General features: G+C 50.2%; 1 protein-coding gene and 1 long non-coding RNA gene across 2 annotated transcripts; one reads left to right on the top strand and one right to left on the bottom strand.

Annotated features, from left to right (window-relative positions):
- Window positions 1-4,081: 4,081 nt before the first annotated feature.
- LOC306765122 lies at window positions 4,082-4,849 on the top strand. Its single transcript, XR_013771553.1, has 3 exons — window positions 4,082-4,099; window positions 4,181-4,245; window positions 4,594-4,849. It is a non-coding gene; the product is annotated as an uncharacterized lncRNA (long non-coding RNA).
- Window positions 4,850-27,728: 22,879 nt separating this feature from the next.
- Window positions 27,729-70,183, bottom strand: LOC306765707 (uncharacterized protein; the record flags this gene model as incomplete). Its single annotated transcript, XM_079253192.1, has 14 exons — window positions 27,729-27,991; window positions 29,553-29,594; window positions 35,638-35,776; window positions 38,143-38,228; window positions 40,083-40,155; window positions 40,333-40,393; window positions 40,467-40,620; window positions 40,708-40,828; window positions 49,366-49,481; window positions 51,465-51,547; window positions 55,878-55,997; window positions 66,872-66,919; window positions 67,003-67,087; window positions 69,086-70,183. 14 exons carry the CDS (start codon window positions 70,181-70,183, stop codon window positions 27,851-27,853), a joined length of 2,367 nt encoding a protein of 788 aa, XP_079109318.1. The 3' UTR covers window positions 27,729-27,850.
- Between the last annotated feature and the right edge of the window lie 1,906 nt (window positions 70,184-72,089).

Below are 72,089 nucleotides of genomic sequence, written 5' to 3'. Positions count from 1 at the left end.
GGTGGCCTTTTTGTCAAGACATGCTTGATCACGCTACCGACGCAGGCTCCACATAAAGTTCCAGTGATCCTTGCCAATCATACCGGTCAGCCGCTCTTTATACCACCTCTGTCCATCATCGGTGATCTCTGGGCATGCCAAGCTGTGATCTCCCGGCAAGAGGTGAAGCCCGCTGAACTCCCAGAACCCAAAGGCCCTCTGAACTTTAATTTTGGAGACTCAAGTCTTCCACCAGAATGGAAAGAGCGTATTACCAGCAAGCTCAATGAACTATCAGAAGTCTTTGCTCATCACGATCTCGACTTTGGCTGTACAACTCAAGTGAGACATAACATTCGGCTTCATGACCAAACTCCTTTTAAGCACCGGGTTAGGCCCATACATCCTAACGATGTTGCGGCCGTCAGGAAACACCTTCAGGAACTGTTGGCCGCAGGAGTTATCCGAGAGTCTGAATCTCCGTTCTCATCGCCAATAGTCGTGGTTCGGAAGAAAAATGGTGACATTCGACTTTGTATCGACTATCGTAAACTTAATCAGCAGACGATAAAAGACGCCTACGCTCTTCCAAACCTTGAGGAAACCTTTTCAGCACTCAACGGTTCAAAATGGTTCTCAGTACTCGACTTGAAGTCCGGATACTACCAAATTGAAATGAACGAGGATGATAAACACAAGACAGCGTTTGTGACGCCTCTCGGGTTTTGGGAATTTAACCGTATGCCGCAGGGCATTACGAATGCGCCAAGTACATTCCAGCGGTTGATGGAAAAATGTATGGGGAATTTGAACTTAAAAGAAGTTCTTGTATTTTTGGATGATCTCATCATTTTTTCAGACAGCATTGAAGAACACGAACGACGCCTGCTCAGAGTTCTAAACCGCTTGAAGGAGTATGGCCTCAAGCTATCTCCTGAAAAATGTAAACTCTTCCAGTCATCAGTCCGGTACTTGGGACATATTGTTTCTGAGCATGGAGTTGAGACCGATCCAGAAAAGATCAGCGCCTTAAAAACATGGCCAATTCCGAAGACTCTCAAAGAGTTGAGATCATTTCTTGGGTTCTCCGGGTATTACAGGCGATTTATTAAGCATTATGCTGACGTTGTGAAACCCTTGAATAATCTCACTCGCGGCTATGGACCAACACATGGCAGAAAATCAGCCAAGGGGCAATGCTTCTCTCAGAGCCAGATTTTCGGAGACCGCTGGACCACGGACTGCCAACATGCGTTCGACACGCTGATCGAAAAACTCACTTCCGCACCTGTGCTTGGGTTCGCAAACCCCAAAGAGCCATACATCCTTCGCACGGATGCAAGTACGACCGGCCTCGGGGCTGCCTTATACCAGGAACAGGAAGGGAAGCTTCGCGTGATCGCCTACGCAAGCCGTGGCTTATCGCACAGCGAATCTCGCTATCCAGCACATAAATTAGAGTTTCTGGCCTTGAAATGGAGCGTAAGCGAAAAGTTCCATGATTACCTCTATGGGGCAGACTTTACAGTAATCACCGACAACAATCCGCTCACCTACGTCCTAACATCAGCTAAGCTCGATGCCACTAGTCACCCTTGGCTCGCTGCCTTATCCACCTATTCCTTTAAGCTTCAATATCGAACCGGCAAGCAGAACACTGATGCCGACGCTCTGTCCCGGAGGCCTCATGAATCGATGCCTGAGAACTCGCACTCTCAGGAAGGACGTGACATGCTTCACAACTTCCAGGAGCAACACATCACGGACTTTTGCGTGCCGCCTGGTGTTGTTGAAGCCATTTGCCAAGGGGTATTGGTCCGAGCCAACAGCGGGGTTGATTCGAATCCAGTAAACATCACGCTGGTAGAGTCTTTTGCCATCACTGCCGATGTAATTCCCGATGCCTTTTCTGATGAAGTTGACCATGGTCTGCCTGTCGTTCCTTCTCTTTCACCGTCAGACCTAATGGCCAAGCAAAGAGCTGATCCCAGCATTGGGGAAGTGGTGTATGCGCTTGAGTCAGGGGACAAGCCATCTCCCACTCTTCGCCAAGAGCTCCCCGAGCTTCCTTATTTGCTGCGAGAGTTTAATAAGCTTGAGCTTATTAATGGTCTTCTGTATAGACGTAGACAGAGTGATGATCTAGTCTCTCACCAGCTGGTGCTCCCTGAAGAGCTGCGAGGCCAAATCCTGCACAGCTTGCACAATGACATGGGTCACTTAGGAGTGGACCGCACTCTAGATCTTGTTCGGTCACGCTTTTTCTGGCCAAAACTGGCAAATGACGTGGAAACCCATATACGAACCTGTCCTCGCTGCGTCAGACGGAAGGCACCGCCTGAGAAAGCTGCTCCAATGGTCAACATTCGCACCTCTCGTCCTTTAGAGCTCATCTGTATGGATTTCTTGAGCCTTGAACCAGATTCTTCGAATGTCAAGGATATTCTGGTACTTACAGACCATTTTACTAAGTACGCAATGGCATTTCCAACCACCAATCAAAAAGCTCGAACAGTCGCCAAGTGCTTATGGGACAATTTCATTGTTCATTATGGTTTTCCTGAAAGAATACATACAGATCAAGGACCTGATTTTGAGTCCAAACTCATCAGAGAACTCTGCGAAGTCACCGGCATTAAGAAATCTCGAACCACACCGTATCATCCACGTGGAAACCCGGTGGAACGTTTTAATAGGACTCTCTTAAGCGTGCTTGGAACTTTGGAAAATAAACAAAAATCTAAGTGGAAGGAACATGTAAAACCTCTCGTGCATGCATATAATTGCACACGAAATGACATAACTGGATACGCACCATACGAACTTATGTTCGGACGCTCTCCTCGATTGCCCATTGACCTAGCCTTTGGTCTTCCAATTCCAGAACCACAGTGCAAAACACACTCTGAATATGTGGCAAATCTGAAATCTCGGCTCCAGGAGAGCTATCGAGTCGCATCCCGCCATGCTGCGAAGAACACGGAACGAAACAAGGTTCGTTTCGATCGCAAGGTGACCCCGTCAGTTTTGGAGCCCGGCGATCGTGTGTTGGTGCGGAGTGTTCGACTAAGAGGCAAGCACAAGCTTGCAGACAAGTGGGAGGATACAGTATACGTGGTGGTGAAGAAGGCCAATGATCTCCCTGTTTATACAGTAACACCGGAACATCAAGAAGGGCCTCTTCGAACTCTCCATCGAGACCTCCTATTACCTTGTGAGTTCCTGTCCGAGGCCGCTAGTGAGCATCATTCTGCCTCGGCACTCCAGTCACCACCTCATCAGGTTGAGCCCGAGCTCACTGTTGCTGATGAAGCCACTGTTGATGCAGATCCAAGTCTTGTCCCGGACAAAGAGCTTTGTTTTCTACCTGCAAAGTTCACAGTTACCAAGACTTTGCCTGCGCACCCGAAATCTGTTGACAGTCCACCTGTTGACAGTCCACCTGTTGACAGTCCACCTGTTGACAGTCTACCTGTTGACAGTCCACCTGAGCCGAACTTACCTGTCCCGAACTTACCTGACGATCCAACTGTAGAACCTGTGGAAGAACAAAAGTTACCTGATCTACCTCTAATGGGAGAATCTTCTGACCATTCAGAGACTATGACTTCCAGTACTTCTGACTTACCTGACCCGCCCCACGTTGCTGTTGATAGCGGGTCTGACACGAATGTAAGACGTTCTACTCGTGAACGTAGGTCGCCTCGCCGATTACAGTATTCACAATTCGGCAACCCTGGTGTTTTTGTTTTGCAAACTCTGTTCCAAGGTTTGGCTGATGCTTACACAGGAATTTTAGACTTTACCTCTGCAGCACCTAGTCCTTTAGCCTCTCGCGTTCATGTCGTCTAGTGTTCCCATGCAGCGGGACGTGCATGGATTCGGAGGGGGGACCCCTGTAACCCCTGTAGATAACATATATATAAAATGCCTTTTTTTATAACTAATTCCACCACTGCCTGTAAATGAGTCGCGCTGACTTCTCGCGTGATTTCGGGCCCTTTCCGCGGGATTTCAGTAGCCACGTGATGCACGTGAATCATGTCACCGAGTGCTTTTAATCATGCCGGCTCCGGCGGTTGCGAGGCACGGGGGTTCGAAGGGGGATAAGCTGCAGCAGGTAAACTTTCACTTCGGACAACGTAGATCGTGCTAATATCTGTATTACCATCATCTTACATTATGCCAAACCCTGTTTTAGGTGTGTGTCACTGGAACAGAGCCGTGCAAAGCGAGTGACCGTGATAATATAGTCACTGCGAGTTGGTGAGTGTTTGTCATTACTGCGACCACGCGCTAGTCGCGCTCCATTCATTTTCAATGGTTAGCTTAGCATTAGCTCCGCGTTACCTGCTAACCCTATGTAATCTAATGACGCTCATTAGCCACATGCTATGTTAACAATGGCGTTGAACCGCATTTAATCAAGTTACAGGTGTAACTATGGTTCTATGAAATATGTTTTTTCTTTTTGTGTAATGAAATGGTTTTTTGATATTATGACATGTCTTGATGATTTTAAGTGCACTTTAGATGCTAATTTGTACTTTAACTAATTTGTGCATTTTTGTTGGTCAAAAATTAGCAGCTAATATACTGGTCCTGTTTATACAGGTTGGGTCTTTCTTTTGGTCCCATTTAAGCCCAGTTGATGGCGAGCTACGAGCCCAGGAAGCTGAATTCCTTAATGATCCTCCTGTCCAAGCGGTAGGAGTCAAGATACACATGCCCTTGCCCCCCGTTTGCGCCCAGTCACCCTGCTGCAGTTTAATTATAAACTGTTTAGCTTTAGCACTTTAGCACTTTGTGCTTTATATTACGGACTGTCGTGCCTTTTCCCTTCTTTCTTCCCCCCTTGGATTATACCCTCTGCACCCCCAACTGTGTTGGGCCTCGCCTAGGCCGGCCTACAGACTCTGAGATCCTTGGGACCTTTGGGGTGGGAATTTGGGGATTTTGTGTTTTTTTGATTGATGAATTATTGGTTGTTCACTGATGACTTATTTACTAATGTTGTCTTTTCCCATGTATTTTATATAAGCGATCTTGAAATGTTATTCATGTTGCTTTCTTAAGGTCATGACCTAGGCTGTACAAATTGTAAATATTGTCACTTCACTTCATAACAAGAAAATACACGGGTACTTGCAGTAACCATTTCTTGTGTATGTTATTACTGGCTCTTAACCTCCCAGAGACGACCTTAGTTCTTCTGATAACAGCCCAGATTCATAGTTCCATAACTAAAAATAATTTTTGAAATTTCACTGTTACCCACTACGGGTTACACGTACCAGTTATCCCGGACCAGATGCGGACAAGTTATCCAGGATATGATGCAGACCAGTTATCCCCGACCAGATGTGGACCAGTTATCCTGGACCAGATGTCCTTGACCAGATGTGGACCGGTCATCCCGGACCAGATGCGGACCAGTTATCCTGGACCAGATGCGGACCAGTAATCCCGGATCAGATGTGGACCAGTTATCCTGGACCAGATGTCCTGGACCAGATGTGGACCGGTCATCCCGGACCAGATGCGGACCAGTTATCCCGGACCAGATGCGGACCAGTTATCCGGGACCAGATGCGGACCGGTCATCCCGGACCAGATGCGGACCAGTTATCCTTGACCAGATGCGGACCAGTTATCCTTGACCAGATGTGGACCGGTCATCCCGGACCAGATGCGGACCAGTTATCCTTGACCAGATGCAGACCAGTTATCCCGGACCAGATGCGGACCAGATGTGGACCGGTCATCCCGGACCAGATGCGGACCAGTTATCCCGGACCAGATGCGGACCGGTCATCCCGGACCAGATGCGGACCGGTTATCCGAGACCAGATGCGGACCGGTAATCCCGGACCAGATGCTGACCGGTCATCCCGGACCAGATGCGGACCAGTTATCCCGGATCAGATGCGGACCAGTTATCCTGGACCAGATGTCCTGGACCAGATGCGGACCAATTATCCCAGACTAGATATCCCGGACCAGATGCGGACCAGTTATCATGGACCAGATGTCCTGGACCAGATGTGGACCGGTCATCCCGGACCAGATGCAGACCAGTTATCCCGGACCAGATGCGGACCAGTTATCCCGGACCAGATGCGGACCAGTTATCCCGGACTAGATGCGGACCAGTTATTTCGGACCAGATGTGGACCAGTTATCCCAGACTAGATATCCTGGACCAGATGTGGACCAGTTATCCCGGACCAGATGTGGACCAGTTATCCCGGATCAGATGCGGACCAGTTATCCTGGACCAGATGTGGACCAGTTATCCCAGACTAGATATCCCGGACCAGATGCGGACCAGTTATCCCGGACCAGATGTCCTGGACCAGATGTGGACCGGTCATCCCGGACCAGATGCGGACCAGTTATCCTTGACCAGATGTAGACCAGGTATCCTGGACCGGTCATCCCGGACCAGATGCGGACCAGTTATCCTTGACCAGATGTGGACCGGTCATCCCGGACCAGATGCGGACCAGTTATCCTTGACCAGATGCGGACCAGTTATCCAGGACCAGATGCGGACCAGATGTGGACCGGTCATCCCGGACCAGATGCGGACCGGTTATCTCGGACCAGATGCGGACCGGTCATCCCGGACCAGATGCGGACCAGTTATCCGAGACCAGATGCGGACCGGTCATCCAGGACCAGATGCTGACCGGTCATCCCGGACCAGATGAGGACCACTAATCCCGGACCAGATGAGGACCAGTTATCCCGGACCAGATGCAGACCAGTTATCCCGGATCAGATGCGGACCAGTTATCCTGGACCAGATGCGGACCAGATGTGGACCGGTCATCCCGGACCAGATGCGGACCAGTTATCCTTGACCAGATGCAGACCAGTTATCCCGGACCAGATGCGGACCAGATGTGGACCGGTCAACCCGGACAAGATGCGGACCAGTTATCCTTGACCAGATGTAGACCAGGTATCCTGGACCGGTCATCCCGGACCAGATGCGGACCAGTTATCCTTGACCAGATGCAGACCAGTTATCCCGGACCAGATGCGGACCAGATGTGGACCGGTCAACCCGGACAAGATGCGGACCAGTTATCCTTGACCAGATGTAGACCAGGTATCCTGGACCGGTCATCCCGGACCAGATGCGGACCAGTTATCCTTGACCAGATGTGGACCGGTCATCCCGGACCAGATGCGGACCAGTTATCCTTGACCAGATGCGGACCAGTTATCCCGGACCAGATGCGGACCAGATGTGGACCGGTCATCCCGGACCAGATGCGGACCGGTTATCTCGGACCAGATGCGGACCGGTCATCCCGGACCAGATGCGGACCAGTTATCCGAGACCAGATGCGGACCGGTCATCCAGGACCAGATGCTGACCGGTCATCCCGGACCAGATGAGGACCACTTATCCCGGACCAGATGAGGACCAGTTATCCCGGACCAGATGCAGACCAGTTATCCCGGATCAGATGCGGACCAGTTATCCTGGACCAGATGCAGACCAGTTATCCCGGACCAGATGCGGACCAGATGTGGACCGGTCATCCCGGACCAGATGCGGACCAGTTATCCCGGACCAGTTGCGGACCAGTTATCCCGGATCAGATGCGGACCAGTTATCCTGGACCAGATGCGGACCAGTTATCCCAGACCAGATGTGGACCAGTTATCCTGGACAAGATGTCCTGGACCAGATGCGGACCAGTTATCCTGGACCAGATGTCCTGGACCAGATGTGGACCGGTCATCCCGGACCAGATGCGGACCAGTTATCCTGGACTAGATGTCCTGGACCAGATGCGGACCAGTTATCCTGGACCAGATGTCCTGGACCAGATGCGGACCAGTCATCCCGGACCAGATGCGGACCAGTCATCCCGGACCAGATGCGGACCAGTTATCCCGGACCAGATGCGGACCAGTTATCCCGGACCAGATGCGGACCAGATGTGGACCGGTCATCCCGGACCAGATGCGGACCGGTCATCCCGGACCAGATGCGGACCAGATGTGGACCGGTCATCCCGGACCAGATGCGGACCAGTTATCCTTGACCAGATGCGGACCAGTTATCCTTGACCAGATGCGGACCAGTTATCCCGGACCAGATGCGGACCAGTTATCCGAGACCAGATGCAGACCGGTCATCCCGGACCAGATGCGTACCGGTCATCCCGGACCAGATGCTGACCAGTCATCCCGGACCAGATGAGGACCAGTTATCCCGGACCAGATGCGGACCAGTTATCCCGGATCAGATGCGGACCAGTTACCCCAGACTAGATATCCCGGACCAGATGTGGACCAGTCATCCCGGACCAGATGCGGACCAGTTATCCAGGACCAGATGTCCTGGACCAGATGCGGACCAATTATCCCAGACTAGATATCCCGGACCAGATGTGGACCAGTCATCCCGGATCAGATGCGGACCAGTTATCCAGGACCAGATGTCCTGGACCAGATGCGGACCAGTTACCCCAGACTAGATATCCCGGACCAGATGCGGACCAGTTATCCTTGAACAGATGCGGACCAGTTATCCCGGACCAGATGCGGACCAGTTATCCTTGACCAGATGTGGACCGGTCATCCCGGACCAGATGCGGACCAGTTATCCTGGACCAGATGTGGACCGGTCATCCCGGACCAGATGCGGACCAGTTATCCCGGACCAGATGCGGACCAGTTATCCCGGATCAGATGCGGACCAGTTATCCTGGACCAAATGCGGACCAGTAATCCCGGATCAGTTGTGGACCGGTCATCCCGGACCAGATGCGGACCAGTTATCCTTGACCAGATGCGGACCAGTTATCCCGGACCAGATGCGGACCAGATGCGGACCAGTTATCCCGGACCAGTTGCGGACCAGTTATCCCGGATCAGATGCGGACCAGTTATCCTGGACCAGATGCGGACCAGTTATCCCAGACCAGATGTGGACCAGTTATCCTGGACAAGATGTCCTGGACCAGATGCGGACCAGTTATCCTGGACCAGATGTCCTGGACCAGATGTGGACTGGTCATCCCGGACCAGATGCGGACCAGTTATCCTGGACTAGATGTCCTGGACCAGATGCGGACCAGTTATCCTGGACCAGATGTCCTGGACCAGATGCGGACCAGTCATCCCGGACCAGATGCGGACCAGTTATCCCGGACCAGATGCGGACCAGTTATCCCGGACCAGATGCGGACCAGATGTGGACCGGTCATCCCGGACCAGATGCGGACCGGTCATCCCGGACCAGATGCGGACCAGATGTGGACCGGTCATCCCGGACCAGATGCGGACCAGTTATCCTTGACCAGATGCGGACCAGTTATCCTTGACCAGATGCGGACCAGTTATCCTTGACCAGATGCGGACCAGTTATCCCGGACCAGATGTGGACCGGTCATCCCGGACCAGATGCGGACCAGTTATCCGAGACCAGATGCGGACCGGTCATCCCGGACCAGATGCGGACCGGTCATCCCGGACCAGATGAGGACCAGTTATCCCGGACCAGATGAGGACCAGTTATCCCGGACCAGATGCGGACCAGTTATCCCGGATCAGATGCGGACCAGTTACCCCAGACTAGATATCCCGGACCAGATGTGGACCAGTCATCCCGGACCAGATGCGGACCAGTTATCCAGGACCAGATGTCCTGGACCAGATGCGGACCAATTATCCCAGACTAGATATCCCGGACCAGATGTGGACCAGTCATCCCGGATCAGATGCGGACCAGTTATCCAGGACCAGATGTCCTGGGCCAGATGCGGACCAGTTACCCCAGACTAGATATCCCGGACCAGATGCGGACCAGTTATCCTTGAACAGATGCGGACCAGTTATCCCGGACCAGATGCGGACCAGTTATCCTTGACCAGATGTGGACCGGTCATCCCGGACCAGATGCGGACCAGTTATCCTGGACCAGATGTGGACCGGTCATCCCGGACCAGATGCGGACCAGTTATCCCGGACCAGATGCGGACCAGTTATCCCGGATCAGATGCGGACCAGTTATCCTGGACCAGATGCGGACCAGTAATCCCGGATCAGTTGTGGACCAGTTATCCTGGACCAGATGTCCTGGACCAGATGCGGACCAGTTATCCTGGACTAGATGTCCTGGACCAGATGTGGACCGGTCATCCCAGACCAGATGCGGACCAGTTATCCTTGACCAGATGTGGACCGGTCATCCCGGACCAGATGCGGACCAGTTATCCTTGACCAGATGCGGACCAGTTATCCCGGACCAGATGCGGACCAGATGTGGACCGGTCATCCCGGACCAGATGCGGACCAGTTATCCCGGACCAGATGAGGACCGGTCATCCGGGACCAGATGCGGACCAGTTATCCGAGACCAGATGCGGACCGGTCATCCCGGACCAGATGCTGACCGGTCATCCCGGACCAGATGAGGACCAGTTATCCCGGACCAGATGCGGACCAGTTATCCCGGATCAGATGCGGACCAGTTATCCTGGACCAGATGTCCTGGATCAGATGCGGACCAATTATCCCAGACTAGATATCCCGGACCAGATGTGGACCAGTCATCCCGGACCAGATGCGGACCAGTTATCATGGACCAGATGTCCTGGACCAGATGTGGACCGGTCATCCCGGACCAGATGCAGACCAGTTATCCCGGACCAGATGCGGACCAGTTATCCCGGATCAGATGCGGACCAGTTATCCCGGACCCGATGCGGACCAGTTATCCCGGACTAGATGCGGACCAGTTATTTCGGACCAGATGTGGACCAGTTATCCCAGACTAGATATCCCGGACCAGATGTGGACCGGTTATCCCGGACCAGATGCGGACCAGATGTGGACCGGTCATCCCGGACCAGATGCGGACCAGTTATCCTTGACCAGATGCGGACCAGTTATCCTTGACCAGATGCGGACCAGTTATCCTTGACCAGATGCGGACCAGTTATCCCGGACCAGATGTGGACCGGTCATCCCGGACCAGATGCGGACCAGTTATCCGAGACCAGATGCGGACCGGTCATCCCGGACCAGATGCGGACCGGTCATCCCGGACCAGATGAGGACCAGTTATCCCGGACCAGATGAGGACCAGTTATCCCGGACCAGATGCGGACCAGTTATCCCGGATCAGATGCGGACCAGTTACCCCAGACTAGATATCCCGGACCAGATGTGGACCAGTCATCCCGGACCAGATGCGGACCAGTTATCCAGGACCAGATGTCCTGGACCAGATGCGGACCAATTATCCCAGACTAGATATCCCGGACCAGATGTGGACCAGTCATCCCGGATCAGATGCGGACCAGTTATCCAGGACCAGATGTCCTGGGCCAGATGCGGACCAGTTACCCCAGACTAGATATCCCGGACCAGATGCGGACCAGTTATCCTTGAACAGATGCGGACCAGTTATCCCGGACCAGATGCGGACCAGTTATCCTTGACCAGATGTGGACCGGTCATCCCGGACCAGATGCGGACCAGTTATCCTGGACCAGATGTGGACCGGTCATCCCGGACCAGATGCGGACCAGTTATCCCGGACCAGATGCGGACCAGTTATCCCGGATCAGATGCGGACCAGTTATCCTGGACCAGATGCGGACCAGTAATCCCGGATCAGTTGTGGACCAGTTATCCTGGACCAGATGTCCTGGACCAGATGCGGACCAGTTATCCTGGACTAGATGTCCTGGACCAGATGTGGACCGGTCATCCCAGACCAGATGCGGACCAGTTATCCTTGACCAGATGTGGACCGGTCATCCCGGACCAGATGCGGACCAGTTATCCTTGACCAGATGCGGACCAGTTATCCCGGACCAGATGCGGACCAGATGTGGACCGGTCATCCCGGACCAGATGCGGACCAGTTATCCCGGACCAGATGAGGACCGGTCATCCGGGACCAGATGCGGACCAGTTATCCGAGACCAGATGCGGACCGGTCATCCCGGACCAGATGCTGACCGGTCATCCCGGACCAGATGAGGACCAGTTATCCCGGACCAGATGCGGACCAGTTATCCCGGATCAGATGCGGACCAGTTATCCTGGACCAGATGTCCTGGATCAGATGCGGACCAATTATCCCAGACTAGATATCCCGGACCAGATGTGGACCAGTCATCCCGGACCAGATGCGGACCAGTTATCATGGACCAGATGTCCTGGACCAGATGTGGACCGGTCATCCCGGACCAGATGCAGACCAGTTATCCCGGACCAGATGCGGACCAGTTATCCCGGATCAGATGCGGACCAGTTATCCCGGACCCGATGCGGACCAGTTATCCCGGACTAGATGCGGACCAGTTATTTCGGACCAGATGTGGACCAGTTATCCCAGACTAGATATCCCGGACCAGATGTGGACCGGTTATCCCGGACCAGATGCGGACCAGTTATCCCGGATCAGATGCGGACCAGTTATCCTGGACCAAATGTGGACCAGTTATCCCAGACTAGATATCCCGGACCAGATGCGGACCAGTTATCCCGGACCAGATGCGGACCAGTTATCCCGATCAGATGCGGACCAGTTATCCTGGACCAGATGTGGACCAGTTATCCCAGACGAGATATCCCGGACCAGATGCGGACCAGTTATCCCGGACCAGATGTCCTGGACCAGATGTGGACCGGTCATCCCGGACCAGTTATCCTGGACCAGATGTGGACCAGTTATCCCGGACCAGATGCGGACCAGTTATCCCGGATCAGATGCGGACCAGTTATCCTGGACCAGATGTGGACCAGTTATCCCAGACTAGATATCCCGGACCAGATGCGGACCAGTTATCCCGGACCAGATGTCCTGGACCAGATGTGGACCGGTCATCCCGGACCAGATGCGGACCAGTTATCCTGGACCAGATGTAGACCAGGTATCCTGGACCGGTCATCCCGGACCAGATGCGGACCAGTTATCCATGACCAGATGTGGACCGGTCATCCCGGACCAGATGCGGACCAGTTATCCTTGACCAGATGCGGACCAGTTATCCCGGACCAGATGCGGACCAGATGTGGACCGGTCATCCCGGACCAGATGCGGACCGGTTATCTCGGACCAGATGCGGACCGGTCATCCCGGACCAGATGCGGACCAGTTATCCCAGACTAGATATCCTGGACCAGATGTGGACCAGTTATCCCGGACCAGATGCGGACCAGTTATCCCGGATCAGATGCGGACCAGTTATCCTGGACCAGATGTGGACCAGTTATCCCAGACTAGATATCCCGGACCAGATGCGGACCAGTTATCCCGGAACAGATGTCCTGGACCAGATGTGGACCGGTCATCCCGGACCAGATGCGGACCGGTCATCCCGGACCAGATGCTGACCGGTCATCCCGGACCAGATGAGGACCAGTTATCCCGGACCAGATGAGGACCAGTTATCCCGGAGCAGATGCGGACCAGTTATCCCGGATCAGATGCGGACCAGTTATCCTTGATCAGATGCAGACCAGTTATCCCGGACCAGATGCGGACCAGATGTGGACCGGTCATCCCGGACCAGTTATCCCGGACCAGTTGCGGACCAGTTATCCCGGATCAGATGCGGACCAGGTATCCTGGACCAGATGCGGACCAGTTATCCCGGACCAGATGTGGACCAGTTATCCTGGACTAGATGTCCTGGACCAGATGCGGACCAGTTATCCTGGAACAGATGTCCTGGACCAGATGTGGACCGGTCATCCCGGACCAGATGCGGACCAGTCATCCCGGACCAGATGCGGACCAGTCATCCCGGACCAGATGCGGACCAGCTATCCCGTACCAGATGCGGACCAGATGTGGACCGGTCATCCCGGACCAGATGCGGACCAGATGTGGACCGGTCATCCCGGACCAGATGCGGACCAGTTATCCTTGACCAGATGCGGACCAGTTATCCCGGACCAGATGCGGACCAGTTATCCCGGACCAGATGCGGACCAGATGTGGACCGGTCATCCCGGACCAGATGCGGACCGGTTATCTCGGACCAGATGCGGACCAGTTATCCTGGACCAGATGAGGACCAGTTATCCAGGACCAGATGTCCTGGACCAGATGCGGACCAGTTATCCCAGACTAGATATCCCGGACCAGATGCGGACCAGTTATCCTTGAACAGATGCGGACCAGTTATCCCGGACCAGATGCGGACCAGTTATCCTTGACCAGATGAGGACCAGTTATCCCGGACCAGATGCGGACCAGTTATCCCGGATCAGATGCGGACCAGTTACCCCAGACTAGATATCCCGGACCAGATGTGGACCAGTCATCCCGGACCAGATGCGGACCAGTTATCCAGGACCAGATGTCCTGGACCAGATGCGGACCAATTATCCCAGACTAGATATCCCGGACCAGATGTGGACCAGTCATCCCGGATCAGATGCGGACCAGTTATCCAGGACCAGATGTCCTGGACCAGATGCGGACCAGTTACCCCAGACTAGATATCCCGGACCAGATGCGGACCAGTTATCCTTGAACAGATGCGGACCAGTTATCCCGGACCAGATGCGGACCAGTTATCCTTGACCAGATGTGGACCGGTCATCCCGGACCAGATGCGGACCAGTTATCCTGGACCAGATGTGGACCGGTCATCCCGGACCAGATGCGGACCAGTTATCCCGGACCAGATGCGGACCAGTTATCCCGGATCAGATGCGGACCAGTTATCCTGGACCAAATGCGGACCAGTAATCCCGGATCAGTTGTGGACCGGTCATCCCGGACCAGATGCGGACCAGTTATCCTTGACCAGATGCGGACCAGTTATCCCGGACCAGATGCGGACCAGATGCGGACCAGTTATCCCGGACCAGTTGCGGACCAGTTATCCCGGATCAGATGCGGACCAGTTATCCTGGACCAGATGCGGACCAGTTATCCCAGACCAGATGTGGACCAGTTATCCTGGACAAGATGTCCTGGACCAGATGCGGACCAGTTATCCTGGACCAGATGTCCTGGACCAGATGTGGACTGGTCATCCCGGACCAGATGCGGACCAGTTATCCTGGACTAGATGTCCTGGACCAGATGCGGACCAGTTATCCTGGACCAGATGTCCTGGACCAGATGCGGACCAGTCATCCCGGACCAGATGCGGACCAGTTATCCCGGACCAGATGCGGACCAGTTATCCCGGACCAGATGCGGACCAGATGTGGACCGGTCATCCCGGACCAGATGCGGACCGGTCATCCCGGACCAGATGCGGACCAGATGTGGACCGGTCATCCCGGACCAGATGCGGACCAGTTATCCTTGACCAGATGCGGACCAGTTATCCTTGACCAGATGCGGACCAGTTATCCTTGACCAGATGCGGACCAGTTATCCCGGACCAGATGTGGACCGGTCATCCCGGACCAGATGCGGACCAGTTATCCGAGACCAGATGCGGACCGGTCATCCCGGACCAGATGCGGACCGGTCATCCCGGACCAGATGAGGACCAGTTATCCCGGACCAGATGAGGACCAGTTATCCCGGACCAGATGCGGACCAGTTATCCCGGATCAGATGCGGACCAGTTACCCCAGACTAGATATCCCGGACCAGATGTGGACCAGTCATCCCGGACCAGATGCGGACCAGTTATCCAGGACCAGATGTCCTGGACCAGATGCGGACCAATTATCCCAGACTAGATATCCCGGACCAGATGTGGACCAGTCATCCCGGATCAGATGCGGACCAGTTATCCAGGACCAGATGTCCTGGGCCAGATGCGGACCAGTTACCCCAGACTAGATATCCCGGACCAGATGCGGACCAGTTATCCTTGAACAGATGCGGACCAGTTATCCCGGACCAGATGCGGACCAGTTATCCTTGACCAGATGTGGACCGGTCATCCCGGACCAGATGCGGACCAGTTATCCTGGACCAGATGTGGACCGGTCATCCCGGACCAGATGCGGACCAGTTATCCCGGACCAGATGCGGACCAGTTATCCCGGATCAGATGCGGACCAGTTATCCTGGACCAGATGCGGACCAGTAATCCCGGATCAGTTGTGGACCAGTTATCCTGGACCAGATGTCCTGGACCAGATGCGGACCAGTTATCCTGGACTAGATGTCCTGGACCAGATGTGGACCGGTCATCCCAGACCAGATGCGGACCAGTTATCCTTGACCAGATGTGGACCGGTCATCCCGGACCAGATGCGGACCAGTTATCCTTGACCAGATGCGGACCAGTTATCCCGGACCAGATGCGGACCAGATGTGGACCGGTCATCCCGGACCAGATGCGGACCAGTTATCCCGGACCAGATGAGGACCGGTCATCCGGGACCAGATGCGGACCAGTTATCCGAGACCAGATGCGGACCGGTCATCCCGGACCAGATGCTGACCGGTCATCCCGGACCAGATGAGGACCAGTTATCCCGGACCAGATGCGGACCAGTTATCCCGGATCAGATGCGGACCAGTTATCCTGGACCAGATGTCCTGGATCAGATGCGGACCAATTATCCCAGACTAGATATCCCGGACCAGATGTGGACCAGTCATCCCGGACCAGATGCTGACCAGTTATCATGGACCAGATGTCCTGGACCAGATGTGGACCGGTCATCCCGGACCAGATGCAGACCAGTTATCCCGGACCAGATGCGGACCAGTTATCCCGGATCAGATGCGGACCAGTTATCCCGGACCCGATGCGGACCAGTTATCCCGGACTAGATGCGGACCAGTTATTTCGGACCAGATGTGGACCAGTTATCCCAGACTAGATATCCCGGACCAGATGTGGACCGGTTATCCCGGACCAGATGCGGACCAGATGTGGACCGGTCATCCCGGACCAGATGCGGACCAGTTATCCTTGACCAGATGCGGACCAGTTATCCTTGACCAGATGCGGACCAGTTATCCTTGACCAGATGCGGACCAGTTATCCCGGACCAGATGTGGACCGGTCATCCCGGACCAGATGCGGACCAGTTATCCGAGACCAGATGCGGACCGGTCATCCCGGACCAGATGCGGACCGGTCATCCCGGACCAGATGAGGACCAGTTATCCCGGACCAGATGAGGACCAGTTATCCCGGACCAGATGCGGACCAGTTATCCCGGATCAGATGCGGACCAGTTACCCCAGACTAGATATCCCGGACCAGATGTGGACCAGTCATCCCGGACCAGATGCGGACCAGTTATCCAGGACCAGATGTCCTGGACCAGATGCGGACCAATTATCCCAGACTAGATATCCCGGACCAGATGTGGACCAGTCATCCCGGATCAGATGCGGACCAGTTATCCAGGACCAGATGTCCTGGGCCAGATGCGGACCAGTTACCCCAGACTAGATATCCCGGACCAGATGCGGACCAGTTATCCTTGAACAGATGCGGACCAGTTATCCCGGACCAGATGCGGACCAGTTATCCTTGACCAGATGTGGACCGGTCATCCCGGACCAGATGCGGACCAGTTATCCTGGACCAGATGTGGACCGGTCATCCCGGACCAGATGCGGACCAGTTATCCCGGACCAGATGCGGACCAGTTATCCCGGATCAGATGCGGACCAGTTATCCTGGACCAGATGCGGACCAGTAATCCCGGATCAGTTGTGGACCAGTTATCCTGGACCAGATGTCCTGGACCAGATGCGGACCAGTTATCCTGGACTAGATGTCCTGGACCAGATGTGGACCGGTCATCCCAGACCAGATGCGGACCAGTTATCCTTGACCAGATGTGGACCGGTCATCCCGGACCAGATGCGGACCAGTTATCCTTGACCAGATGCGGACCAGTTATCCCGGACCAGATGCGGACCAGATGTGGACCGGTCATCCCGGACCAGATGCGGACCAGTTATCCCGGACCAGATGAGGACCGGTCATCCGGGACCAGATGCGGACCAGTTATCCGAGACCAGATGCGGACCGGTCATCCCGGACCAGATGCTGACCGGTCATCCCGGACCAGATGAGGACCAGTTATCCCGGACCAGATGCGGACCAGTTATCCCGGATCAGATGCGGACCAGTTATCCTGGACCAGATGTCCTGGATCAGATGCGGACCAATTATCCCAGACTAGATATCCCGGACCAGATGTGGACCAGTCATCCCGGACCAGATGCGGACCAGTTATCATGGACCAGATGTCCTGGACCAGATGTGGACCGGTCATCCCGGACCAGATGCAGACCAGTTATCCCGGACCAGATGCGGACCAGTTATCCCGGATCAGATGCGGACCAGTTATCCCGGACCCGATGCGGACCAGTTATCCCGGACTAGATGCGGACCAGTTATTTCGGACCAGATGTGGACCAGTTATCCCAGACTAGATATCCCGGACCAGATGTGGACCGGTTATCCCGGACCAGATGCGGACCAGTTATCCCGGATCAGATGCGGACCAGTTATCCTGGACCAAATGTGGACCAGTTATCCCAGACTAGATATCCCGGACCAGATGCGGACCAGTTATCCCGGACCAGATGCGGACCAGTTATCCCGATCAGATGCGGACCAGTTATCCTGGACCAGATGTGGACCAGTTATCCCAGACGAGATATCCCGGACCAGATGCGGACCAGTTATCCCGGACCAGATGTCCTGGACCAGATGTGGACCGGTCATCCCGGACCAGTTATCCTGGACCAGATGTGGACCAGTTATCCCGGACCAGATGCGGACCAGTTATCCCGGATCAGATGCGGACCAGTTATCCTGGACCAGATGTGGACCAGTTATCCCAGACTAGATATCCCGGACCAGATGCGGACCAGTTATCCCGGACCAGATGTCCTGGACCAGATGTGGACCGGTCATCCCGGACCAGATGCGGACCAGTTATCCTGGACCAGATGTAGACCAGGTATCCTGGACCGGTCATCCCGGACCAGATGCGGACCAGTTATCCATGACCAGATGTGGACCGGTCATCCCGGACCAGATGCGGACCAGTTATCCTTGACCAGATGCGGACCAGTTATCCCGGACCAGATGCGGACCAGATGTGGACCGGTCATCCCGGACCAGATGCGGACCGGTTATCTCGGACCAGATGCGGACCGGTCATCCCGGACCAGATGCGGACCAGTTATCCCAGACTAGATATCCTGGACCAGATGTGGACCAGTTATCCCGGACCAGATGCGGACCAGTTATCCCGGATCAGATGCGGACCAGTTATCCTGGACCAGATGTGGACCAGTTATCCCAGACTAGATATCCCGGACCAGATGCGGACCAGTTATCCCGGAACAGATGTCCTGGACCAGATGTGGACCGGTCATCCCGGACCAGATGCGGACCGGTCATCCCGGACCAGATGCTGACCGGTCATCCCGGACCAGATGAGGACCAGTTATCCCGGACCAGATGAGGACCAGTTATCCCGGAGCAGATGCGGACCAGTTATCCCGGATCAGATGCGGACCAGTTATCCTTGATCAGATGCAGACCAGTTATCCCGGACCAGATGCGGACCAGATGTGGACCGGTCATCCCGGACCAGTTATCCCGGACCAGTTGCGGACCAGTTATCCCGGATCAGATGCGGACCAGGTATCCTGGACCAGATGCGGACCAGTTATCCCGGACCAGATGTGGACCAGTTATCCTGGACTAGATGTCCTGGACCAGATGCGGACCAGTTATCCTGGAACAGATGTCCTGGACCAGATGTGGACCGGTCATCCCGGACCAGATGCGGACCAGTCATCCCGGACCAGATGCGGACCAGTCATCCCGGACCAGATGCGGACCAGCTATCCCGTACCAGATGCGGACCAGATGTGGACCGGTCATCCCGGACCAGATGCGGACCAGATGTGGACCGGTCATCCCGGACCAGATGCGGACCAGTTATCCTTGACCAGATGCGGACCAGTTATCCCGGACCAGATGCGGACCAGTTATCCCGGACCAGATGCGGACCAGATGTGGACCGGTCATCCCGGACCAGATGCGGACCGGTTATCTCGGACCAGATGCGGACCAGTTATCCTGGACCAGATGAGGACCAGTTATCCAGGACCAGATGTCCTGGACCAGATGCGGACCAGTTATCCCAGACTAGATATCCCGGACCAGATGCGGACCAGTTATCCTTGAACAGATGCGGACCAGTTATCCCGGACCAGATGCGGACCAGTTATCCTTGACCAGATGTGGACCGGTCATCCCGGAACAGATGCGGACCAGTTATCCCGGACCAGATGTGGACCGGTCATCCCGGACCAGATGCGGACCAGTTATCCCGGACCAGATGCGGACCAGTTATCCCGGATCAGATGCCGACCAGTTATCCTGGACCAGATGCGGACCAGTAATCCCGGATCAGATGTGGACCAGTTATCCTGGAACAGATGTCCTGGACCAGATGCGGACCAGTTATCCTGGACTAGATGTCCTGGACCAGATGTGGACCGGTCATCCCAGACCAGATGCGGACCAGTTATCCCGGACCAGATGTGGACCAGTTATCCCGGACCAGATGCGGACCAGTTATCCTTGACCAGATGCGGACCAGTTATCCTTGACCAGATGTGGACCGGTCATCCCGGACCAGATGCGGACCAGTTATCCTTGACCAGATGCGGACCAGTTATCCCGGACCAGATGCGGACCAGATGTGGACCGGTCATCCCGGACCAGATGCGGACCAGTTATCCCGGACCAGATGCGGACCGGTCATCCCGGACCAGATGCGGACCAGTTATCCGAGACCAGATGCGGACCAGTCATCCCGGACCAGATGCTGACCGGTCATCCCGGACCAGATGAGGACCAGTTATCCCGGACCAGATGCGGACCAGTTATCCCGGATCAGATGCGGACCAGTTATCCTGGACCAGATGTACTGGACCAGATGCGGACCAATTATCCCAGACTAGATATCCCGGACCAGATGTGGACCAGTCATCCCGGACCAGATGCGGACCAGTTATCATGGACCAGATGTCCTGGACCAGATGTGGACCGGTCATCCCGGACCAGATGCAGACCAGTTATCCCGGACCAGATGCAGACCAGTTATCCCGGACCAGATGCGGACCAGTTATCCCGGACCAGATGGGGACCAGTTATCCCGGACTAGATGCGGACCATTTATTTCGGACCAGATGTGGACCAGTTATCCCAGACTAGATATCCCGGACCAGATGTGGACCAGTTATCCCGGACCAGATGCGGACCAGATGTGGACCGGTCATCCCGGACCAGATGCGGACCGGTTATCTCCGACCAGATGCGGACCGGTCATCCCGGACCAGATGCGGACCAGTTATCTGAGACCAGATGCGGACCGGTCATCCCGGACCAGATGCGGACCAGTCATCCCGGACCAGATGAGGACCAGTTATCCCGGACCAGATGCGGACCAGTTATCTGAGACCAGATGCTGACCGGTCATCCCGGACCAGATGAGGACCAGTTATCCCGGACCAGATGAGGACCAGTTATCCCGGACCAGATGCGGACCAGTTATCACGGATCAGATGCGGACCAGTTAACCCGGACCAGATGTGGACCAGTTATCCAGGACCAGATGTCCTGGACCAGATGCGGACCGGTTTTCCCAGACTAGATATCCCGGACCAGATGCGGACCAGTTATCCTTGAACAGATGCGCACCAGTTATCCCGGACCAGATGCGGACCAGTTATCCTTGACCAGATGTGGACCAGTTATCCCGGACTAGATGCGGACCAGTTATTTCGGACCAGATGTGGACCAGTTATCCCAGACTAGATATCCCGGACCAGATGTGGACCAGTTATGCCGGACCAGATGCGGACCGGTCATCCCGGACCAGATGCGGACCAGTTATCCTTGACCAGATGCGGACCAGTTATCCCGGACCAGATGCGGACCAGATGTGGACCGGTCATCCCGGACCAGATGCGGACCAGTTATCCCGGACCAGATGAGGACCGGTCATCCGGGACCAGATGCGGACCAGTTATCCGAGACCAGATGCGGACCGGTCATCCCGGACCAGATGCTGACCGGTCATCCCGGACCAGATGAGGACCAGTTATCCCGGACCAGATGCGGACCAGTTATCCCGGATCAGATGCGGACCAGTTATCCTGGACCAGATGTCCTGGATCAGATGCGGACCAATTATCCCAGACTAGATATCCCGGACCAGATGTGGACCAGTCATCCCGGACCAGATGCGGACCAGTTATCATGGACCAGATGTCCTGGACCAGATGTGGACCGGTCATCCCGGACCAGATGCAGACCAGTTATCCCGGACCAGATGCGGACCAGTTATCCCGGATCAGATGCGGACCAGTTATCCCGGACCCGATGCGGACCAGTTATCCCGGACTAGATGCGGACCAGTTATTTCGGACCAGATGTGGACCAGTTATCCCAGACTAGATATCCCGGACCAGATGTGGACCGGTTATCCTTGACCAGATGCGGACCAGATGTGGACCGGTCATCCCGGACCAGATGCGGACCGGTTATCTCGGACCAGATGCGGACCAGTTATCCTGGACCAGATGAGGACCAGTTATCCAGGACCAGATGTCCTGGACCAGATGCGGACCAGTTATCCCAGACTAGATATCCCGGACCAGATGCGGACCAGTTATCCTTGAACAGATGCGGACCAGTTATCCCGGACCAGATGCGGACCAGTTATCCTTGACCAGATGTGGACCGGTCATCCCGGAACAGATGCGGACCAGTTATCCCGGACCAGATGTGGACCGGTCATCCCGGACCAGATGCGGACCAGTTATCCCGGACCAGATGCGGACCAGTTATCCCGGATCAGATGCCGACCAGTTATCCTGGACCAGATGCGGACCAGTAATCCCGGATCAGATGTGGACCAGTTATCCTGGAACAGATGTCCTGGACCAGATGCGGACCAGTTATCCTGGACTAGATGTCCTGGACCAGATGTGGACCGGTCATCCCAGACCAGATGCGGACCAGTTATCCCGGACCAGATGTGGACCAGTTATCCCGGACCAGATGCGGACCAGTTATCCTTGACCAGATGCGGACCAGTTATCCTTGACCAGATGTGGACCGGTCATCCCGGACCAGATGCGGACCAGTTATCCTTGACCAGATGCGGACCAGTTATCCCGGACCAGATGCGGACCAGATGTGGACCGGTCATCCCGGACCAGATGCGGACCAGTTATCCCGGACCAGATGCGGACCGGTCATCCCGGACCAGATGCGGACCAGTTATCCGAGACCAGATGCGGACCAGTCATCCCGGACCAGATGCTGACCGGTCATCCCGGACCAGATGAGGACCAGTTATCCCGGACCAGATGCGGACCAGTTATCCCGGATCAGATGCGGACCAGTTATCCTGGACCAGATGTACTGGACCAGATGCGGACCAATTATCCCAGACTAGATATCCCGGACCAGATGTGGACCAGTCATCCCGGACCAGATGCGGACCAGTTATCATGGACCAGATGTCCTGGACCAGATGTGGACCGGTCATCCCGGACCAGATGCAGACCAGTTATCCCGGACCAGATGCAGACCAGTTATCCCGGACCAGATGCGGACCAGTTATCCCGGACCAGATGCGGACCAGTTATCCCGGACTAGATGCGGACCATTTATTTCGGACCAGATGTGGACCAGTTATCCCAGACTAGATATCCCGGACCAGATGTGGACCAGTTATCCCGGACCAGATGCGGACCAGATGTGGACCGGTCATCCCGGACCAGATGCGGACCGGTTATCTCCGACCAGATGCGGACCGGTCATCCCGGACCAGATGCGGACCAGTTATCTGAGACCAGATGCGGACCGGTCATCCCGGACCAGATGCGGACCAGTCATCCCGGACCAGATGCTGACCGGTCATCCCGGACCAGATGAGGACCAGTTATCCCGGACCAGATGAGGACCAGTTATCCCGGACCAGATGCGGACCAGTTATCACGGATCAGATGCGGACCAGTTAACCCGGACCAGATGTGGACCAGTTATCCAGGACCAGATGTCCTGGACCAGATGCGGACCGGTTTTCCCAGACTAGATATCCCGGACCAGATGCGGACCAGTTATCCTTGAACAGATGCGCACCAGTTATCCCGGACCAGATGCGGACCAGTTATCCTTGACCAGATGTGGACCAGTTATCCCGGACTAGATGCGGACCAGTTATTTCGGACCAGATGTGGACCAGTTATCCCAGACTAGATATCCCGGACCAGATGTGGACCAGTTATGCCGGACCAGATGCGGACCAGTTATCCCGGGTCAGATGCGGACCAGTTATCCTGGACCAGATGTGGACCAGTTATCCCAGACTACATATCCCGGACCAGTTATCCCGGATCAGATGTCCTGGACCAGATGTGGACCGGTCATCCCGGACCAGATGCGGACCAGTTATCCTGGACCAGATGTAGACCAGGTATCCTGGACCGGTCATCCCGGACCAGATGCGGACCAGTTATCCTTGACCAGATGTGGATCGGTCATCCCGGACAAGATGCGGACCAGTTATCCTTGACCAGATGCGGACCAGTTATCCCGGACCAGATGCGGACCAGATGTGGACCGGTCATCCCGGACCAGATGCGGACCGGTTATCTCCGACCAGATGCGGACCGGTCATCCCGGACCAGATGCGGACCAGTTATCTGAGACCAGATGCGGACCGGTCATCCCGGACCAGATGCGGACCGGTCATCCCGGACCAGATGCTGACCGGTCATCCCGGACCAGATGAGGACCAGTTATCCCGGACCAGATGAGGACCAGTTATCCCGGACCAGATGCGGACCAGTTATCACGGATCAGATGCGGACCAGTTAACCCGGACCAGATGTGGACCAGTTATCCAGGACCAGATGTCCTGGACCAGATGCGGACCAGTTATCCCAGACTAGATATCCCGGACCAGATGCGGACCAGTTATCCTTGAACAGATGCGCACCAGTTATCCCGGACCAGATGCGGACCAGTTATCCTTGACCAGATGTGGACCGGTCATCCCGGACCAGATGCGGACCAGTTATCCCGGACCAGATGTGGACCGGTCATCCCGGACCAGATGCGGACCAGTTATCCCGGACCAGATGCGGACCAGTTATCCCGGATCAGATGCGGACCAGTTATCCTGGACCAGATGCGGACCAGTAATCCCGGATCAGATGTGGACCAGTTATCCTGGACCAGATGTCCTGGACCAGATGCGGACCAGTTATCCTGGACCAGATGTCCTGGATCAGATGTGGACCGGTCATCCCGGACCAGATGCGGAACAGTTATCCCGGACCAGATGTGGACCGGTCATCCCGGACCAGATGCGGACCAGTTATCCGAGACCAGATGCGGACTGGTCATCCCGGACCAGATGAGGACCAGTTATCCCGGACCAGATGCGGACCAGTTTTCCCGGACCAGATGCTGACCGGTCATCCCGGACCAGATGAGGACCAGTTATCCCGGACCAGATGTGGACCAGTCATCCCGGACCAGATGCGGACCAGTTATCATGGACCAGATGTCCTGGACCAGATGTGGACCGGTCATCCCGGACCAGATGCAGACCAGTTATCCCGGACCAGATGCGGATCAGTTATCCCGGACCAGATGCGGACCAGTTATCCGGGACCAGATGTGGACCAGTTATCCCGGATTAGATGCGGACCAGTTATTTCGGACCAGATGTGGACCAGTTATCCCAGACTAGATATCCCGGACCAGATGTGGACCAGTTATCCCGGACCAGATGCGGACCAGTTATCCCGGATCAGATGCGGACCAGTTATCCTGGACCAGATGTGGACCAGTTATCCCAGACTAGATATCCCGGACCAGATGCGGACCAGTTATCCCGGACCAGATGTCCTGGACCAGATGTGGACCGGTCATCCCGGACCAGATGCGGACCAGTTATCCTGGACCAGATGTAGACCAGGTATCCTGGACCGGTCATCCCGGACCAGATGTGGACCAGTTATCCTGGACCGGTCATCCCGGACCAGATGCGGACCAGTTATCCCGGAACTGATGCGGGCCAGTTATCCCGAACCAGATGCGGACCAGTTATCCCGGGCCAGATGTGGACCAGTTATCCCGGATCAGATGCGGACCAGTTATCCCGGACCAGATGCGGACCAGTTATCCCGGACCAGATGTGGACCAGTTATCCTGGACCAGATGTCCTGGATCAGATGTGGACCGGTCATCCCGGACCAGATGCGGACCAGATGTGGACCGGTCATCCCGGACCAGATGCGGACCAGTTATCCCGGACCAGATGCGGACCGGTCATCCCGGACCAGATGCGGACCAGTTATCCGAGACCAGATGCGGACTGGTCATCCCGGACCAGATGAGGACCAGTTATCCCGAACCAGATGCGGACCAGTTTTCCCGGACCAGATGCTGACCGGTCATCCCGGACCAGATGAGGACCAGTTATCCCGGACCAGATGCGGACCAGTTATCCCGGATCAGATGCGGACCAGTTATCCTGGACCAGATGTCCTGGACCAGATGCGGACCAATTATCCCAGACTAGATATCCCGGACCAGATGTGGACCAGTCATCCCGGACCAGATGCGGACCAGTTATCATGGACCAGATGTCCTGGACCAGATGTGGACCGGTCATCCCGGACCAGATGCAGACCAGTTATCCCGGACTAGATGCGGACCAGTTATTTCGGACCAGATGTGGACCAGTTATCCCAGACTAGATATCCCGGACCAGATGTGGACCAGTTATCCCGGACCAGATGCGGACCAGTTATCCCGGACTAGATGCGGACCAGTTATTTCGGACCAGATGTGGACCAGTTATCCCAGACTAGATATCCCGGACCAGATGTGGACCAGTTATCCCGGACCAGATGCGGACCAGTTATCCCGGATCAGATGCGGACCAGTTATCCTGGACCAGATGTGGACCAGTTATCCCAGACTAGATATCCCGGACCAGATGCGGACCAGTTATCCCGGACCAGATGTCCTGGACCAGATGTGGACCGGTCATCCCGGACCAGATGCGGACCAGTTATCCTGGACCAGATGTAGACCAGGTATCCTGGACCGGTCATCCCGGACCAGATGTGGACCAGTTATCCTGGACCGGTCATCCCGGACCAGATGCGGACCAGTTATCCCGGAACTGATGCGGGCCAGTTATCCCGAACCAGATGCGGACCAGTTATCCCGGGCCAGATGTGGACCAGTTATCCCGGATCAGATGCGGACCAGTTATCCCGGACCAGATGCGGACCAGTTATCCCGGACCAGATGCGGACCAGTTATCCTGGACCAGATGCGGACCAGTTATCCCAGACTAGATATCCCGGACCAGATGTGGACCGGTCATTCCGGACCAGATGCGGACCAGTTATCCCGGACCAGATGCGGACCAGTTATCCCAGACTAGATATCCCGGACCAGATGTGGACCAGATGTTAGGGTTAAACTCCATCCAGCTGACACACACAAATGAAACCCATCTGGATGTTTTTGGTCATGCGGTCCAGCTGACAGGAAGTCCATGAAAAGATTCAGGAACCGTTTTCACGTTGTGATTTTATTACAGTAGAATTTAATAAAGCACACAATGACACAGCTCTATGATTGGTAAATATTTGACACGGCAGAGCAAAAAACTGCTAAAATGTAAGCATAGTTATAACTTATTAATTCGTAAATCTGCTAACATTTAGCTCGATGTGACTTGTGGCAGAAGCCAAACAGAAAGCAGACTCTTTCTGGCTACCCCATTCTTCTGTGTGGTACTCTGGTCCTGAGCAGATAAAAAGCTCTGATTGGCTGAGTAGAGCCACATTGGATGACAAGGTCAGTCAGAGGTTGGAAGACTGCTTGATGCTGTGAAAGGACACTCTGCTTGGTGATGTGGGCAGGGATGTAGCTCGCACCACCCGGCTGCGGATTGAGTGACGATCCTGCCAACGAATCCAGCGCTTCCTTACCGCAGAGCGTACCTGGACCCACACACAGGTAGATGGACAAGTAAGGACATGCTGTCAGAAAAATGTGGTTGCCACCCCATAGACCTGAAGACCAACCCAGAACCCTGAAGACATCCTGAACCCTGAAGACCAACCCAGAACCCTGAAGACCACCACAGAGACCTGATGCCAATCCAAAACCCTGAAGACCACCACAGAGACCTGATGCCAATCCAGAACCCTGAAGACCAACCCAGAGACCTGATGCCAACCCACAACCCTGAACACCACCCCATAGACCTGAAAGCCAATCCAGAACCCTGAAGACCAATCCAGAACCCTGAAAACCAACCCAGAACCCTGAAGATCACCCCATATACCTGAAAACTGCCTCAGAACTTGGATTGGTTCTGAAGAAAAGTCCAGAACCCTGAAGACCAACCCTGAACCCTGTAGACCAACCCAGAACCCTGAAGACCAATCCAGAACCCTGAAGACCAACCCAGAACCCTGAAGACCAATCCAGAACCCTGAAAACCAACCCAGAACCCTGAAGATCACCCCATATACCTGAAAACTGCCCCAGAACTTGGATTGGTTCTGAAGAAAAGTCCAGAACCCTGAAGACCAACCCTGAACCCTGTAGACCAACACAGAACCCAGAACCCTGAAGACCAACCCAGAACTCTGAATACCAACCCAGAACTTTGAACACCAACCCAGAGACCTAAGACCAACTCTGAACCCTGTAGACCAACACAGAACCCAGAACCCTGAAGACCAACCCAGAACCCTGAAGACCAACCCAGAACCCTGAAGACCAATCCAGAACCCTGAAAACCAACCCAGAACCCTGAAGATCACCCCATATACCTGAAAACTGCCCCAGAACTTGGATTGGTTCTGAAGAAAAGTCCAGAACCCTGAAGACCAACCCTGAACCCTGTAGACCAACACAGAACCCAGAACCCTGAAGACCAACCCAGAACTCTGAATACCAACCCAGAACTTTGAACACCAACCCAGAGACCTAAGACCAACTCTGAACCCTGTAGACCAACACAGAACCCAGAACCCTGAAGACCAACCCAGAACCCTGAAGACCAACCCAGAACCCTGAAGACCAACCCTGAACCCTGTAGACCAACACAGAACCCAGAACCCTGAAGACCAACCCAGAACTCTGAATACCAACCCAGAACTTTGAACACCAACCCAGAGACCTAAGACCAACTCTGAACCCTGTAGACCAACACAGAACCCAGAACCCTGAAGACCAACCCAGAACCCTGAAGACCAACCCAGAACTCTGAATACCAACCCAGAACTCTGAATACCAACCCAGAACCCTGAACACCAACCCAGAGACCTGATGCCAACCCAGAACCCTGAAGACCAACCCTGAACCCTGAACACCAACCCAGAGACCTGATGCCAACCCAGAACACTGAAGACTAACCAAGAACTTTGAAGACCAACCCAGAGACCTGATACCAACCCAGAACACTGAAGACTAACCAAGAACTTTGAAGACCAACCCAGAGACCTGATACCAACCCAGAGACTGGCAGACCAAGCCGTAATCCTGAATTACCTCACTGTTGAGGAAACAGTAGAAGACTGAGACAAAGAAGCCCTGTGGAAACACAAAGAGAGGCGGAATCAGGATGAAGGTTATCCATCTGTTTATGTTTGTGTGAACATAAGCTAAGCTAATCCTCTGGGGAACATGGGCTGTGTCTCAGTCTGTTAGTGCGCTGGAATGCAGTGCGTAGTGCACACTACGGTGGGTAAGTACTGTCCCAAATGGAACATGGACGTAGAGCACTAACCGGTAGTGATGAACTCACATTTGACCACAATTATTCTGCCACCAAAAGTAAAACAAAGCGCTAAATAAGGAGAATGAATTTACTTCTCATGAAACTCCATCGCATTAAAGGTGACGAAGGATCCTCCTCCGATTGGCTGAACATGAGTTGGTACGTATATTTATTTATTTCTAACGTGTATGACCCGCCTGCATACGTACCCAGAGTGCGGACCTGTTGCCAGTCCCGCTTCATTGTTGGCTCATTGTTTCAGAGACGGTTCGTCCCACTAAATTGTTTTTAGGAAGTTGTAATAAATAAATGAACAAATCCAGCAAACATAACTTTATGTATCATATCATCATATATTATGGCCTACACTAGAGGGATCTATCTCAGTTGTTAACAATACAAAGCAACATCAGACTGTCATGTGTCTCTGCATGTCTCCCACAGGCTTATTAATATAATAAAGTTTAAATCAAAACACTAATAAAACAGTTTTAAATATGCAAAGATATTTTCAGTATAAAAATGTCCTTTACATGAAACACGTGTTTTAACTGGTGTTTACTCTGATGCTGTGCACATCTGGCAACAGGAAAAGGATTATAAATGATAATGTAGGGAATGTAATGCTGTAAAGAAGATGCTCAGACACAGAGATGCAGCAAAGTTGTTACAGAAACATTTTATTGAATCCTTTATTGAATCTCCTCCTGCTTGTAGCGGTCCATCTTCCTCATGACGCTCCTCAGGCAGCCTGTCTGAACCCACCTGCAAGCTCGCTTCACCTGCTGCCTGTCAGAAGCCAGGTGTGTGTGGAGAGGTCTTTCAGGACCCTAGAGACCAGGTGGAGGTCCGTCTTTCAGGACCCTAGAGACCAGGTGGAGGTCCGTCTTTCAGGACCCTAGAGACCAGGTGGAGGTCCGTCTTTCAGGATCCTAGAGACCAGGTGGAGGTCCGTCTTTCAGGATCCTAGAGACCAGGTGGAGGTCCGTCTTTCAGGATCCTAGAGACCAGGTGGAGGTCTGTCTTTCAGGATCCTAGAGACCAGGTGGAGGTCCGTCTTTCAGGACCCTAGAGACCAGGTGGAGGTCCGTCTTTCAGGATCCTGGAGACCAGGTGGAGGTCCGTCTTTCAGGATCCTAGAGACCAGGTGGAGGTCCGTCTTTCAGGACCCTAGAGACCAGGTGGAGGTCCGTCTTTCAGGATCCTAGAGACCAGGTGGAGGTCCGTCTTTCAGGATCCTAGAGACCAGGTGGAGGTCCGTCTTTCAGGATCCTAGAGACCAGGTGGAGGTCCGTCTTTCAGGATCCTAGAGACCAGGTGGAGTTCCGTCTTTCAGGATCCTAGAGACCAGGTGGAGGTCCGTCTTTCAGGATCCTAGAGACCAGGTGGAGGTCCGTCTTTCAGGATCCTAGAGACCAGGTGGAGGTCAGTCTTTCAGGATCCTAGAGACCAGGTGGAGGTCTGTCTTTCAGGATCCTAGAGACCAGGTGGAGGTCCGTCTTTCAGGACCCTAGAGACCAGGTGGAGGTCCGTCTTTCAGGATCATAGAGACCAGGTGGAGGTCCGTCTTTCAGGATCCTAGAGACCAGGTGGAGGTCCGTCTTTCAGGATCCTAGAGACCAGGTGGAGGTCCGTCTTTCAGGACCCCAGAGACCAGGTGGAGGTCCGTCTTTCAGGATCCCAGAGACCAGGTGGAGGTCCGTCTTTCAGGATCCTAGAGACCAGGTGGAGGTCTGTCTTTCAGGATCCCAGAGACCAGGTGGAGGTCCGTCTTTCAGGATCCCAGAGACCAGGTGGAGGTCCGTCTTTCAGGATCCTAGAGACCAGGTGGAGGTCCGTCTTTCAGGACCCTAGAGACCAGGTGGAGGTCCGTCTTTCAGGACCCTAGAGACCAGGTGGAGGTCCGTCTTTCAGGATCATAGAGACCAGGTGGAGGTCTGTCTTTCAGGATCCCAGAGACCAGGTGGAGGTCCGTCTTTCAGGATCCCAGAGACCAGGTGGAGGTCCGTCTTTCAGGATCCCAGAGACCAGGTGGAGGTCCGTCTTTCAGGACCCTAGAGACCAGGTGGAGGTCCGTCTTTCAGGACCCTAGAGACCAGGTGGAGGTCCGTCTTTCAGGATCCTAGAGACCAGGTGGAGGTCCGTCTTTCAGGGTCCTAGAGACCAGGTGGAGGTCCGTCTTTCAGGACCCTAGAGACCAGGTGGAGGTCCGTCTTTCAGGATCCTAGAGACCAGGTGGAGGTCCGTCTTTCAGGATCCTAGAGACCAGGTGGAGTTCCGTCTTTCAGGATCCTAGAGACCAGGTGGAGGTCCGTCTTTCAGGATCCTAGAGACCAGGTGGAGGTCCGTCTTTCAGGATCCTAGAGACCAGGTGGAGGTCCGTCTTTCAGGATCCTAGAGACCAGGTGGAGGTCCGTCTTTCAGGATCCTAGAGACCAGGTGGAGGTCCGTCTTTCAGGATCCTAGAGACCAGGTGGAGGTCCGTCTTTCAGGACCCCAGAGACCAGGTGGAGGTCCGTCTTTCAGGATCCCAGAGACCAGGTGGAGGTCCGTCTTTCAGGATCCTAGAGACCAGGTGGAGGTCTGTCTTTCAGGATCCCAGAGACCAGGTGGAGGTCCGTCTTTCAGGATCCCAGAGACCAGGTGGAGGTCCGTCTTTCAGGATCCTAGAGACCAGGTGGAGGTCCGTCTTTCAGGACCCTAGAGACCAGGTGGAGGTCCGTCTTTCAGGACCCTAGAGACCAGGTGGAGGTCCGTCTTTCAGGATCATAGAGACCAGGTGGAGGTCTGTCTTTCAGGATCCCAGAGACCAGGTGGAGGTCCGTCTTTCAGGATCCCAGAGACCAGGTGGAGGTCCGTCTTTCAGGATCCCAGAGACCAGGTGGAGGTCCGTCTTTCAGGACCCTAGAGACCAGGTGGAGGTCCGTCTTTCAGGACCCTAGAGACCAGGTGGAGGTCCGTCTTTCAGGATCCTAGAGACCAGGTGGAGGTCCGTCTTTCAGGGTCCTAGAGACCAGGTGGAGGTCCGTCTTTCAGGACCCTAGAGACCAGGTGGAGGTCCGTCTTTCAGGATCCTAGAGACCAGGTGGAGGTCCGTCTTTCAGGATCCTAGAGACCAGGTGGAGTTCCGTCTTTCAGGATCCTAGAGACCAGGTGGAGGTCCGTCTTTCAGGATCCTAGAGACCAGGTGGAGGTCCGTCTTTCAGGATCCTAGAGACCAGGTGGAGGTCCGTCTTTCAGGATCCTAGAGACCAGGTGGAGGTCCGTCTTTCAGGACCCTAGAGACCAGGTGGAGGTCCGTCTTTCAGGACCCTAGAGACCAGGTGGAGGTCCGTCTTTCAGGATCCTAGAGACCAGGTGGAGGTCCGTCTTTCAGGGTCCTAGAGACCAGGTGGAGGTCCGTCTTTCAGGACCCTAGAGACCAGGTGGAGGTCCGTCTTTCAGGATCCTAGAGACCAGGTGGAGGTCCGTCTTTCAGGATCCTAGAGACCAGGTGGAGTTCCGTCTTTCAGGATCCTAGAGACCAGGTGGAGGTCCGTCTTTCAGGATCCTAGAGACCAGGTGGAGGTCCGTCTTTCAGGATCCTAGAGACCAGGTGGAGGTCCGTCTTTCAGGATCCTAGAGACCAGGTGGAGGTCCGTCTTTCAGGATCCCAGAGACCAGGTGGAGGTCCGTCTTTCAGGATCCTAGAGACCAGGTGGAGGTCCGTCTTTCAGGACCCTAGAGACCAGGTGGAGGTCCGTCTTTCAGGACCCTAGAGACCAGGTGGAGGTCCGTCTTTCAGGACCCTAGAGACCAGGTGGAGGTCCGTCTTTCAGGATCCTAGAGACCAGGTGGAGGTCCGTCTTTCAGGGTCCTAGAGACCAGGTGGAGGTCCGTCTTTCAGGACCCTAGAGACCAGGTGGAGGTCCGTCTTTCAGGATCCTAGAGACCAGGTGGAGGTCCGTCTTTCAGGATCCTAGAGACCAGGTGGAGTTCCGTCTTTCAGGATCCTAGAGACCAGGTGGAGGTCCGTCTTTCAGGATCCTAGAGACCAGGTGGAGGTCTGTCTTTCAGGACCCTAGAGACCAGGTGGAGGTCCGTCTTTCAGGACCCTAGAGACCAGGTGGAGGTCCGTCTTTCAGGACCCTAGAGACCAGGTGGAGGTCCGTCTTTCAGGATCCTAGAGACCAGGTGGAGTTCCGTCTTTCAGGATCCTAGAGACCAGGTGGAGGTCCGTCTTTCAGGATCCTAGAGACCAGGTGGAGGTCCGTCTTTCAGGATCCTAGAGACCAGGTGGAGGTCCGCCTTTCAGGATCCTAGAGACCAGGTGGAGGTCCGTCTTTCAGGATCCTAGAGACCAGGTGGAGGTCCGTCTTCCTAAAGGCTCTGGAAGGAGGTGAAGTACGTCCACCGTCCTCCACAACATCTGCATGAGCAGCGGTGACCTTCTGGAGCCAGATGATGATGATGATGATGATGAAGATGTCAGGAGGGCAGCTGGGGAACAACCAGCAGGAGAACCAGCAGCATCTCCAGGAACCGTCTGTGAGGCTGATGAGAGGCAGAGGATGGTAATGATGTGTTACTCCCCAGATCATGACTGCATTTATATCTAAACAATAAATAATTTGGCGAATGGGAAACAAATTGTGTGTCTCTATATGATGAAGATCTACAATGAACTTCTCTTTACATTGTTCTAATATAATTAAATATTTTGTAATGATTAATTTATTACCATAAAGAAAACACACGGAACATTCAGTAAATATTACATGACACCAACTACAACGTAAACTAACACACACACACACACACACACACACACACACACACACACACACACGATGGATTTTCAATCAGAGACAGACGAGGTGGAGCCATGCAGAAGAAAGTTACACACTTTGCACTCTAATAATCAAACCAACTAAATTCACTACTATGTTTATTTTATATCTATATTTTCTCGTTCAGTCTCAGCAGTTCAGATCTGACGATACGATGCAGATTTACGGCATCAGTGGTAACCATAGTAACGGACCGCTCTCTAAAAACTGGCGCTATATCGGTATTAATAGTTTACGGTATAAACACCACAATGCTTCATCTGGACGTTCAGCATGGATGAATGAACATACAGAACCTATAACATTCATCATTTATAACACATATAACCTGTATACGTCCACTACAGCGGATAAAAACTGCTAACAGTGTGCTAACCTACGGTGCTAACTACCGAGTCTGACAAATGGTCAGATCCATAACTGTCGTCAGGGATAGATTAGCAGGCTGCAGTATACATCACAATCATAACGGGATAATTTAATACTTACATTTATACAAATGAATCCCCGCCTGGACCGGCGTTAAACTCCGCCATTATTTACCTGGTAAACTGATGGAAAGTCCATCCTCTTCCGCTACATCAGCAAAATGGCGTCGATTTAGTGCGAAGTGTCCATCGTTCCACACTGCATTTATGGGCGGGTTTAGGGCAGCATCCGGGTACTTTCAGTGCAACGAGTTTTTTGCACAAAAGTCAGTGTAAACGCACTGAAACATAGTGCACGAAGTAGTGTTAGTGCGCTGATTGAGACACAGCCATGATCTATTTCTGGTCAGTCTGCAGATACAGCTGCTTCCAGCTCTTTATAATATCCACACCTTGTTCACCAAGATCCACCATAAGGCCACCTCTGTGAGATGTCACCTTTAAAGTGTGGCTCAGATTCAGGTCTGGCTTCAGGCCGTCTGCACATGGCAACAGTTCCAGACTCTGGTTTGAGCTAAAACTGGGCTCAGCTTGATGGTGGATGTGACTTTGTGCGTGAATGTGGTGGAGGTTTGGATGGAGTATGGGTCTTGAACCACCTGAAAGGACTCCAGAATGGAGTTGAAGTAGATGAAAACCATCTGAGCAACCTGGTCCTCTCCACCAGGATTCACAAAGAACAACATGTAGGTGATCCCCAGCAGCGGCAGCAGCACCAGAGTGGCCTTCACCGCCTTCCTGCAGACAAGACGGCAATGAGCTCATTTGTCAGGATGACCGCCATTGTCCAACTATATATATATATATATATATATATAAAATATATATATATTATATATATATATATATATATATATATATATATATATATATATATATATATATATATATATATATATATAATATATATATATATATATATATATATATATATATATTAATATATATATATATATTATATATTATATATATATATATATATAAAAAATATATATATATATATATATATATATATATATATATATATATTATATTATATATATATATATATATATATATATATATATATATATATATATATATATATATATATATATATATAAAATAACATCATTAATCCAGTGATTGTGCCCCTACATGAACAGCACAGGCCTAATTTCATCTTCATGGACGACAATGCTCCTGCTCATCGAGGCCGCATCATCAGGGAACGGCTGTTGGAGACTGGTGTACCTCAAATGGAACGGCCTGCACTCTCTCCAGACCTGAATCCCATTGAAAACCTGTGGGATCAGCTGAGCCGTCGTGTAGAGGCTCGAGACCCTGCACCCCAGAACCTCAATGACCTGAGGGCTGCCCTTCAAGAAGAGTGGGATGCCATGCCTCAGCAGGCAATAAGTTGCCTTGTGAACAGCATGAGACGTCGTTGTCAAGCTGTAATTGATGCTCAAGGGCACATGACCAGATATTGAGACGTTCACATTTTTTGTTGTGGTGTAACTACCATTGTTGTTACCTTTTGTGTTGAATGAATGTTTTGAGATGAGGAAATCAGTAGTGCATCCTTCTACTTAAATGTCTTACTTTTATTATATCACTGTAGCATGAACATATTGCATTTTTCATAAATTTCACCTGAAAGCCAAATATCCCTAACTTTTTGTGAGTAGTGTATACATATATATATATATATAAGTTTAGAGACTTGGTCCTCATTCAGAGGGCAGAAAGAGCAAAGTGAGGCACCACTAGCTGGATGTGGTGGACTGAGCTGGTCAGGCTCAGAGAAGTGATTCCTGATGGTAGCAACCTTTTCAGTAAAACAGGAAGCCAACATGTCTGCAGTCAGCGTGGCGGGAGGCTGAGCAGCTGCTGGAGAAAGAAGACAGTTAAAGGCCATGAACAGCTGCCGTGTGTTGGGAGCATTGTGGATCTGCTTCTGATAGAAGTCTATGTTGGCAGCCGTCAGGCTGGATGTGAAGACTGAGAGGTTCTGCTGGGACTCTGACAAGTCAGGGACTTCTTTTCTTTCTGCTGGCCTGAGACCTGCTCTGTGACGTCTCAGTGAGCCATGGACTGGGAGGGTTTAGTCTGGCTGCTTTAGACAGCAGAGGACAGAGTTTGTCCAGAGAGGAGGCCAGAGAGGAGCAGAGTGTTTCTGGAGCCTCATTAACAGACAGGAAGGAGGAGTCTGAGTGGGAAGGGACGCTAGAGGAAACCTGCTCACACAGCTGTGTAGGGGTGACACATCCCAGCTTTCTGTGCTAGGAAACCAGCTTTGGAGCCTCCTGAGTGTCATGAGGAAGGAGGGCTGAGAATGTGACCAGGAGGTGGTCTGACAGGTGCGGGGGGGGGACTGGCAGATCAGCTGTGGACCAGTTTCTGGTCAGTGCATATGAGGGGCGAGTTGGGTTGAATGATCATGCGTGACGCTCAGACTGCCCACTGTAAGGACAGCCACATGACCAACCAGAAGTAGGGTCAGTAAAGCCAGTCAGAGCCCCCCCTGCCAGAGGACACAGGTCCTAGGCAAGCAGCTTGCCAGGTACAGGCCCCCATGCACAAGTCAGGGACAGAATTAAGGACCCCAAGAGCCATCCACCATCCGGGGAAGACCTGGCTCAACACCAGGGAGGGCAGAGACCAGACACCCTCCCACCACAGGCCTGTGCCCACCCAAGTGACCCAGCCAAGCATTCCCGAGACCACAATGTCCCCGAGTGGCCCTTCCATTATTCCACAACCTATACCTCCCCCTGGCAAGCCCCCTTCCCCATTCCTGCCCTAGCCAATCTTCCCAACCCACCCAACCCCATACCTTCATCAGCAAAGCCCCTACCGTCCCCGGGCCAACCCCCCCCCCCACATTTCTTCCTGAAAGATGATGGTTCCTAACAGTCCTTTCAGTTTTTTAATCATGGATCAGGTAGTATTTGATAGATAGAAGTATGCCAAGGGACAGACCTGTATACCAGGAGACAATGCTCTGCTGCCTGCAACATCTTCCAGTATGACCAGTATGGCAGTGGGTCAGCGATGGTCTCTTTCCAATACACATTTATGATGTCACATGTCATCCAGACTATGTCCAGCTGTGTTCATACCTGTACTGGATGGTCTCGGAGGTTGTCGACGCCCTCAGTTTGGTCATCAAGATCCGAACGATATTAAATAGGAAGATAAAGTTTATCTGAGGACAGAAAGACCAATAGTTACTGTTTTTTACTGGGTTAGATGATGTGGTTACTGATTCTCACTGGGTTAAATCTTGTAGTTATTGATTTTTGCTGGGTTGGATGATATGGCTACTGGTTTTGACTGGGTTAAACAATGCAGTTACTGGTTGATAATGCAGTTACTAGACTAGGCTGAAGACTTATCTTTTTGATAAGTCCTATAGCTAGGGATGGTTAGCATCCCTTAGTTATGCTGCTATAGGTTTAGACTGCTGAGGGACATTTCCTGATACATTGAGCTTCTTTCTCTTTATCTCTCTCTTATCCCCCCCCCCCCCATAACAGCGTTGCATCATTAACATGTATGTCTCCTGTCTCAGCAGGTCTCCCTGGCCGGGAGTAGCAGTTCATGTTGTCTGTTGTCTTTCTGTCCTCTTCCCCCCACACAGCAGAGGCAGATGGCTGCCTGTCCTGAGCCGGGTTCTGCCGGAGGTTTCCTTCCTGTTAAAAGGGAGTGTTTTCCTTCCCACTGTCGCCAGTGTGCTTGCTCAGGATGGGAGATTGAGTTGGACTCAACTCAATCTGTCTGTAAAGCGTCTTGAGATGGCATTGCCGTGATTTGACGCCCCCCCCCAAGCTGCCACCTTATCACTTTCATATGTCCTGTAGATCATAGGAACCTGGAGATAGGGCACAGTGGTGAGTCCCTAGTGGCTGGTGTTCATCACAACGGACAACAGGGTTTCTTCCACCTTCGGGTGGGGGGGGGACGGGTCCTGACTGTTGTCTGCGCTTATGCACAGAACAGCAGTTCAGAGTACCCACCCTTTCTGGAGTCCTTGGAGGGAGTGCTGGAGGGTGCTTCTTCTGGTGACTTCATTGTTTTGCTGGGGGACTTCAATGCTCACGTGGGTGATGGCAGCGGGACCTGCTGGTTGGCAGTAATCCCAGAACTCAATGTGATGGAAGGTTTCTGACCTTGACTCGGGACTTTGTGTGGCGGTGGAGAGAATACTTTTAATACCTACTCAATCCTACCAACAAGTCTTCCAATGATGAGGCAAACTGGGGGACTCAGGGGTGGACTCTCCTATCTCTAGCGCTGAGGTCGCTGAGGTTGTTAAAAAGCCCTTCAGGAGATTGGCCCAGAGTTTTTTAAGGCTCTGGATGCTGTCTGGCTGTTTTGGTTGACATGCATCTGCAACATCACATTGACATCGGGGACAGTGCCTCTGGACAGGCAGACCTGAGTTGTGGTCCCCTTTCCAAAAAGGCGAACCAGTGGGTTTGCTCAAACTACAGGGGGATCACACTCCTCAGCCTCCTCTGTAAAGTCTATTCAGGGGTCCTGGAGATGAGCATCTGTTGGATGGTCAAACCCCAGACTGAAGAGGACCAGTGTGGTGATTGTCCTGGTCATGAAACACTGAATCAGCTGTGCATCCTTATCAGGGTCCTGGAGGGGGCGAGGGAGTTTGCCCAACCAGTCTACAAGTGCTTTGTGGACATGGAGATGGCGTTTGATTGTGTTCCTCGAGGAGTCCTTTGGGAGGTGTGCTGGGAAGTATGGGATACCAGACCACCTTGCACCAGCTGTCTGCTCCCCGTACAGTCAGTGTCAGAGCTTGGTCCACATTCCTGGCAGTAAGTTGGATTTGTTTCCAGTGAGGGATGGAGTCCACCAAGACTGCTCTGTCACCAATTCTGTTCACCACTTATGGACAGAATTTCAGGCTCCCCCAGGACGAGCTGGCAAATGCTGCCCCAATTTTAAATAAGCACCAGAAAATGGGTGCATGGATGGATGGTTGAATTTAAAGTGGACTAGTTGAATTTAGGGTGAGCTCGTGGACAGATGGTGTTCTTACCAGCAAGACCACGATCATCGGACCTTGGAAGATGTAGTCTGTATAAATGCCTTCTCTTTTTCCAAACCAGCATCTACCAATCAAAGGAGAAAAGCAAATCAGGAGGAGCTAACATCTCAATGTCCCTCAAATGCACAACATTTTTTTGATCAGAAACTGGATAACCTGACAGTAACCATAGCAACAACCCTGAAAGCAGTCAACTGGTTGGCACACAACAGTAAACTTCCTGTTTGATCACATGACTCACTTCTCATTGTCATAGTAAAATTTTCCAAACGCCCATGTCACGATGATAGGAAAAGGAACACCTGTGGACAGATGGACAGGTGAGTAGAGAACACACACAAGGTGACAGACAGGAGAACAGACAGGTTGACACACCCCAGCCAATACAGATGAACATCCACTTCCTGAGTCTGTCAGTGGAGTAGGTGAGGACAACGGCCGTGTGGAGGTAACATCCTTCACCAAACATCCAGAAGAAGTTCGTCACATGGAAGTAGTTATACGCTGATGTCACCAACCTGTACCACACCTGAGGAAGAGGAGGAGGAAAGATGTGTCCTGTCTTCATGCTCAAGAAATCACTGCTTATTTTTATGATTACTGTGTGTGTGGTGACCTGGTTGCCCTCGGTAACTGAGGGGTTCATGGTGAACTGTACAATGAACCAGATAGTGTTCCTCAAGATGAAGGCTGAGATCAGATTCCAGTGAATTATGTTCCGTAGACAGCGAATACTCCTGACAAGACAAATATAAAGACCTTGATTATGGGGATTTTTACAGAAACTATGACAACAGCCATTTTCAATATAGTCCTGTCTCCATGGAGACAAGAGAGCAGGAAGTGAGGTGGTTGACCGTGAGACATTGTTGGCATAATATGGATTTAGATCTTTCACCTTACAGGGAAACGTCACAAGGTGGAAAACTGAAACATAACAGCAACATAGATGTTACCACATTCTGTGTTAGAGGTCATGGTTCTCTGTTAGATGTCATGGTTCTCTGTTAGATGTCATGGTTCTCTGTTAGAGGTCTTGGTTCTATGTTAGAGGTCATGGTTCTATGTTAGAGGTCATGGTTCTCTGTTAGAGGTCATGGTTCTCTGTTAGATGTCATGGTTCTCTGTTAGATGTCATGGTTCTCTGTTAGATGTCATGGTTCTCTGTTAGAGGTCATGGTTCTATGTTAGAGGTCATGGTTCTCTGTTAGAGGTCATGGTTTTCTGTTAGAGGTCATGGTTCTATGTTAGAGGTCATGGTTCTCTGTTAGATGTCATGGTTCTCTGTTAGAGGTCATGGTTCTATGTTAGATGTCATGGTTCTCTGTTAGAGGTCATGGTTTTCTGTTAGAGGTCATGGTTCTATGTTAGAGGTCATGGTTCTCTGTTAGATGTCATGGTTCTCTGTTAGATGTCATGGTTCTCTGTTAGATGTCATGGTTCTCTGTTAGAGGTCATGGTTCTATGTTAGAGGTCATGGTTCTCTGTTAGAGGTCATGGTTTTCTGTTAGAGGTCATGGTTCTATGTTAGAGGTCATGGTTCTCTGTTAGATGTCATGGTTCTCTGTTAGAGGTCATGGTTCTATGTTAGAGGTCATGGTTCTCTGTTAGAGGTCATGGTTTTCTGTTAGAGGTCATGGTTCTATGTTAGAGGTCATGGTTCTATGTTAGAGGTCATGGTTCTCTGTTAGATGTCATGGTTCTCTGTTAGAGGTCATGGTTCTATGTTAGAGGTCATGGTTCTCTGTTAGATGTCATGGTTCTCTGTTAGAGGTCATGGTTCTCTGTTAGAGGTCATGGTTCTCTGTTAGAGGTCATGGTTCTCTGTTAGAGGTCTTGGTTCTCTGTTAGATGTCATGGTTCTCTGTTAGAGGTCATGGTTCTCTGTTAGAGGTCTTGGTTCTCTGTTAGAGGTCATGGTTCTATGTTAGATGTCATGGTTTTCTGTTAGAGGTCTTGGTTCTCTGTTAGATGTCATGGTTCTCTGTTAGAGGTCTTGGTTCTCTGTTAGAGGTCATGGTTCTATGTTAGATGTCATGGTTTTCTGTTAGAGGTCTTGGTTCTCTGTTTGATGTCATGGTTCTATGTTAGAGGTCTTGGTTCTCTGTTAGAGGTCTTGGTTCTCTGTTAGATGTCATGGTTCTCTGTTAGATGTCATGGTTCTATGTTAGAGGGCATGGTTCTCTGTTAGAGGTCATGGTTCTATGTTAGAGGTCATGGTTCTCTGTTAGATGTCATGGTTCTCTGTTAGATGTCATGGTTCTCTGTTAGATGTCATGGTTCTATGTTAGAGGTCATGGTTCTCTGTTAGAGGTCATGGTTCTATGTTAGAGGTCATGGTTCTCTGTTAGATGTCATGGTTCTCTGTTAGAGGTCTTGGTTCTCTGTTAGATGTCATGGTTCTCTGTTAGAGGTCTTGGTTCTCTGTTAGAGGTCATGGTTCTATGTTAGATGTCATGGTTCTCTGTTAGAGGTCTTGGTTCTATGTTAGAGGTCATGGTTCTATGTTAGAGGTCATGGTTCTCTGTTAGAGGTCATGGTTCTCTGTTAGATGTCATGGTTCTCTGTTAGATGTCATGGTTCTCTGTTAGATGTCATGGTTCTCTGTTAGAGGTCATGGTTCTATGTTAGAGGTCATGGTTCTCTGTTAGAGGTCATGGTTTTCTGTTAGAGGTCATGGTTCTATGTTAGAGGTCATGGTTCTCTGTTAGATGTCATGGTTCTCTGTTAGAGGTCATGGTTCTATGTTAGATGTCATGGTTCTCTGTTAGAGGTCATGGTTTTCTGTTAGAGGTCATGGTTCTATGTTAGAGGTCATGGTTCTCTGTTAGATGTCATGGTTCTCTGTTAGATGTCATGGTTCTCTGTTAGATGTCATGGTTCTCTGTTAGAGGTCATGGTTCTATGTTAGAGGTCATGGTTCTCTGTTAGAGGTCATGGTTTTCTGTTAGAGGTCATGGTTCTATGTTAGAGGTCATGGTTCTCTGTTAGATGTCATGGTTCTCTGTTAGAGGTCATGGTTCTATGTTAGAGGTCATGGTTCTCTGTTAGAGGTCATGGTTTTCTGTTAGAGGTCATGGTTCTATGTTAGAGGTCATGGTTCTATGTTAGAGGTCATGGTTCTCTGTTAGATGTCATGGTTCTCTGTTAGAGGTCATGGTTCTATGTTAGAGGTCATGGTTCTCTGTTAGATGTCATGGTTCTCTGTTAGAGGTCATGGTTCTCTGTTAGAGGTCATGGTTCTCTGTTAGAGGTCATGGTTCTCTGTTAGAGGTCATGGTTCTCTGTTAGAGGTCTTGGTTCTCTGTTAGATGTCATGGTTCTCTGTTAGAGGTCATGGTTCTCTGTTAGAGGTCTTGGTTCTCTGTTAGAGGTCATGGTTCTATGTTAGATGTCATGGTTTTCTGTTAGAGGTCTTGGTTCTCTGTTAGATGTCATGGTTCTCTGTTAGAGGTCTTGGTTCTCTGTTAGAGGTCATGGTTCTATGTTAGATGTCATGGTTTTCTGTTAGAGGTCTTGGTTCTCTGTTTGATGTCATGGTTCTATGTTAGAGGTCTTGGTTCTCTGTTAGAGGTCTTGGTTCTCTGTTAGATGTCATGGTTCTCTGTTAGATGTCATGGTTCTCTGTTAGATGTCATGGTTCTATGTTAGAGGGCATGGTTCTCTGTTAGAGGTCATGGTTCTATGTTAGAGGTCATGGTTCTCTGTTAGATGTCATGGTTCTCTGTTAGATGTCATGGTTCTCTGTTAGATGTCATGGTTCTATGTTAGAGGTCATGGTTCTCTGTTAGAGGTCATGGTTCTATGTTAGAGGTCATGGTTCTCTGTTAGATGTCATGGTTCTCTGTTAGAGGTCTTGGTTCTCTGTTAGATGTCATGGTTCTCTGTTAGATGTCATGGTTCTCTGTTAGAGGTCTTGGTTCTCTGTTAGAGGTCATGGTTCTATGTTAGATGTCATGGTTCTCTGTTAGATGTCATGGTTCTCTGTTAGAGGTCATGGTTCTATGTTAGATGTCATGGTTCTCTGTTAGAGGTCTTGGTTCTCTGTTTGATGTCATGGTTCTCTGTTAGAGGTCTTGGTTCTCTGTTAGATGTCATGGTTCTCTGTTAGATGTCATGGTTCTCTGTTAGAGGTCTTGGTTCTCTGTTAGATGTCATGGTTCTCTGTAAGAGGTCTTGGTTCTCTGTTAGAGGTCTTGGTTCTATATAGAAGTCTTGGTTCTCTGTTAGAGGTCTTGGTTCTCTGTTAGAGGTCTTGGTTCTCTGTTAGAGGTCTTGGTTCTCTGTTAAGAGGTCATGGTTCTATGTTAGAGGTCTTGGTTCTATATAGAGGTTTTGGTTCTATGTTAGAGGTCTTGGTTCTCTGTTAGAGGTCTTGGTTCCATATAGAGGTCATGGTTCTATGTTAGAGGTCTTGGTTCTATATAGAGGTCTTGGTTCTATGTTAGAGGTCTTGGTTCTCTGTTAGAGGTCTTGGTTCTATATAGAGGTCATGGTTCTATGTTAGAGGTCTTGGTTCTACATTGAGGTCATTGTTCTATGCTAGAGGTGTTGGTTCTATATAGAGGTCATGGTTCTATGTTAGAGGTCAAATCAAATCAAAGATACTTCATCCATCCCAGAGGGGAAATTCAGAGTCCAAGCCAGCTCGTCCAAGGTTTGACATACAGACACTTAAGGTTTGGCCGTGCAGCCAGTTTTTTTTTTTTACCGGCGCTGCCTTGCAAGATAAGAACAGAGATACATTAGGATCATAGGTGGTCGAGTGAAAAAAAAAAGGTCATGTAACTCCGGACATACAGAGACATGTCCGGACAGAGAAAAAAAACTCATACACTGAAGAAAAAACTAAAACAAGACACATAAAGTCCATGGAGGCGGTGAGTCATGTGGGAGGGGACTGGGGGTGGTTGAGGAGGGGGGGACAGAGTATCTATGAACATGTCTTCTTCCGTTCTCAGGGGGAAGCTGAATCCAGATATGATTGTTTGGGTTCCAGGTAAGGAAAACAATTTGCCCTCGGCCTTGAGTCCATAGCCGTGACAGAATTCTGGCAGCCTGCTAGTTGTTGCCAGAATCTCACGGGTCTTGAGATGGATCAGGATTCCACCAGCGCCAATCAGCAGAATCCTGGTCACCAATAATCCAAAGATGTAAACATCCTCGGAGGACAGAATCGGCAGACACACCGGTCCCCATCTGGCCCATGAGTCCTGAACGTATCCAGCCGGAAGCGTCCCCTCAGGACATGCAGGCTCCCCTCTTCCGATCTACATGTTGAGAAAATTTGATCAATTGCGTTGAGAGACCAGCCGATCAGATCCATGATGTAAATTTGAGTGGAAGTAAAGAGATGTAAAAAGAGGCACAGAGTCAGACAGGACAAAGTTGCAGGCCAGAGTGGGAGGGAGGGGGAGGAAACAGAGCAAAAGAGAGAAGCGTCTACCTTTGCTGAGAGCAGGAGTGGAAAGGAGAGGTCATGGTTCTCCCTCAGGACTCTTGTGCTGACCGGACTCGACCGTAAGCAGGATGCCAGTCTGGTCCATAATAGTCATCTGGCTGTCGTCCCGGAGCTGGTCCGCAGAATCAACAACATGGAGAAAATGTCTGCTAGGATCGGTGGAAATTGACCCCCCCCCCCCCATTCGGCTGTCTGGAGCTGCCTGCCTGAGACCTGCTATGGACTCAAGGCCGAGGGCAAATTGTTTTCCTCGCCTGGAACCCAGACAACAATCATATCAGGATTCGGCTTCCCAGCGACCTTGAGCCGGTGCAACCCCCCCTGAGAATGGAAGAAGAAATGGTCATAGATGCTCTGTCCCCCTCCTCATCCACCCCCAGTCCCCTCCTACACAACTCACCACCTCCCTGGACTTTGTGTGTCTTGTTTGAGTTTGTGCTTAAATGTATGAGGTTTCTTTCTCTGTCTCTTCAGACTGCACCATCTAGTGGCGCGGTCTGGAGTTACATGACCTTTTTTCCCTCGAGCCCCTATTATCTTTTGTATCTCTGTTCTGTTCTCTGTTATATGGCGGCGCCAATAAAACTGGCTGTGTGGCCTGAGTTTAAGTTTGGTTCTGTATTCTTCTTTTGTCATTATTGTTACATGACTGGATGTCAAACCTTGGACGAGCTGGCTTGAACTTTGAATTACCCCTCAGGGATGAATAAAGTATCTTTGATTTGATGGTTCTCTGTTAGATGTCATGGTTTTCCGTTAGAGGTCGTGGTTCTCTTTTAGAGGTCATAGTTGATTGTTTGACGTCATGGTTTTCTGTCAGAAGTCATGGTTCTCTCTTTGAGTTGATGGTTCTCTGTCAGATGTCTTCTTCATCATCTTATCCGGGGTCGGGTCGCGGGGGCAGCAGCAGGGAAGCCCAGACTTCCCTCTCCCCAGCCACATTTACCAACTCTGCGGGGGGATCCCGAGGCGTTCCCAGGCCAGCCGAGAGATATAATCCCTCCAGCGTGTCTTGGATCTTCCCCGGGGTCTCCTCCCGGAGGGACGGGCCTGGAACACCTCACCAGGGAGGTCCAGGAGGCATCCTGACCAGATGCCCGAGCCACCTCAACTGGTTCCTCTCGATGCGGAGGAGCAGCGGCTCTACTCTGATCTCCTCCCGGATGACCGAGCTCCTCACCCTATCTCTAAGGGAGAGCCCGGCCACCCTGCGGAGGAAACCCAATTCTGCCGCCTGTATACGAGATCTCCTTCTTTCGGTCACGACCCACAGCTCATGACCATAGGTGAGGGTAGGAACGTAGATCGACTGGTAAATCGAGAGCTTCGCCTTCTGACTCAGCTCCTTCTTCACCACGACAGACCGGTGCAGAGTCCGCATTACTGCAGACGCCGCTCCGATCCGTCTGTCGGTCTCACGCTCCATCCTTCCCTCACTCGTGAATAAGACCCCGAGATATTTAAACTCCTCCACTTGAGGCAGGACCTGACTCCCGACCCGGAGAGGGCAATCCACCCTATTCCGGCTGGGGACCATGGTCTCAGATTTGGAGGTGCTGATTCTCATCCCAGCCGCTTCACACTTGGCCGCGAATCGCTTAAGCGAGAGCTGGAGATCACAACCAGATGAAAACCACACTGCTCCTCCTCAATCCGGGATTCGACTATCCGGCGGACCCTCCTCTCCAGGACCCCTGAATAGACCTTACCAGGGAGGCTGAGGAGTGTGATTCCCCTGTAATTGGAACACACCCTCCGGTCCCCCTTCTTAAAAAGGGGGACCACCACCCCAGTCTGCCAGTCCAGCGGCGCTGCCCCCGATGTCCATGCGATGCTGCAGAGGCGTGTCAGCCAGGACAGCCCCACAGCATCCAGAGCCTTAAGGAACTCCGGGCGGATCTCATCCACCCCCGGGGCCTTGCCGCCAAGGAGCTTTTTGACCACCTCAGCGACTTCAGCCCCAGAGATAGGAGAGTCCACCCCTGAGTCCACCAGCTCTGCTTCCTCATGGGAAGACGTGTTGGTAGGATTGAGGAGGTCTTCGAAGTATTCCCTCCACCGACCCACAACGTCCCGAGTTGAGGTCAGCAGCTCCCCATCTCCACTGTACACAGTATTGACGGAGCACTGCTTCCCCCTCCTGAGCTGCCGGATGGTGGACCAGAATCTCCTCGAAGCCGTCCGGAAGTCTTTCTCCATGGCCTCGCCGAACTCCTCCCATGCCCGAGTTTTTGCCTCGGCAACAGCCGAAGCCGCATGCCGCTTAGCCTTTCAGTACCCATCAGCTGCCTCCAGAGTCCCACAGGCCAAGAAGGCCCGATAGGACTCCTTCTTCAGCTTGACGGCATCCCTCACTGCTGGTGTCCACCAACGAGTCCTGGGATTACCGCCACGACAGGCACCAAAGACCTTACGGCCACAGCTCCGGCTGGCCGCCTCAACAATAGAGACACGGAACACAGCCCATTCAGACTCAATGTCCCCTGCCTCACTCGGGACATGGTTGAAGCTCTGCTGAAGGTGGGAGTTGAAGCTCGCTCTGACAGGGGACTCTATGATAGGGGCCAGACGTTCCCAGCAGACCCTCACAACACGTTTGAGCCTGCCAGATCTGACCGGCTTCCTCCCCCACCATCTGAGCCAACTCACCACCAGGTGGTGATCAGTTGAAGCTCCGCCCCCCTCTTCACCCGAGTGTCCAAGGCATGTGGCCGCAGGTCCGATGATACGACTACAAAATCGATCATGGACCTGCGGTCCAGGGAATCCTGATGCCAGGTGTACATATGGACACTTTTATGTTGGAACATGGTGTTCGTTATGGACAATCCATGATGAGCACAGAAGTCCAATAACAAAACGGAGGGAAACTACCCTTTCATCCACCGGGGTAAACCCCAACGTGCAGGCACCAAGCTGGGGGCTGATGAGAATGCCCACACCTGCTCGGCGCCTCTCACCATGAGCAACTCCAGAGTGGAAGAAGGTCCAGCCCCTCTCGAGGGTTCTGGTTCCAGAGCCCAAGCCATGCGTCGAGGTGAGTCCAACTATATCTAGCCGGAACCGCTCAACCTCGCGCACAAGCTCAGGCTCCTTCCCCACCAGAGAGGTGACGTTCCACGTCCCTAGAGCCAGCTTCTGCAGCCGGGGATCGGACCGCCAGGATCCCCGCCTCTTGCTGCCGCCCAGCTCACATTGGACCCGACCCCTACGGCTCCTCCCGCAGATGGTGAGCCCACGGGAGGCGGGGCCCATGTAACCCTTTCGGGCTGAGCCCGACCGGGCCCCATGGGCGAAGGCCCGGCCACCTGACGCTCGCTCTTGTACCCCGCCTCCAGGCCTGGCTCCAGAGGGGGGTCCCGGTAACCCGCGTCCGGGCAAGGGAACATTCATGCCCAGGTTGGTCGTCATCATAGAGGTCTATGAGCCGTGCTTGGTCTGGTCCCTCCCCTAGACACCTGTTTGCCATGGGTGACCCTACCAGGGGCATAAAGCCCCCGACAACATAGCTGCTAGGATCTTCGGGACACACAAACCCCTCCACCATGATAAGGTGACGGCTCAGGGAGGGGTCTGTCAGATGTCACGGTTCTCTTTAAGAGGTCATGGTTCTCTTTTAGAGGTCATGGTTCATATTGTAGTTTTGAGTTCTGTTTTAGAGGTTGTGGTTCTGTGGTCAGTGATTATCCATCAACAACATGTTTCTGACAGAAAATCCAGGAATCTGAAACAAGTCTGACATGATAACCCAAAGATCCGACTGGGTCTTTAAGGGCTTCCAGTTCTGGTTGGTCCTGACTGATGCTGGTTTACCTGAGTCTCGTGAAGAAAATGAAGGCAAGCAGCAGTGCTCCCAGAGAGATGCAGTGACCCAGATAGTTAATGAAGACAGCCACCTGGTAGTGGACTTTACTCTTCGTCTGCCGGTTCTAAAACCCAGAAACAGACAGTGTGTTATTGTGTGTACATATGCATGTGTGTTGGTATACGTGAAGCGATTATACAAATGCAACCACGCCTCTTCTCAAGATGAGAAGCAGGACACATCATGCATATTTCTCTCTCATTAATCACTGCTCTGTGATTGGTCGACTGCCAGCTCTGTGGTTCAATCAGAGCAGAGCAGGAAGAAAGTAACAGCTTCTCTCAGTGGGAAAGACACACACAATATGGGAACCAACACAGTCTGTTGGTTTTCATGTCTTCATGAGGACTCTCAGGACCAGAGGACGAGCAGACGAAGACCAGATGACAACACGTTAACAGAGGAAGACCAGAAGACACAGAGAGGATGACCTCTCTCTAATATAGAGCTCAAACAGCCACACGAACGTCTCACAATGAGGACGGCGTCTTCAGAGGATGTGAAACTGTTGGAGAAAAAATCAACCAATGAACGACGACGCTCAGATCAGTGAGAAGGTACAAAAGTTTTACTTGCAAGGTGTTCACACAAGCCAGCAGACAAGGGGCTGGTGGACCAACAACCAACTGAGAATTACACCCTTATTTACTCTTCTTTCCCAAACCCCGTCAGGGAATTTCATCCCTAGAGTGAGGTTTACAACGCCAATCTCCAGCAGGCTTAAGCCTGTTCCATCCTCCACGAGAAGCAAGAACTGAGTTCTTGTTCTCGTGGCTGCAAGAACAAGAAAAAACGTCTTGTTCGTCAGGTCCATACATACTACACAAGAAGCACGTCTGCAGCGGGGAGGGATCACTGGGCTGTCTGCTTTATGTGCAGAGAACCCGGTTGTTACCTCCGCCGAGGAGGTTGTTTACCTCGGCGTCTTTTTGCTTAAGATAACTTAAAAGGTTACGGAGGTATTTTATAAATATTTCAAGAGTTGTTGCAAATGTAAAAATGAAGAACTGATTAAATCCTGGTGGTGATCCGGATCACCGTTTGGATCCAGGAATGTTTTAAAAGGATTCTTAAACATTGTGCTTGGTGGAGGTTTCCGCTCTCTGAGTTTCTAGTTTCATATTTAACGAGCAGCTTCGTCCAAGGCGGGTCGTGCACGCGGCAGGGCGGGTCGTGCACGCGGCAGGGTCAGAGTGTTTTATTGCCACATTTAAAAATGTTGGTACTTTCTCACCACCTCGATCAGCTGTTTTATCAAAACACTCCGTTTTGCCGGCAACAGGAAACACACGGAAGCAGCAACTCCGCTTCCTGCTTTCTCTGTGTTAACCACGCCCACCTCCAATATCCGACCAATCACACGATACTTCTTGCAGCCCTGCAAGAAAAAAGTTCTGCCAGCCCGGTGTGTCAAGAACTGTCCTCAAATACGTCCGCGAGAACAAAATGACGTCATTTTCCTCTTGGAGCCTCGAGAACAAGAAAAAAGTTCTCGCTTCTCGTGGAGGATGTAACAGGCTTTAGTGTCCTTTGTAGATGTTTGCATTTCAGAGACTCTTTGAAGTAGATATGAACTCTTCTACAAACATTATTTTGACCCTCTGTCCTCTACAGAGCTTCACAATATAATAATTACAAGATTTTTCCAACAGAAACTCACACCAACCACCCACTCATCGGGTCCAGATGGTTCCTGCTGACGTTTTCATCTCTGAGCCGCGTGTGTGGGTGTGTGTGTGATCTGTTGCCTGAACTGATGAATATCAGACCGAAAATACTGGGTGCGAAATGGTAAAAATGGAACAAACTTCCAGGGATTTTGAGAATCAGGTAAAAACAGAAAAGCTAATTAAAGAATAAACAAACATATAAACTAACAGATAAAACCTGCAGAAAGCATAAATTAGACACATACATGCAAACAAACGTGTCGTGTGATGGATTCATCTGTCCAACATGTAGGAAACTGACAAAAACAGAGAAATGATGACATGAATGAACCAGATCAGAACTTTGTGATTTAGACTAATATATTGATGAATCTCACCAGCAAAATGATCTCAGTGCACTGACTGTAGTTCCCTCGAGGAGCCCAGGTACCGTTGGACTGACACTCCCTGTAGACCCGGTCTGAAGAAAAACCACAAATGGGATCAATGAGGTGAACAGGTGTGATGGTGAACAGGTGTGGAGGTTGTGGTGGAATTATGCGTATAGTGTAGTTTTAATATGTTACTCATTTATTAAGTTTCTTTTAAGTAGTACAAGATATATATTCTGCATAGTTAGAGTAGTTCAGTAAGCTTGCTTTAGTAGATTCATGCATAAAACTAAGTGTTCTGTTCAAGGCCTGTTTCAGCTTTGACTGTTGTTATCTCCAAGCTAGCAGTTGTTTTGACTAGTGCTGCCAGGCAGAGGTTGTTTGTGTTTGCCTAAAGAACACTGTAGCACACTGAGCAGGGGCAGAGCTCTCAAGACCTCTTGCTCCCAACATCTGTACATGCCCAATAAATTGAACAGAAAACAGTTGATTTATAGATTTATTTCTCTTCGGATAAATTCCACGACAATTTGGTGTCAGAAGTGGGATCCCATGTGTTTCTGCCAGGACCAGACTGAGGGGCAGGCTGCCGGAATCCAAACAGATTCATCTTCAAACCTCGAATAGGCCTTAAGAGTGACGAGGGCCACAGTCACCGGTTTCGGTCGAGCACGACGGGATCTCAACCCACCTGTGGGTTTATCTGGTGAGAAGGATATTTTTCCAAATTAGGATCTGATTTGTTTGTTTATAAAATTTGTCGACAGTTTTCATAATAACGGTGGTTGCGCTCCTTTTCCCCAGGACTGACTTTGACAATAAATAAAAATAAAGCAAAAATAAAACAAAAACAGAGACATAGACTCTACAAGATCAGGTTCCTAAACGAAGTCCTGTGAGTAGAAATGACTGACTATTCTGACATAACAGAAATATAAGACCAGGTGACGATGGGGACTATAGGGGGAAAGGAGGAGCAACCTAAACCAAATTCTATGAAGGTGTTTTTAAAGCAGAAATATGGTGAAGACGTAAGTAGATTTTTAACGTTCTGCTGTGAAGAATGTGGGTTTCCAGAAGGAAGCTTTATGAGCATGTATCAGATGGAAGAGTTAGAACAGAAAAATAAATTAATGTGCAGGCTGGTTCACTCTCCATAAGAGGAATTAAAAACAGTGAGTTGTGTGGAAATATTGTAGGAGATTTTTTGCTATTTTTTGTGATTCTTTTCATGGGTGGATTAAAACTGTGATTGGCTGGCTTGGTTGACGTCACAGGGCCATAGCGGCCATTCACACAGAAATCAGTGTGTGTGTAAGTTTGCTCATATGGTGGCAAGTCCCGTGAAAGATCTGCAAATGGTAAAGTGGTTGTAGGATCCACATATCTGATGTACCTAGCATCAAAATTATAAACACACATTGCTGTCCACACTAGTTAATGATTCAGCAAATTTTCTCAAGTCAATGTCTAAGAACAAGAATATATATATATATATATATATATATATATATATATATATATATATATATATATATATATATATATATATATATATTAAAGATTGAAAATCAGATCACGGGCATTTCTCCAAAAGATGACAGTAAAGCCTGGTTCAGGCAGACTCTGTTAGATGAGACAGAACGTGCCTGGATGGACCAGGAAAGAAAAGAATATTATCTTCCTCTAACAGTTTAGTGAAGAGGAGGTTAGAGATTAAATGACAAATATGTATTATTGCAGAGTTCAGCTAATTTTAAGAACTTCAGAAAGAACTGTTAGAGGCCGAGGATGAGTTCAGAGCACATCTAACATGTTTACATGTATTTTACAAACTACTTTTCAGTTCCTCCTGTGTTTAATAGCTGTTTGTGCGGTTCTTCCTAAAGCTTTTGTATCAACATAAAAGCCACTCTTTGTGCGAATGCGGAACCCTTTTCCTAGAGGAAACACAATTCTATCATCTGAGAAGATTTTTAAGTGTAACAACACATTGGAAGAAGTAAAGAATAAACCGAAAGATGAGGGACGTGATGTGTGGCGTTGGGAGCTGATTCTGTTGGGTTGGTGTGCATTGCGTGGACTGGATGGGCTTGAGCTTCTGTTTAATCCCTTTCAGACATTAAATGGTGACTTTTTTTTCTTTAAGATTACAGTTATTTTATGTTTATGTCTAGTATGACTAAATATATTGACGTTGACTGAAAATAAACGGAGAAAGACTTTGGGCTGTGCTTGTTAAATACCCAGCTGAGAGATGTTGAATATAAGCGTAATGTTAGAGGGAAAAAAGAGGTAAAATCTCAAGCTTTAAAACAGAAACGACACACCAACATCATCTTCATCTGTTAAAGCTGCGTTATCTTCTTGGCGAGGTCATGTTCAGCTTTCCCAGGGAAACACTGACTTATGGATCCACTGCCACTATAGTCTCACACAGATACAGTTATAATCCAGAGTCCAGGATTTTCACAGCACAGAACATGGTCCATATGATATGTTTAACAGTATTCAACAGAAGAACATTATAATTATGAGACTATAATCACATGACTAAATGATTCAGATGCAGCAGAAGCTCGTCTGCTGCACGGCGTCGACCACGGCAGCTCACCACCCCTTTAACCCTTGTCAGCATGCACCATGGTCTCCACAGGGACCCCAACATGTTAACATGCCCGAGGGGGATTCAGGGGGTGAACTGGGGAAGGGGGAGTTTTGGTCTGGACCACTGCAGAGTTCTGTTTGTCACACATGCTGTCAGTCAGGACACTGGAGCAGAAACGGTCCCTACAACATGCTGCAACACTCCACCTCCCTCCTGTGTCAGCTCTGAGTCCTGGAGCAGGACCTGATATGCAGATGTGACTGCAGGGACCCGGCCGCTGCTGATGGGGCCCGGGGATCCCAGAACCAGAGGGTCTGGCAGAGCCCTGCTGGTTGTGACTGTGAACAGTGTGGATATGGATTTTATGGTGGACATGTGGGCTTGGTTTTCACCTTTGACCTCTGGAGGTGATGGGTCCTCCTTGTCCTCAGACTGACTGTGGGATTTTCTGGAAGTAAAAGACTAACGGATGTGGCCGGCAGGCAGCACGAGTCCCACCCCGACTACAGAGTCAGATGATGTTTTCTGTGTGAGACTATAGTGGCAGTGGATCCATAAGTCAGTGTTTCCCTGGGAAAGCTGAACATGACCTCGCCAAGAAGATAACGCAGCTTTAACACTTCAAGACGATGTTGGTGTGCCGTTCCTGTTTTAAAGCTTGAGATTTTACCTCTTTTTTTTTCTTCCTATAACACCATGCTTATTTTCATCATCTCTCAGCTGGGTATTTAACAAGCACAGGCCAAATGTCTTTCTCCGTTTATTTTCAGTCATCGTCAATTTATTTAGTCATACAAGACATAAACTGGGACTGGGGACTGGGTCCAGCTGTAGGGGGGTGTATCCATGCGGACCATGTTCACGCTGCACTTTGGTGAAACCAGCCAAACCAGTAGAATAATATCTCCCCATTCCCACCAGAGGTGGCGCTGCACTAGTATTTAGCAGAAGAGAGGACCAGACCGGCGTGAAGAAGAAAACTTTCCTCCACCTGCCAGTTAAACATGGAGACCAAACTATGGCTGTTTTGGGTTTTTATTGTGTCTTATGCAAGTATACTGCAGAAATCCACTGCAACAATGGACGCAGTATGAACACCAGACGAGGCAGAGGACCCTTAACGCCATCGCTATGGATTTACCCACCAACTACAGTTCATGTTTTGCTCTTTATGTGGACAATGATTTTGTTGCTGCTATGAACATTGTTTTCTTTCTCCCTCAGATTATCTGTTTTTTATGGTCCCCTGATAATTGTCAGTTCTTTCATTGGAGATGGTGCTGGTGGTGTTCTGTTTCCTTGCAGGCAGACCATCAGTTTTTTTTTATAGATTGATTGCTGATTTGAACCTATCTAACTGGTGTCTCCTTGCCCTCATTCCCTCTCTTCTCATTGCTTTATTGTGGTTCTTTCCAATTTACTTTTGCCTTTCTTTGTCTTCCAACCTTCTTCTACAGCATTAATATCCAGCAATAGAGAAAATTTAAATAGAGAATAATGTGTAAATGTCATGTATGTCATAAAGCTGCTCTTGGCAAAGCAAATTTTTTGGCACAACACAGGAGCGAAATTACCATTCTGCTTGCTATGATGCTGGAAAGGACAAAGGAGAAAAAAGTCCAGCTAAACTAAAAATAAATGTGAGGTTCAGGTGAGTTTGACTGGGATTATTCTGTGTCCTGGTTCTGTGCTGGCAGGAGTATTTCGTCTGCATTCTCCATTTACCAACACTCTCCAACATCGGGCTTGATCAGTCCTCACAGATACAGGTGGACTCATACACTTGTAGTACTCAGTCGTAGGCTACTTACTGGTGGTGTTATAGTGGATACCATTGAACTGTTCAGGACATGGTCTGGAAATCAGCTCTCCTGCTGTACTCCGAGGCCAACAGGTCCCAATACCATCCACAGACAGGTCACAGTATAGACCTGCAGACAGACAGATGGCAACATCAGGTCTAGGGTCCTGTGTTGTGGAAAACTTCCTGCTTTGGTTAACTTTATTAAACAAGTGATTTTTTTTTTTTATCAACATAGGAATATTTTAATTGATGCTGTGGGAGGGTGCAGAAGGAAGAGAAGGGAATGTCCTTTCAGAAGAAGCAGTTTTACTCTGGCATTGTCATGTTTTCAGGCAATGAAAAAACATTCTGATTCTTTATGGAGAAAAATCTGAGTATCATCTGCAATGTATTGTGGAAAAATTGACCAAGGAGACTACGTTAGTTGGAAAAAGATTAAAAAGCTTTAATAGAAAAAGACAAGTAAATAAACAGGTGAATAAAAGAAGATTAAAATAGTTCCAGTTGCAACCGAAGAAACCATTCAAAAGACGTTTCTGGCAGAGTTTTGAAGGGGTTCTGACCCAAGGTCAAAGTGTCTTTTGAAACCATAGTCTTTGGAAAGGCTGACTCCACGAAGATGATTAAAAAGTGTCGCCATTATTCATTGATTCATTTTCTTGACCGCCTAGTCCAATCAAGGATTGCAGGGAAGCTGGAGCTTAGCCTAGCAATTAGTCAGCGAGAGGCAGAGAGCAATGTTGAGTTGTAAATGTAGGTACCACAATCAGAACTCACACACTGAGGTGGAACACAAGAATAATGATGCTGAGCATGTAAGAAATACCAGTAAGAACAGAGTATAAGAAGATAAACTGTGGAATTTCTCTACAATAGAAACTGATTTTAACTACGATAATCATACGTTCATAAAGGAAGCATGCAGAATGTAAAATACAAATCCAAGTACAGAACTCTGATATATAAAGAAGATGAATCATTTACATGAACAAACTGAAATCTGTCAGATAAAAATGAGCAAAACCTGCCTTACCCAGTTCCTTAAATCCCAATTAAATGTTCCAACATCAACAGCAGAATGTTGTGATCAATACTGCAGATTGCAACAGAGATCTAAAACATCTCTTCTAAAAGATCTCTTCTTGTAGACCACACTGAGTCAGCCTTTTCTAGATCAGACTCAGACTCTTTTAGACCAGGCTGACTCAGGCTTTTTCTAGACCAGACCCAGTCAGACTCTTCTAGACCAGACAGAGTCAGGCTTTTCTAGACCTGGTTTACCTGGACATGCTGACGTTGCGGTAACGTATTGTGTCATTTCCTGTTTCCCTAGCGTGTCACTGCGGATTGCTACGAGCCGTTGGCTCCTTTAACTTCTTTCTAACGTCTATCTATTGTTAACCAACCACTCACTTTAGCGCACAATATCTTCCCAAACCACTGTTCTATATATTGCATTTATTTTCGGGATCTTCGGCTTTCTGTTTACTGACTTAAACAGCTCAAGCACTCGGTTTTAGCATGGCTGCTAGCTCTCTTCCCACACCCCGGTCCCCTGCCTTTTCTTGCTCGGTGTGTCTGATGTTTAGCTACTCCTCCGCCTCCTTTAGTGATAACGGTAGGTGTATTAAGTGTAGCAGCTTGGCAGCCTTGGAGGCGAGGCTCTGCGAGTTAGAAGCCCAGTTCCGCACTCAGTTAGGGAAGCAGTTAGTCAGCAAGCCCCCGTTAGCCAGTGCGGAGCTACCAGCCAGGGCAGCTAGCCCACCTAGCGGTCCCTCAGCAGTTCCCGCGCAGCCGGGAGCCGAGGCGGGCTGGACGACGGTCAGGCGGAAGCGTAGCCCCAAACCAAAACCCACTGGCCACCACCGACCTGTTCACGTTTCTAACAGATTTTCCCCGCTCGGCGACACACCCGCTGAGGCAGAAACCCTGATTATAGGTAGTTCCATAGTCAGAAACGTGGCTCTAGAGACACCGGGGACCATAGTCAAATGCATTCCTGGGGCCAGAGCGGGCGACGTCGAATCGTATTTGAAACTGCTGGCTAAGGCTAAACGTAAATACCGTAAGATTGTAATTCACGTCGGCGGTAACGACACCCGGTTGCGCCAATCGGAGGTCACTAAAATTAATGTTGCTTTGGTGTGTAACTTTGCCAAGAGCATGTCGGACTCCGTAGTTTTCTCTGGTCCCTTGCCAAATTTAATCAGCGATGACATGTTTAGCCGCATGTCATCCTTCAACCGCTGGTTGTCTAGGTGGTGTCCCGATAACAACGTGGGTTTTATAGATAATTGAAGTGCTTTTTGGGGAAACCCTGGTCTTATTAGGAGAGTTGGCATCCATCCCACGTTGGATGGAGCCGCTCTCTTATCTAGCAATATGGACTCTTTTATTAGTCAGCTAAATTGACAACTCGGGGTTGGGACCAGGAGGCAGAATTGTAGTCCTACACACTTTTCTGCAGCTTCCCACCTGCCGCCGCCCACCCAAAACCCCATTCCGACCTTATACAACTTCCCAGCAGTAAGAATTAAACACAAAAACACTTCTGGGGTTAATCGTGAAAACCTCATAAAAATAAAAACAATGGATCTAATAAAATCAGAAAATAAGACGATAAAGTGTAGCCTACTGAATATCAGATCCCTCCCAAATAAGTCTTTCTTAGTCAATGACTTGATAGGTGATCACCACATTGATTTATTCTGTCTTACGGAAACCTGGTTACAGCAAGAGGATTATGTTAGTATTAATGAAGCTACGCCAGCTAACTATTTAAACTTTCACATTCCTAGAACTACAGGCAGAGGAGGAGGTGTTGCAGCTATTTTTAAGTCAGAATTATTAATTAATCCTAAGCACAAAACTAACTATAAATCCTTTGAATTCCTGACATTAAATTTATCTCATCCAAAATGGAATTGAGAGAAACCGCTCCTTTTAGCATTAGTGTATCGCCCACCTGGACCTTACTCCGAGTTTCTGACCGAATTCTCTGATCTCTTGTCTGAGTTAGTGCTGACTACTGATAAAGTCATTGTACTAGGTGATTTTAATATTCATGTTGACCATGAAAATGATAGTTTAAACATTTCCTTTAGCTCTATTCTAAACTCAGTTGGGTTTTCACAAAATGTCCATGGAGCCACTCACTCTCATGGTCATACTCTTGATCTGGTTCTAACATCTGGTATTGAGACTGATAAGCTCAAAGTTTTTCCTCAAAACCCTGTCTTGTCCGATCACTTCTTATTAACCTTTGAATTCACTTTATTTGATTACTCACTGACCAAAAATAAATTCTACTATAGTAGATGTTTATCAGACAATAATATTACAAAATTTAAACAATCAATTGAATAAATTTTTTCCCCTCTACCATGTGTTAGCATGACTGAGAGTCCCCCTTTAAGCCTTACTCCTGCTCAGATTGATCAACATGCTGATACTATAACAGCTTCAATGCGTACAACCTTGGATAATGTTGCTCCCCTAAAGAAGAAGAAATTAGGTAAGATTATGAAGGCTCCCTGGTTTAATTCCCAGCTTCGAGCTCTAAAACAGGCATCAAGGCGTTTGGAAAACAGATGGCGTTCATCAGGACTAGAGGAGTCTCACTTAACCTGGAAAGAAAGTTTAATCGTATACAAAAAAGCCTTACGTACGGCAAGAACAGCTTATTATTCATCATTGATAGAGGAAAACAAAAACAACCCTCGGTTTCTTTTCAGCACTGTAGCCAGGCTTACTAGGAGCCGGAGCGCTGTGGAGCCATGTATTCCTTTCTCACTTAGCTGTGATGATTTCATGTATTTTTTCAGGAATAAAATTGACACTATTAGAGATCAAATTCACAATACTCTTCCTTCTACCTATAATGTTGAGCCTGTTGTGGTCTCTGAAGCATCCTTAGAACCAGGATCTGACTTGTGTCTAAATAGTTTCTGTCCTGTCCAACCCTCTGAATTAACTAAAATAATAGCTTCATCTAAACCATCCACCTGTATCTTAGACCCTCTCCCAACGAGCCTCTTTAAGGACATTTTCCCTTTAATTAATACATCACTACTAAGTCTTATCAATATGTCTTTAGTGACAGGATATGTACCACAATCATTTAAAACTGCTGTAATCAAGCCTTTACTTAAAAAGCAATCGCTGGATCCAGAGGTGATAGCAAATTATAGACCTATATCTAACCTCCCGTTTATGTCCAAAATTCTGGAGAAAATAGTTTCAGCTCAGCTACATGCCCACCTGAGCAGAAATAATTTATGCGAGGAGTTTCAGTCAGGATTTAGAGCTCATCATAGTACTGAGACGGCATTGGTGAAAGTTACTAATGACCTTCTTATGGCCTCAGACAAAGGACTTGTGTCCGTACTTATCTTGCTTGATCTTAGTGCTGCATTTGATACAGTCGATCATAACATTCTGTTACAGAGACTAGAACAGGTGATTGGAATTACAGGTACAGCGTTAAGCTGGTTTAAATCATATTTATCTGATAGACTTCAGTTCGTTCATGTAAATGACAAGTCCTCCTCCCAAACTACAGTAAGTCATGGAGTTCCTCAAGGTTCTGTACTTGGACCAATACTCTTCACGCTATATATGCTCCCTTTAGGCAAAATTATTAGACAGCATGGAATAAACTTTCATTGTTATGCAGATGATACTCAGATATACTTATCCTTTAAACCAGATGGAACAAATCAGCCCGATAGGCTACAAAACTGTCTCATAGACATAAAGACTTGGATGTCTAGAAATTTTCTCCTCTTAAACTCAGATAAGACTGAAGTAATTCTCTTTGGATCTGAAAAACTCAGAGCTAAATTTTCCGGTTTTGTAATGAACCTGGATGGCATTACTTTAGCTTCCAGTGCTACAGTGAGAAACCTTGGAGTAATATTTGACCCTGACCTGTCCTTTGGCCCACATATTAAGCAGGTTACTAAAACAGCCTTCTTTCATTTACGTAATATAGCCAAAATTAGGGACATTCTGTCTCAGAGTGATGCAGAAAAACTGGTTCACGCTTTTGTTACTTCGAGACTAGATTACTGTAACTCTCTATTACTGGGCTGTCCTAAATATGCCCTGAAAACCCTTCAGCTGATCCAGAATTCTGCAGCCAGAGTCCTGACCAGAACCAGCATGAGAGATCATATTTCTCCAGTTTTAGCCTCTCTTCATTGGCTGCCTGTTGAATCTAGAATAGAATTTAAAATCCTTCCCCTTACATATAAAGCCCTCCACAGCCAGGCACCACTATATATCAAAGACCTCATAGTTCCTTATATACCAAGCAGAGTACTTCGTTCGCAGACTGCAGGCTTACTTGTGGTTCCTAGAGTCTCAAAGAGCCGAGCAGGAGGCAGAGCCTTTGGTTATCAGGCCCCTCTCTTATGGAATAAGCTCCCAGTTAGTGTTAGGGAAGCAGACACCCTCCCCACCTTTAAGACTAGGCTGAAGACTTATCTTTTTGATAAGTCCTATAGCTAGGGATGGTTAGCATCCCTTAGTTATGCTGCTATAGGTTTAGACTGCTGAGGGACATTTCCTGATACACTGAGCTTCTTTCTTTTTCTCTTTATCTCTCTCTTTTACCCCCCCCCCCCCCCCCCCCCCCATAACAGTGTAGCATCATTAACATGTATGTCTCCTGTCTCAGCAGGTCTCCCTGGCCGGGAGTAGCAGTTCCTGTTGTCTGTTGTCTTTCTGTCCTCTTCCCCCCACACAGCAGAGGCAGATGGCTGCCTGTCCTGAGCCGGGTTCTGCCGTAGGTTTCCTTCCTGTTAAAAGGGAGTTTTTTCCTTCCCACTGTCGCCAGTGTGCTTGCTCAGGATGGGAGATTGAGTTGGACTCAACTCAATCTGTTGGTTTCCTTATATAGGCTGTTATGAATTGGCCTTCATTATGTTTTCCACTCTGTCTGTAAAGCGTCTTGAGATGGCATTGCTGTGATTTGACGCTATATAAATAAAGTTGAATTGATTGAATTGAATTGAATACACCATAATAAGGTAAGACACTTTTAGTCCAGACTGAGTTAGGCTTTTCTAGACCAGACTGACTCAGGCTTTTATTGACCAGACTGGGTCAGACTTTTTTAGGCCAGAATGAGTCAGGCTTTTCTAGACCAGACTTAGATAGACATTTTTAGACCAAACAGAGTCAGGCTTTTCTAGACCAGACAAAGTCAGGTTTTTCTAGGCCAGACTGACTCAGGGTTTTTCTAGACCAGACAGAGTCAGGCTTTTCTAGACCAGACTAACTCAGGCTTTTTCTAGACCAGACTGAGTCATGCTTTTCTAGACAAAAATAAGGTCAGATACTTTTCGACCAGACTCAGTGAGACTCTTTTAGAACAGACAGAGTCCGCCAGAGTCCAGGCTGGAGCCTGGAGCCAGGCCTGGGGGTGGGGCACGAGCGTCAGGTGGCCGGGCCTTTACCCATGGGGCCCGGTCGGACTCAGTCAGAAAGGGTTACATGGGCCCCGCCTCCCGTGGGCTCACTATCTGCGGGAGGAGCCGTAGGGGTCGGGTGCAGTGTGAGCTGGGCGGCAGCAAGGGGCGGGGACCCTGGCGGTCCGATCCCCGGCTGCAGAAGCTGGCTCTAGTGATGTGGAACGTCACCTCTCTGGTGGGGAAGGAGCCTGAGCTTGTGCGCAAGGTTGAGCGGTTCCGACTAGATATAGTTGGACTCACCTCGACGCATGGCTTGAGCTCTGGAACCAGAACCCTCGAGAGGGGCTGGACCTTCTTCCACTCTGGAGTTGCTCATGGTGAGAGGCGCCGAGCAGGTGTGGGCATTCTCATCAGCCCCCAGCTTGGTGCCTGCACGTTGGGGTTTACCCCGGTGGATGAAAGGGTAGTTTCCCTCCGTTTTGTTATTGGACTTCTGTGCTCGTCATGGATTGTCCATAACGAACACCATGTTCCAACATAAGAGTGTCCATATGTACTCCTGGCATCAGGATTCCCTGGGCCGCAGTTCGATGATGGATTTTGTAGTCGTATCGTCGGACCTGCGGCCACATGCCTTGTACACTTGGGTGAAGAGGGGGGCGGAGCTTCAACTGATCACCACCTGGTGGTGAGTTGGCTCAGATGGTGGGGGAGGAAGCCGGTCAGATCTGGCAGGCCCAAACGTGTTGTGAGGGTCTGCTGGGAACGTCTGGCCCCTATCATAGAGTCCCCTGTCAGAGCGAGCTTCAACTCCCACCTTCAGCAGAGCTTCAACCATGTCCCGAGTGAGGCGGGGGACATTGAGTCTGAATGGGCTGTGTTCCGTGTCTCTATTGTTGAAGCGGCCAGCCGGAGCTGTGGCTGTAAGGTCGTTGGTGCCTGTCGTGGCGGTAATCCCAGGACTCGTTGGTGGACACCAGCAGTGAGGGATGCCGTCAAGCTGAAGAAGGAGTCCTATCGGGCCTTCTTGGCCTGTGGGACTCTGGAGGCAGCTGATGGGTACCGACAGGCAAAGCGGCATTTGGCTTCGGCTGTTGCAGAGGCAAAAACTCGGGCATGGGAGGAGTTCGGCGAGGCCATGAAGAAAGACTTCCGGACGGCTTCGAGGAGATTCTGGTCCACCATCCGGCAGCTCAGGAGGGGGAAGCAGTGCTCCATCAACACTGTGTACAGTGGAGATGGGGAGCTGCTGACCTCAACTCAGGACGTTGTGGGTCGGTGGAGGGAATACTTCGAAGACCTCCTCAGTCCTACCAACACGTCCTCCGATGAGGAAGCAGAGCTGGGGGACTCAGGGGTGGACTCTCCTATCTCTGGGGCTGAAGTCGCTGAGGTGGTCAAAAAGCTCCTTGGTGGCAAGGCCCCGGGGGTGGATGAGATCCGCCCAGAGTTCCTTAAGGCTCTGGATGCTGTGGGGCTGTCCTGGCTGACATGCCTCTGCAGCATCGCGTGGACATCGGGGACAGTGCCACTGGACTGGGGTGGTGGTCCCCCTTTTTAAGAAGGGGGACCGGAGGGTGTGTTCCAATTACAGGGGAATCACACTCCTCAGCCTCCCTGGTAAGGTCTATTCAGGGGTCCTGGAGAGGAGGGTCCGCCGGATAGTCGAATCCCGGATTGAGGAGGAGCAGTGGGGTTTTCGTCCTGGTCGTGGAACAGTGGACCAGCTCTATACCCTCTTTGGGGTCCTGGAGGGGGTATGGGAGTTTGCCCAACCAGTCTACATGTGCTTTGTGGACCTGGAGAAGGCATTCGACCGTGTCCCCCAGGGGCTCCTGTGGGGGGTACTCCGGGAGTATGGGGTACCGGACCCCCTTGTACGAGCTGTCCGGTCCCTGTACGACAGGTGTCAGAGCTTGGTCCACATTGCCGGCAGTAAGTTGGATTAGTTTCCGGTGAGGGTTGGACTCCGCCAAGGCTGCCCTTTATCACCGATTCTGTTCATAACTTATATGGACAGAATTTCTAGGCGCAGCCGAGGTGTTGAGGGGATCCGACTTGGTGGCCTCAGGATTGGGTCCCTGCTTTTTGCAGATGACGTGGTCCTGTTGGCTTCATCTGGTCGTGATCTCCAGCTCTCGCTTGAGCGATTCGCAGCCGAGTGTGAAGCGGCTGGGATGAGAATCAGCACCTCCAAATCTGAGACCATGGTCCTCAGCCGGAATAAGGTGGATTGCCCTCTTCGGGTCGGGAGTCAGGTCCTGCCTCAAGTGGAGGAGTTTAAATATCTCGGGGTCTTGTTCACGAGTGAGGGAAAGATGGAGCATGAGATCGACAGACAGATCGGTGCGGCGTCTGCAGTAATGCGGGCTCTGTGCCGGTCTGTCGTGGTGAAGAAGGAGCTGAGCCAGAAGGCGAAGCTCTCGATTTACCAGTCGATCTACGTAGACGTAGACGTTAGAGATAGGGTGAGGAGCTCGGTCATCCGGGAGGAGATCAGAGTAGAGCCGCTGCTCCTCCGCATCGAGAGGAACCAGTTGAGGTGGCTCGGGCATCTGGTCAGGATGCCTCCTGGACCTCCCTGGTGAGGTGTTCCAGGCACGTCCCTCGGGGAGGAGACCCCGGGGAAGACCCAGGACATGCTGGAGGGATTATATCTCTCGGCTGGCCTGGGAACGCCTCGGGATCCCCCCGCAGAGTTGGTAAATGTGGCTGGGGAGAGGGAAGTCTGGGCTTCCCTGCTTAGGCTGCTGCCCCCGCGACCCGACCCCGGATAAGCGGCAGACGATGGATGGATGGATGGACTCAGTCAGACACTTTTAGACCAGGCAGAGTCAGGCTTTTTGTAGACCAGACTAAGGCAGGCTTTTCTAGACAAGACTCAGTCAGACTCATCCCCAGACCTGAAATCACTGTTCCTATCTTGAAGTTGCAATTCCACCTCTTATGACGTCCAAGGTTTTGGATAAACTGGGATGTTTTTACCTCAGTGACGCCCTCAGCACAGTGCTTAATGTAGCTCAGCACAGCTGAGGCATATACTTCCAGGTACTGATGTGTGAAGATGCCCGAGACAAAGCAGTCCTTCAGATTTTCCGAGGCGCCAACAGGCCCTGTTGCAACAGCTTGGCTCATACGGGGGGATTTTTTCCTGTTGTGTAAGCTGGTGTCATGAGCATATTTTACATGTCGGTAAAACTTCAGGAGCAGTGTCTCTAATGGTGTGTTCAGAGAACAAACACATTTTTAGTGTCAAGAGCGTCAAGAGCGGCAGGTTTCCATGTAAAGTCTATGTGGAGGCGCGTCAAGTAGGCATCAAGCATTCTTGCGTCGCGTTTTGAGGGCCGGCGCCAAGAAGGTTTTTTTTAAGGTTTACGTGCGGAACGTGACTCAAAAGCCAGAGATGGTAAATGTGAACTTTGGCCGCTTGACGCGGGGCGTCAACCAATCAGAGCGATCAACTGGCAGGTCCTGGAGGATTCCTGTGGTGAACCCAGACACGGTGTGGAGACGTCCTACGACAGCGTTCCTCATGCGGCTCTCTTGACTCTGGCACTATCATAGTAATAAACTCTCTTGGAACCTACTTTGGTCTACATTTGGTGGTCATATATCCAGGTCCTAGGGAGCAATGTCCATCAATGGTCTGAGTATTGTGCACCAGCTCATGTTAATAGAGGTGCATCAAGCCCCTCCGTTGCTCTTACCACTGTCTCTGTCATGCCTGTGAGCTGTGCGGCCCTCCAGGTGAATAGCCATGTCTGGATAGGATGAGCTAAGACATGTTTCCGTAAACAGCAGACGGCAACAGTCCTGGGGGAGCCTGTTTGATGCAGCTTCAACTCATTCATTTGTTGACAATGGATCGGGTATTTCAGACAAAAACACGAGGAAGTAGCAGTTTTTGAGGTTACTTTTTCATCCGTAGTTTGACGGCTGCCCTGCAGTCGCATTTCTGTTTTCTCTCCCCCAGACACTTCCTTCTCCTGCCAACTGTAATTGACTATCCACACGAGCCTTGTGTTTGCACTATATCGGGCAGTATGTCATGAAATCGGACAAAAGCACAGTTTACAGAGTGTTCACTCTGTAAACACTCTGTTCACTAGGAGAATTGCACGACTGTAGAAAGGGTTTGTGTGACAAAACGACCGTACAACAACAAGTAACAACAAAAAAAGAGAGGAGCTGCAAGCTGCTGGCATCCATCTTTCCATCTCTCTTCCTTTGCTTTTGATGAGTCTTTACTTTTCTAATGTTCCTGGGTGGAAACGATAGTTTGGCATTTTTGTTTGTACAGAATTGTCAACATGGATGCTAAACTCACGCAGCACAGTAAGCGAAGTAAAATGATGTGAGTCATAGTGGACTGGATTGATGTGGCCTGTGATGAACTGGGTTAGTGTGAGCATTTAAATCAGCATGTTACATTTTTACATTCCATACTTTGTGGTCTTAGAAGTCAGGTCTTCATGACATGCTGGAGAACCTGAAGAGAGGATCATGTTGAACATCATACCCACCAGAGGAGACTAAGCTCATGCTCTTAATTGTAAAGGAGAAGAACCAGCCTGTTAGTACTGACCTGAAGAGTTCCTGATGGTGGTTTGGTTCAGCGCCACCAATGTTCTCGCTGAAAAAGAGAAGACGGTAGGTTCATTCCTTTTGTCAGCTTGCCAGAAAATTTGAGAATTAAAACTGAAGACAGAATGCTACCTGTGAAGTTAGTGGACCAGAGGGTCTCACATGTAAACCCAGCTGGAGAGACTTCCCCAACCAGCAACAGGGACACATAAACCATCTGAAAACACAGGGATGAAGACATATTCACAATAAGACAGTTAGCAGTTAGCCAGCAGATAACCAACAGTTAGCCAGCAGATAACCTACAGTTAGCCAGCAGATAACCAACAGTTAGCCAGCAGTTAGCCAGCAGATAACCTACAGTTAGCCAGCAGATAACCAACAGTTAGCCAGCAGTTAGCCAACAGTTAGCCAGCAGATAACCTACAGTTAGCCAGCAGATAACCAACAGTTAGCCAGCAGTTAGCCAACAGTTAGCTAGCAGATAACCAACAGTTAGCCAGCAGTTAGCCAACAGTTAGCTAGCAGATAACCAACAGTTAGCCAGCAGTTAGCCAACAGTTAGCTAGCAGATAACCAACAGTTAGCCAGCAGTTAGCCAACAGTTAGCTAGCAGATAACCAACAGTTAGCCAGCAGTTAGCCAACAGTTAGCTAGCAGATAACCAACAGTTAGCCAGCAGTTAGCCAACAGTTAGCTAGCAGATAACCAACAGTTAGCCAGCAGTTAGCCAGCAGATAACCAACAGTTAGCCAGCAGCTAGCCAGCAGATAACCTACAGTTAGCCAGCAGCTAGCCAGCAGATAACCAACAGTTAGCCAGCAGCTAGCCAGCAGATAACCTACAGTTAGCCAGCAGCTAGCCAGCAGATAACCAACAGTTAGCCAGCAGCTAGCCAGCAGATAACCAACAGTTAGCCAGCAGTTAGCCAGCAGATAATCAACAGTTAGCCAGCAGTTAGCCAACAGTTAGCCAGCAGATAACCAACAGTTAGCCAGCAGTTAGCCAGCAGATAGCCAGCAGTTAGTCAGCAGTTAGCCAGCGGGATCCATCAGGATCATGTAGACCAGGTCCTCCATCAGGGACAAGTAGACCAGGTCCTCCATCAGGATCAGGTAGACCAGGTCATCCATCAGGATCATGTAGACCAGGTCCTTCACCAGGATCAGGTAGACCAGGTCATCCATCAGGATCATGTAGACCAGGTCCTTCACCAGGATCAGGTAGACCACGTCCTCCATCACGGACAGGTAGACCAGGTCCTCCATCAGGATCAGGTAGACCAGGTCCTCCATCAGGATCAGGTAGACCAGGTCCTCCATCAGGGACAGGAAGACCAGGTCCTCCATCAGGATCAGGTAGACCAGGTCCTCCATCAGGATCAGGTAGACCAGGTCCTCCATCAGGGACAGGTAGACCAGGTCCGCCATCAGGGACAGGTAGACCAGGTCATCCATCAGGATCATGTAGACCAGGTCCTTCACTAGGATCAGGTAGACCACGTCCTCCATCACGGACAGGAAGACCAGGTCCTCCATCAGGATCAGGTAGACCATGTCCTCCATCAGGGACAAGCAGACCAGGTCCTCCATCAGGGACAGGTAGACCAGGTCCTCCATCAGGATCAGGTAGACCAGGTCCTCCATCAGGATCAGGTAGACCATGTCCTCCATCAGGGACAAGTAGACCAGGTCCTCCATCAGGATCAGGTAGACCATGTCCTCCATCAGGGACAAGCAGACCAGGTCCTCCATCAGGGACAGGTAGACCAGGTCCTCCATCAGGATCAGGTAGACCAGGTCCTCCATCAGGATCAGGTAGACCATGTCCTCCATCAGGGACAAGTAGACCAGGTCCTCCATCAGGATCAGGTAGACCAGGTCCTCCATCAGGATCAGGTATACCACGTCCACCATCACGGACAGGAAGACCATGTCCTCCATCAGGGACAGGTAGACCAGGTCCTCCATCAGGGACAGGTAGACCAGGTCCTCATCAGGATCTGGTAGACCACGTCCTCCATAACGGACAGGAAGACCAGGTCCTCCATCAGGATCAGGTAGACCAAGTCCTCCATCAGGGACAGGTAGACCAGGTCCTCCATCAGGGACAGGTAGACCAGGTCCTCCATCAGGGAGGTCGTAAAAGTAGGTCCATCGCCTTTTACGACCACTAGGGGCAGTTTGGCTCTTTGCTTATGGTACTTGACCTGTACTTGAGCTGCTCCCACAACTGTCACTGGATGCCCTGTATAAGTCTCCAACTTGATTCTCACTGGTTTAATGTTGGGGGTTTTGCTTGATTTCCACATTGTTTTAAATGTCTTTTCACTCATCACGGTGAGACTGCAGCCGGTATCAATCTCAAAAGTCACTCTTTTGCCATTTAGTTTCATACTCTCAGTGTATGGCTCAACTTTTCTTAGGGGCATTTCACTCATGCGCCCTAGCTGGAACTTCATTCTTTGTAATGTGAAAGGATCTTCATCAGAACTATCCGAGTTGCTTTCCTCTTGCCTTTCTTTAACATTATGTGAACGATAGCCTGAACGAGCTTGCTCCTTTTTAACACCAGGTTTAGCATTTCCTTTTTGCTTGGTTTTGTTTCGACAAGCTTTGGCAATATGGCCCACTTTTCCGCATGCATGACATTTCTCTTGTTTGAACTTACATTCTGATGCCTTGTGTTGTCCTTTGCACCGGTAACACTCTGGAACACTGCCGCTCTTGAACGCGCCTCCCTGATGCGTGCCTTTGTTTGTCTTGAAGCACTTCACAGTTGCGCTTGGATTTTGGAGGTCATGTGCATTTTTATTGGCGGTTTCAGCAGCTACTGCAATGGACAAGGCTTTTTCACATGTTAAATCTGCTTCTGCTAGGAGTCGTCTTTGGATACGGTCGTCATTAATTCCACATACGATCCTATCTCTCAATTTTTGCTCCAACGTGTTGGCATAATTACAGTCCTGTGCAAGCCTGCGCAGTTCTGCTACATAATCCACGACTGATTCATTTGGCTTACGACTGCGGGAATCAAACTTGTACCTCTGGACGATTTCACTTGGCTTTGGGTCGAAGTGGTTTTTCAGCAACGATACCAGCTCTGTGTAAGTCTTCTCTTTTGGTTTACTCGGGCTGAGGAGATTCCGTATTAAACTGTATGTAGATGCGCCAACTACACTGAGGAGTATAGCTCTCTGCTTATCCCCGTTATCAATCTCATTGGCCTCAAAAAACTGATCCATTATTTCACAGTATTCTTCCCAGCTTTGATTTTTAGCATCAAACGCTGCTAGAGTGCCGATGGTCACCATCTTTTCTGTAACTTACGGTGCTCTCCCCCCTTATAAAGTCTTTAGCCCGACAGCCACGTCCTTACTGTGCCATCCTGTTTGTCCTCGTCGCCAAAAAGATGTTACATCGTGGCCGAAATAAAGGTGCAACACATCTCAAGTTTTTTCTCAACTTTACTCGGCGGGTGCACACATTACAAGCACAGTTTTTTTTCTTTTGCATAGCTTGTTCTGCGGTTCTCAGCATAACACCGCCTACAACAAAGTAACATTAAGGCGAGTTCGCCCTCTACTGGTGTAGCGTATAAAATATATAAAACATAACTAAATGTTTCCAATAATATTCAGTATACCACAGACAGGTAGACCAGGTCCTCCATCAGGGACAGGTAGACCAGGTCCTCCATCAGTCTGACCACATGTTTTCACCATAGACTGTATAAAAGATGGGTGGAGCCTGCATGACGTCACCCGTAGGTTTCTGAAGATCTGAATTGAAGCTCGGTGGGCGGTTCCGACATCGCCATCTTGGCAGGAGCATGCGTGTCGTCTCTTCCGGAAAATACAAATATGGGCAAAGAGGTGGAGCTGAGAGGCGGAGCTGAGAGGGGGGCTGTAAGCGTCATGGTGGATGATTGACATCTAGCGAACGCGGAGCTTTCTGTAGCTAAGGACTAACCAAGCTAACCCGGAGATAACAGTAGCTAACCAGCTAACGGAGGTAAGCGGGCTAAAGCTAAGTCACGTTGTTAACCGGCTAAAAACCGCGGTTGTTCTACGTTCTTCTGACTTGAAGCAGGAGATTGTGTACCTGCCAATAAAAAGGACACGCCCCTAAATATGCCAAACTTCGAGATTAAATTACTTTTAAACGGGCGAGTTAGAAAAAAATTCACTCCCCTTCACAGTTGTCAAGAAGGTAAACCTGACCTATAAACCTAAACCAGGCTGTAAACATGTTTATTTCTGCTGTAAACATGTTTTTTCTGCTGTAAACATGTTTATTTCTGCTGTGAAGTTGATCTTTTTAACATGGAATCTATGGGGATTTGCTCTGTTTTGCATCCCCTAGTGGATGAAGGGGAAACTGCAGTTTCGTGCACTTCCGCATTGGCTTCACTTTTAACCGCCGGAGGTTGCTGCTTGGTTCTCACGCAGCCGGAAGTCTTGTAATCTTATATGGGCATTTCCTGGTAGACAGGCCACCTTTCTCAGTAAAAGACAGAAACAGCCTAACTAACCCTAACTAACCCAGTTAACCAACGCAGTCATGCCAGGCGGAGGGTTTCTGCTAAGGATTTCTCCAGTAGAACTAAAGATCAATAGATCATGTATCAATGGATCATGTATCAATAGATCATGTATCAATGGATCATGTATCAATTGATCATGTATCAATGGATCATGAATCAATGGATCATGTATCAATAGAACATGTATCAATGGATCATGTTCAATGGATCATGTATCAATGGATCATGTATCAATGGATCATGTATCAATAGATCATGTATCAATGGATCATGTATCAATGGATCATGTATCAATGGATCATGTATCAATAGATCATGTATCAATAGAACATGTATCAATGGATCATGTATCAATGGATCATGTATCAATGGATCATGTATCAATGGATCATGTATCAATAGATCATGTATCAATAGATCATGTATCAATGGATCATGTATCAATGGATCATGTATCAATAGAACATGTATCAATGGATCATGTTCAATGGATCATGTATCAATAGATCATGTATCAATGGATCATGTATCAATAGATCATGTATCAATGGATCATGTATCAATGGATCATGTATCAATGGATCATGTATCAATAGATCATGTATCAATAGATCATGTATCAATGGATCATGTATCAATGGATCATGTATCAATAGATCATGTATCAATAGATC

This window comes from Telmatherina bonti, assembly GCF_933228915.1.
Source record: "Telmatherina bonti genome assembly, chromosome: 14".
Lineage (NCBI taxonomy): Eukaryota > Metazoa > Chordata > Actinopteri > Atheriniformes > Telmatherinidae > Telmatherina > Telmatherina bonti.
Note: the sequence above shows the minus strand (reverse complement) of the source record. Positions and strands in the feature narration are given on the sequence as shown.